Below are 69281 nucleotides of genomic sequence, written 5' to 3' on the forward strand. Positions count from 1 at the left end.
TCAGGATACACACTCTCACCTATTAGCAGGATGACCTCAGGATACACACTCTCACCTATTAGCAGGATGGCCTCAGGATACACACTCTCACCTATTAGCAGGATGGCCTCAGGATATACACTCTCACCTCTAAGCAGGATGGCCTCAGGATACACTCTCTCACCTATTAGCAGGATGACCTCAGGATACACACTCTCACCTATTAGCAGGATGGCCTCAGGATACACACTCTCACCTATTAGCAGGATGGCCTCAGGATACACACTCTCACCTCTAAGCAGGATGGCCTCAGGATACACACTCTCACCTCTAAGCAGGATGGCCTCAGGATACACACTCTCACCTCTAAGCAGGATGTCCTCAGGATACACACTCTCACCTCTAAGCAGGATGGCCTCAGGATACACACTCTCACCTATTAGCAGGATAGCCTCAGGATACACACTCTCACCTCTAAGCAGGATGGCCTCAGGATACACACTCTCGCCTATTAGCAGGATGGCCTCAGGATACACACTCTCACCTCTAAGCAGGATGTCCTCAGGATACACACTCTCACCTCTAAGCAGGATGGCCTCAGGATACACACTCTCACCTATTAGCAGGATGTCCTCAGGATACACACTCTCACCTCGAAGCAGGATGTCCTCATGATACACACTCTCACCTATTAGCAGGATGGCCTCAGGATACACACTCTCACCTCTAAGCAGGATGTCCTCATGATACACACTCTCACCTATTATCAGGATGGCCTCAGGATACACACTCTCACCTCCAAGCAGGATGTCCTCAGGATACACACTCTCACCTCTAAGCAGGATGTCCTCAGGATACACACTCTCACCTCCAAGCAGGATGTCCTCATGATACACACTCTCACCTCTAAGCAGGATGTCCTCAGGATACACACTCTCACCTCTAAGCAGGATGGCCTCAGGATACACACTCTCACCTCAAAGCAGGATGTCCTCAGGATACACACTCTCACCTCCAAGCAGGATGTCCTCAGGATACACACTCTCACCTCTAAGCAGGATGTCCTCAGGATACACACTCTCACCTCTAAGCAGGATGTCCTCAGGATACACACTCTCACCTCTAAGCAGGATGTCCTCATGATACACACTCTCACCTCCAAGCAGGATGTCCTCAGGATACACACATTCACCTCTAAGCAGGATGGCCTCAGGATACACACTCTCACCTCTAAGCAGGATGTCCTCAGGATACACACTCTCACCTCTAAGCAGGATGTCCTCAGGATACACACTCTCACCTCTAAGCAGGATGTCCTCAGGATACACACTCTCACCTCTAAGCAGGATGTCCTCAGGATACACACTCTCACCTCCAAGCAGGATGTCCTCAGGATACACACTCTCACCTCCAAGCAGGATGTCCTCAGGATACACACTCTCACCTCCAAGCAGGATGTCCTCAGGATACACACTCTCACCTCTAAGCAGGATGTCCTCAGGATACACACTCTCACCTCTAAGCAGGATATCCTCATGATACACACTCTCACCTATTAGCAGGATGGCCTCAGGATACACACTCTCACCTCTAAGCAGGATGTCCTCATGATACACACTCTCACCTATTAGCAGGATGTCCTCAGGATACACACTCTCACCTCTAAGCAGGATGTCCTCATGATACACACTCTCACCTCGAAGCAGGATGTCGTCAGGATACACACTCTCACCTATTAGCAGGATGGCCTCATTTTACACACTCTCACCTCTAAGCAGGATGTCCTCAGGATACACACTCTCACCTATTCGCAGGATGGTCTCAGGATACACACTCTCACCTATTAGCAGGATGGCCTCAGGATACACATTCTCACCTCTAAGCAGGATGTCCTTAGGATACACACTCTCACCTCTAAGCAGGATGGCCTCAGGATACACACTCTCACCTCTAAGCAGGATGTCCTCAGGATACACTCTCTCACCTATTAGCAGGATGGCCTCAGGATACACACTCTCACCTATTAGCAGGATGGCCTCAGGATACACTCTCTCACCTATTAGCAGGATGTCCTCAGGATACACTCTCTCACCTATTAGCAGGATGTCCTCAGGATACACACTCTCACCTATTAGCAGGATGGCCTCAGGATACACACTCTCACCTCTAAGCAGGATGTCCTCAGGATACACACTCTCACCTCTAAGCAGGATGTCCTCAGGATACACACTCTCACCTCTAAGCAGGATGTCCTCATGATACACACTCTCACCTATTAGCAGCATGTCCTCAGGATACACTCTCTCACCTATTAGCAGGATGTCCTCAGGATACACACTCTCACCTATTAGCAGGATGGCCTCAGGATACACACTCTCATCTCTAAGCAGGATGTCCTCAGGATACACACTCTCACCTCTAAGCAGGATGTCCTCAGGATACACATTCTCACCTCTAAGCAGGATGTCCTCAGGATACACATTCTCACCTCTAAGCAGGATGTCCTCAGGATACACTCTCTCACCTCTAAGCAGGATGGCCTCAGGATACACATTCTCACCTCAAGGCAGGATGGCCTCAGGATACACATTCTCACCTCAAGGCAGGATGTCCTCAGGATACACATTCTCACCTCTAAGCAGGATGTCCTCAGGATACACATTCTCACCTCTTAGCAGGATGTCCTCAGGATACACATTCTCACCTCTAAGCAGGATGTCCTCAGGATACACATTCTCACCTCTAAGCAGGATGTCCTCAGGATACACATTCTCACCTCTTAGCAGGATGTCCTCAGGATACACATTCTCACCTCTAAGCAGGATATCCTCAGGATACACACTCTCACCTCTAAGCAGGATATCCTCATGATACACACTCTCACCTATTAGCAGGATGGCCTCAGGATACACACTCTCACCTCTAAGCAGGATGTCCTCATGATACACACTCTCACCTATTAGCAGGATGTCCTCAGGATACACACTCTCACCTCTAAGCAGGATGTCCTCATGATACACACTCTCACCTCGAAGCAGGATGTCCTCAGGATACACACTCTCACCTATTAGCAGGATGGCCTCAGGATACACATTCTCACCTCTAAGCAGGATGTCCTTAGGATACACACTCTCACCTCTAAGCAGGATGGCCTCAGGATACACACTCTCACCTCTAAGCAGGATGTCCTCAGGATACACTCTCTCACCTATTAGCAGGATGGCCTCAGGATACACACTCTCACCTATTAGCAGGATGGCCTCAGGATACACTCTCTCACCTATTAGCAGGATGTCCTCAGGATACACTCTCTCACCTATTAGCAGGATGTCCTCAGGATACACACTCTCACCTATTAGCAGGATGGCCTCAGGATACACACTCTCATCTCTAAGCAGGATGTCCTCAGGATACACACTCTCACCTCTAAGCAGGATGTCCTCAGGATACACACTCTCACCTATAAGCAGGATGTCCTCATGATACACACTCTCACCTATTAGCAGGATGTCCTCAGGATACACTCTCTCACCTATTAGCAGGATGTCCTCAGGATACACACTCTCACCTATTAGCAGGATGGCCTCAGGATACACACTCTCATCTCTAAGCAGGATGTCCTCAGGATACACACTCTCACCTCTAAGCAGGATGTCCTCAGGATACACATTCTCACCTCTAAGCAGAATGTCCTCAGGATACACATTCTCACCTCTAAGCAGGATGTCCTCAGGATACACTCTCTCACCTCTAAGCAGGATGTCCTCAGGATACACATTCTCACCTCAAGGCAGGATGGCCTCAGGATACACATTCTCACCTCAAGGCAGGATGTCCTCAGGATACACATTCTCACCTCTAAGCAGGATGTCCTCAGGATACACATTCTCACCTCTAAGCAGGATGACCTCAGGATACACACTCTCACCTCTCAGCAGGATGGCCTCAGGATACACTCTCTCACCTCTAAGCAGGATGTCCTCAGGATGCACACTCTCACCTCTAAGCAGGATATCCTCATGATACACACTCTCACCTATTAGCAGGATGGCCTCAGGATACACACTCTCACCTATTAGCAGGATGTCCTCAGGATACACACTCTCACCTCTAAGCAGGATGTCCTCATGATACACACTCTCACCTCGAAGCAGGATGTCCTCAGGATACACACTCTCACCTATTAGCAGGATGGCCTCATTTTACACACTCTCACCTCTAAGCAGGATGTCCTCAGGATACACACTCTCACCTATTAGCAGGATGGTCTCAGGATACACTCTCTCACCTATTAGCAGGATGGCCTCAGGATACACACTCTCACCTCTAAGCAGGATGGCCTCAGGATACACACTCTCACCTCTAAGCAGGATGTCCTCAGGATACACTCTCTCACCTATTAGCAGGATGGCCTCAGGATACACACTCTCACCTCTAAGCAGGATGGCCTCATTTTACACACTCTCACCTCTAAGCAGGATGTCCTCAGGATACACACTCTCACCTATTAGCAGGATGGCCTCAGGATACACACTCTCACCTATTAGCAGGATGGCCTCAGGATATACATTCTCACCTCTAAGCAGGATGTCCTCAGGATACGCATTCTCACCTCTAAGCAGGATGTCCTCAGGATACACACTCTCACCTCTAAGCAGGATGTCCTCAGGATACACTCTCTCACCTATTAGCAGGATGGCCTCAGGATACACACTCTCACCTATTAGCAGGATGTCCTCAGGATACACTCTCTCACCTATTAGCAGGATGGCCTCAGGATACACACTCTCACCTATTAGCAGGATGTCCTCAGGATACACTCTCTCACCTATTAGCAGGATGTCCTCAGGATACACTCTCTCACCTATTAGCAGGATGTCCTCAGGATACACACTCTCACCTATTAGCAGGATGGCCTCAGGATACACACTCTCATCTCTAAGCAGGATGTCCTCAGGATACACTCTCTCACCTATTAGCAGGATGTCCTCAGGATACACTCTCTCACCTATTAGCAGGATGGCCTCAGGATACACACTCTCACCTATTAGCAGGATGGCCTCAGGATACACACTCTCATCTCTAAGCAGGATGTCCTCAGGATACACACTCTCACCTCTAAGCAGGATGTCCTCAGGATACACACTCTCACCTCTAAGCAGGATATCCTCATGATACACACTCTCACCTATTAGCAGGATGTCCTCAGGATACACTCTCTCACCTTTTAGCAGGATGTCCTCAGGATACACACTCTCACCTATTAGCAGGATGGCCTCAGGATACACACTCTCACCTATTAGCAGGATGGCCTCAGGATACACACTCTCATCTCTAAGCAGGATGTCCTCAGGATACACACTCTCACCTCTAAGCAGGATGTCCTCAGGATACACACACTCACCTCTACGCAGGATATCCTCATGATACACACTCTCACCTATTAGCAGGATGTCCTCAGGATACACTCTCTCACCTTTTAGCAGGATGTCCTCAGGATACACACTCTCACCTATTAGCAGGATGGCCTCAGGATACACACTCTCATCTCTAAGCAGGATGTCCTCAGGATACACTCTCTCACCTCTAAGCAGGATGTCCTCAGGATACACACTCTCACCTCTAAGCAGGATGTCCTCAGGATACACATTCTCACCTCTAAGCAGAATGTCCTCAGGATACACATTCTCACCTCTAAGCAGGATGTCCTCAGGATACACTCTCTCACCTCTAAGCAGGATGTCCTCAGGATACACATTCTCACCTCAAGGCAGGATGGCCTCAGGATACACATTCTCACCTCAAGGCAGGATGTCCTCAGGATACACATTCTCACCTCTAAGCAGGATGTCCTCAGGATACACATTCTCACCTCTAAGCCGGATGTCCTCAGGATACACATTCTCACCTCTAAGCAGGATGACCTCAGGATACACACTCTCACCTCTAAGCAGGATGGCCTCAGGATACACTCTCTCACCTCTAAGCAGGATGTCCTCAGGATGCACACTCTCACCTCTAAGCAGGATATCCTCATGATACACACTCTCACCTATTAGCAGGATGGCCTCAGGATACACACTCTCACCTATTAGCAGGATGTCCTCAGGATACACACTCTCACCTCTAAGCAGGATGTCCTCATGATACACACTCTCACCTCGAAGCAGGATGTCCTCAGGATACACACTCTCACCTATTAGCAGGATGGCCTCATTTTACACACTCTCACCTCTAAGCAGGATGTCCTCAGGATACACACTCTCACCTATTAGCAGGATGGTCTCAGGATACACTCTCTCACCTATTAGCAGGATGGCCTCAGGATACACACTCTCACCTCTAAGCAGGATGGCCTCAGGATACACACTCTCACCTCTAAGCAGGATGTCCTCAGGATACACTCTCTCACCTATTAGCAGGATGGCCTCAGGATACACACTCTCACCTCTAAGCAGGATGGCCTCATTTTACACACTCTCACCTCTAAGCAGGATGTCCTCAGGATACACACTCTCACCTATTAGCAGGATGGCCTCAGGATACACACTCTCACCTATTAGCAGGATGGCCTCAGGATACACATTCTCACCTCTAAGCATGATGTCCTCAGGATACACACTCTTACCTCTAAGCAGGATGTCCTCAGGATACACTCTCTCACCTATTAGCAGGATGGCCTCAGGATACACACTCTCACCTATTAGCAGGATGTCCTCAGGATACACTCTCTCACCTATTAGCAGGATGGCCTCAGGATACACACTCTCACCTATTAGCAGGATGTCCTCAGGATACACTCTCTCACCTATTAGCAGGATGTCCTCAGGATACACTCTCTCACCTATTAGCAGGATGTCCTCAGGATACACACTCTCACCGATTAGCAGGATGGCCTCAGGATACACACTCTCATCTCTAAGCAGGATGTCCTCAGGATACACTCTCTCACCTATTAGCAGGATGTCCTCAGGATACACTCTCTCACCTATTAGCAGGATGGCCTCAGGATACACACTCTCACCTATTAGCAGGATGGCCTCAGGATACACTCTCTCACCTATTAGCAGGATGTCCTCAGGATACACACTCTCACCTATTAGCAGGATGGCCTCAGGATACACACTCTCATCTCTAAGCAGGATGTCCTCAGGATACACACTCTCACCTCTAAGCAGGATATCCTCATGATACACACTCTCACCTATTAGCAGGATGTCCTCAGGATACACTCTCTCACCTTTTAGCAGGATGTCCTCAGGATACACACTCTCACCTATTAGCAGGATGGCCTCAGGATACACACTCTCACCTATTAGCAGGATGGCCTCAGGATACACACTCTCATCTCTAAGCAGGATGTCCTCAGGATACACACTCTCACCTCTAAGCAGGATGTCCTCAGGATACACACTCTCACCTCTAAGCAGGATATCCTCATGAGACACACTCTCACCTATTAGCAGGATGTCCTCAGGATACACTCTCTCACCTTTTAGCAGGATGTCCTCAGGATACACACTCTCACCTATTAGCAGGATGGCCTCAGGATACACACTCTCATCTCTAAGCAGGATGTCCTCAGGATACACACTCTCACCTCTAAGCAGGATGTCCTCAGGATACACATTCTCACCTCTAAGCAGGATGTCCTCAGGATACACATTCTCACCTCTAAGCAGGATGTCCTCAGGATACACTCTCTCACCTCTAAGCAGGATGGCCTCAGGATACACATTCTCACCTCAAGGCAGGATGTCCTCAGCATACACATTCTCACCTCTAAGCAGGATGTCCTCAGGATACACATTCTCACCTCTAAGCAGGATGTCCTCAGGATACACATTCTCACCTCTAAGCAGGATGTCCTCAAGATACACATTCTCACCTCTAAGCAGGATGTCCTCAGGATACACTCTCTCACCTATTAGCAGGATGTCCTCAGGATACACTCTCTCACCTATTAGCAGGATGGCCTCAGGATACACATTCTCACCTTTTAGCAGGATGTCCTCAGGATACACACTCTCACCTATTAGCAGGATGGCCTCAGGATACACATTCTCATCTCTAAGCAGGATGTCCTCAGGATACACATTCTCACCTCTAAGCAGGATGTCCTCAGGATACACACTCTCACCTCTAAGCAGGATGGCCTCAGGATACACACTCTCACCACTAAGCAGGATGTCCTCAGGATACACTCTCTCACCTATTAGCAGGATGGCCTCAGGATACACACTCTCACCTCTAAGCAGGATGGCCTCATTTTACACACTCTCACCTCTAAGCAGGATGTCCTCAGGATACACACTCTCACCTATTAGCAGGATGGCCTCAGGATACACACTCTCACCTATTAGCAGGATGGCCTCAGGATACACATTCTCACCTCTAAGCAGGATGTCCTCAGGATACACATTCTCACCTCTAAGCAGGATGTCCTCAGGATACACACTCTCACCTCTAAGCAGGATGTCCTCAGGATACACTCTCTCACCTATTAGCAGGATGTCCTCAGGATACACTCTCTCACCTATTAGCAGGATGTCCTCAGGATACACTCTCTCACCTATTAGCAGGATGGCCTCATTTTACACACTCTCACCTCTAAGCAGGATGTCCTCATTTTACACACTCTCACCTATTAGCAGGATGGCCTCAGGTTACACACTCTCACCTATAAGCAGGATGTCCTCAGGATACACACTCTCACCTATTAGCAGGATGTCCTCAGGATACACACTCTCACCTATTAGCAGGATGTCCTCAGGATACACACTCTCACCTCTAAGCAGGATGTCCTCATGATACACACTCTCACCTCGAAGCAGGATGTCCTCAGGATACACACTCTCACCTATTAGCAGGATGGCCTCATTTTACACACTCTCACCTCGAAGCAGGATGTCCTCAGGATACACACTCTCACCTATTAGCAGGATGGTCTCAGGATACACACTCTCACCTATTAGCAGGATGGCCTCAGGATACACATTCTCACCTCTAAGCAGGATGTCCTTAGGATACACACTCTCACCTCTAAGCAGGATGTCCTCAGGATACACTCTCTCACCTTTTAGCAGGATGGCCTCAGGATACACACTCTCACCTCTAAGCAGGATGGCCTCAGGATACACACTCTCACCTATTAGCAGGATGTCCTCAGGATACACTCTCTCACCTATTAGCAGGATGGCCTCAGGATACACACTCTCACCTCTAAGCAGGATGGCCTCATTTTACACACTCTCACCTCTAAGCAGGATGTCCTCAGGATACACACTCTCACCTATTAGCAGGATGGCCTCAGGATACACACTCTCACCTATTAGCAGGATGGCCTCAGGATACACACTCTCATCTCTAAGCAGGATGCAGGATGGCCTCAGGATACACTCTCTCACCTATTTGCAGGATGTCCTCAGGATACACTCTCTCACCTATTAGCAGGATGGCCTCAGGATACACTCTCTCACCTCTAAGCAGGATGTCCTCAGGATACACACTCTCACCTCTAAGCAGGATATCCTCATGATACACACTCTCACCTATTAGCAGGATGGCCTCAGGATACACACTCTCACCTATTAGCAGGATGTCCTCAGGATACACACTCTCACCTATTAGCAGGATGTCCTCAGGATACACACTCTCACCTCTAAGCAGGATGTCCTCATGATACACACTCTCACCTCGAAGCAGGATGTCCTCAGGATACACACTCTCACCTATTAGCAGGATGGCCTCATTTTACACACTCTCACCTCTAAGCAGGATGTCCTCAGGATACACACTCTCACCTATTAGCAGGATGGTCTCAGGATACACACTCTCACCTTTTAGCAGGATGGCCTCAGGATACACATTCTCACCTCTAAGCAGGATGTCCTTAGGATACACACTCTCACCTCTAAGCAGGATGTCCTCAGGATACACTCTCTCACCTATTAGCAGGATGGCCTCAGGATACACACTCTCACCTCTAAGCAGGATGGCCTCAGGATACACACTCTCACCTCTAAGCAGGATGTCCTCAGGATACACTCTCTCACCTATTAGCAGGATGGCCTCAGGATACACACTCTCACCTCTAAGCAGGATGGCCTCATTTTACACACTCTCACCTCTAAGCAGGATGTCCTCAGGATACACACTCTCACCTATTAGCAGGATGGCCTCAGGATACACACTCTCACCTATTAGCAGGATGGCCTCAGGATACACATTCTCACCTCTAAGCAGGATGTCCTCAGGATACACATTCTCACCTCTAAGCAGGATGTCCTCAGGATACACACTCTCACCTCTAAGCAGGATGTCCTCAGGATACACTCTCTCACCTATTAGCAGGATGGCCTCAGGTTACACACTCTCACCTATTAGCAGGATGTCCTCAGGATACACTCTCTCACCTATTAGCAGGATGGCCTCAGGATACACACTCTCATCTCTAAGCAGGATGTCCTCAGGATACACTCTCTCACCTATTAGCAGGATGTCCTCAGGATACACTCTCTCACCTATTAGCAGGATGTCCTCAGGATACACACTCTCACCTATTAGCAGGATGTCCTCAGGATACACTCTCTCACCTATTAGCAGGATGTCCTCAGGATACACACTCTCACCTATTAGCAGGATGGCCTCAGGATACACACTCTCATCTCTAAGCAGGATGTCCTCAGGATACACTCTCTCACCTATTAGCAGGATGTCCTCAGGATACACTCTCTCACCTATTAGCAGGATGTCCTCAGGATACACTCTCTCACCTATTAGCAGGATGTCCTCAGGATACACACTCTCACCTATTAGCAGGATGGCCTCAGGATACACTCTCTCACCTATTAGCAGGATGTCCTCAGGATACACACTCTCACCTATTAGCAGGATGGCCTCAGGATACACACTCTCACCTATTAGCAGGATGGCCTCAGGATACACTCTCTCACCTATTAGCAGGATGTCCTCAGGATACACACTCTCACCTATTAGCAGGATGGCCTCAGGATACACACTCTCACCTATTAGCAGGATGGCCTCAGGATACACTCTCTCACCTATTAGCAGGATGGCCTCAGGATACACTCTCTCACCTATTAGCAGGATGGCTTCAGGATACACACTCTCACCTATTAGCAGGATGGCCTCAGGATACACTCTCTCACCTATTAGCAGGATGTCCTCAGGATACACTCTCTCACCTATTAGCAGGATGTCCTCAGGATACACACTCTCACCTATTAGCAGGATGGCCTCAGGATACACACTCTCATCTCTAAGCAGGATGTCCTCAGGATACACACTCTCACCTCTAAGCAGGATGTCCTCAGGATACACACTCTCACCTCTAAGCAGGATATCCTCATGATACACACTCTCACCTATTAGCAGGATTGTCCTCAGGATACACTCTCTCACCTTTTAGCAGGATGTCCTCAGGATACACACTCTCACCTATGAGCAGGATGGCCTCAGGATACACACTCTCATCTCTAAGCAGGATGTCCTCAGGATACACACTCTCACCTCTAAGCAGGATGTCCTCAGGATACACATTCTCACCTCTAAGCAGGATGTCCTCAGGATACACATTCTCACCTCTAAGCAGGATGTCCTCAGGATACACTCTCTCACCTCGAAGCAGGATGGCCTCAGGATACACATTCTCACCTCAAGGCAGGATGTCCTCAGGATACACATTCTCACATCTAAGCAGGATGTCCTCAGGATACACATTCTCACCTCTAAGCAGGATGTCCTCAGGATACACATTCTCACCTCTAAGCAGGATGTCCTCAGGATACACATTCTCACCTCTAAGCAGGATGTCCTCAGGATACACATTCTCACCTCTAAGCAGGATGACCTCAGGATACACACTCTCACCTCTAAGCAGGATGGCCTCAGGATACACTCTCTCACCTCTAAGCAGGATGTCCTCAGGATACATTCTCTCACCTATTAGCAGGATGGCCTCAGGATACACATTCTCACCTCTAAGCAGGATGTCCTCAGGATACACACTCTCACCTATTAGCAGGATGTCCTCAGGATACACTCTCTCACCTCTAAGCAGGATGGCCTCAGGATACACATTCTCACCTCAAGGCAGGATGGCCTCAGGATACACATTCTCACCTCAAGGCAGGATGTCCTCAGGATACACATTCTCACCTCTAAGCAGGATGTCCTCAGGATACACATTCTCACCTCTAAGCAGGATGTCCTCAGGATACACATTCTCACCTCTAAGCAGGATGACCTCAGGATACACACTCTCACCTCTAAGCAGGATGGCCTCAGGATACACTCTCTCACCTCTAAGCAGGATGTCCTCAGGATACACACTCTCACCTCTAAGCAGGATATCCTCATGATACACACTCTCACCTATTAGCAGGATGGCCTCAGGATACACACTCTCACCTCTAAGCAGGATGTCCTCAGGATACACATTCTCACCTCTAAGCAGGATGACCTCAGGATACACACTCTCACCTCTAAGCAGGATGTCCTCAGGATACACATTCTCACCTCTAAGCAGGATGTCCTCAGGATACACATTCTCACCTCTTAGCAGGATGACCTCAGGATACACACTCTCACCTCTAAGCAGGATGGCCTCAGGATACACTCTCTCACCTCTAAGCAGGATGTCCTCAGGATACACATTCTCACCTCTAAGCAGGATGTCCTCAGGATACACATTCTCACATCTAAGCAGGATGTCCTCAGGATACACATTCTCACCTCTAAGCAGGATGTCCTCAGGATACACATTCTCACCTCTAAGCAGGATGTCCTCAGGATACACATTCTCACCTCTAAGCAGGATGTCCTCAGGATACACATTCTCACCTCTAAGCAGGATGACCTCAGGATACACACTCTCACCTCTAAGCAGGATGGCCTCAGGATACACTCTCTCACCTCTAAGCAGGATGTCCTCAGGATACATTCTCTCACCTATTAGCAGGATGGCCTCAGGATACACATTCTCACCTCTAAGCAGGATGTCCTCAGGATACACACTCTCACCTATTAGCAGGATGTCCTCAGGATACACTCTCTCACCTCTAAGCAGGATGTCCTCAGGATACACTCTCTCACCTCTAAGCAGGATGGCCTCAGGATACACATTCTCACCTCAAGGCAGGATGTCCTCAGGATACACATTCTCACCTCTAAGCAGGATGTCCTCAGGATACACATTCTCACCTCTAAGCAGGATGTCCTCAGGATACACATTCTCACCTCTAAGCAGGATGTCCTCAGGATACACATTCTCACCTCTAAGCAGGATGTCCTCAGGATACACTCTCTCACCTATTAGCAGGATGTCCTCAGGATACACACTCTCACCTATTAGCAGGATGGCCTCCGGATACACATTCTCACCTATTAGCAGGATGTCCTCAGGATACACACTCTCACCTATTAGCAGGATGGCCTCAGGATACACATTCTCATCTCTAAGCAGGATGTCCTCAGGATACACATTCTCACCTCTAAGCAGGATGTCCTCAGGATACACTCTCTCACCTCTAAGCAGGATGGCCTCAGGATACACATTCTCACCTCAAGGCAGGATGTCCTCAGGATACACATTCTCACCTCAAGGCAGGATGTCCTCAGGATACACATTCTCACCTCTAAGCAGGATGTCCTCAGGATACACATTCTCACCTCTAAGCAGGATGTCCTCAGGATACACATTCTCACCTCTAAGCAGGATGACCTCAGGATACACACTCTCACCTCTAAGCAGGATGGCCTCAGGATACACTCTCTCACCTCTAAGCAGGATGTCCTCAGGATACACACTCTCACCTCTAAGCAGGATATCCTCATGATACACACTCTCACCTATTAGCAGGATGGCCTCAGGATACACACTCTCACCTATTAGCAGGATGTCCTCAGGATACACACTCTCACCTATTAGCAGGATGTCCTCAGGATACACACTCTCACCTCTAAGCAGGATGTCCTCATGATACACACTCTCACCTCGAAGCAGGATGTCCTCAGGATACACACTCTCACCTATTAGCAGGATGGCCTCATTTTACACACTCTCACCTCTAAGCAGGATGTCCTCAGGATACACACTCTCACCTATTAGCAGGATGGTCTCAGGATACACACTCTCACCTATTAGCAGGATGGCCTCAGGATACACATTCTCACCTCTAAGCAGGATGGCCTCAGGATACACTCTCTCACCTATTAGCAGGATGGCCTCAGGATACACACTCTCACCTATTAGCAGGATGGCCTCAGGATACACATTCTCACCTCTAAGCAGGATGGCCTCAGGATACACATTCTCACCTCGAAGCAGGATGGCCTCAGGATACACACTCTCACCTCTAAGCAGGATGTCCTCAGGATACACTCTCTCACCTATTAGCAGGATGTCCTTAGGATACACACTCTCACCTCTAAGCAGGATGTCCTCAGGATACACACTCTCACCTCTAAGCAGGATATCCTCATGATACACACTCTCACCTATTAGCAGGATGTCCTCAGGATACACTCTCTCACCTTTTAGCAGGATGTCCTCAGGATACACACTCTCACCTATTAGCAGGATGTCCTCAGGATACACTCTCTCACCTCTAAGCAGGATGTCCTCAGGATACACACTCTCACCTCTAAGCAGGATGTCCTCAGGATACACATTCTCACCTCTAAGCAGAATGTCCTCAGGATACACATTCTCACCTCTAAGCAGGATGTCCTCAGGATACACTCTCTCACCTCTAAGCAGGATGTCCTCAGGATACACATTCTCACCTCAAGGCAGGATGGCCTCAGGATACACATTCTCACCTCAAGGCAGGATGTCCTCAGGATACACATTCTCACCTCTAAGCAGGATGTCCTCAGGATACACATTCTCACCTCTAAGCAGGATGTCCTCAGGATACACATTCTCACCTCTAAGCAGGATGACCTCAGGATACACACTCTCACCTCTAAGCAGGATGGCCTCAGGATACACTCTCTCACCTCTAAGCAGGATGTCCTCAGGATGCACACTCTCACCTCTAAGCAGGATATCCTCATGATACACACTCTCACCTATTAGCAGGATGGCCTCAGGATACACACTCTCACCTATTAGCAGGATGTCCTCAGGATACACACTCTCACCTCTAAGCAGGATGTCCTCATGATACACACTCTCACCTCGAAGCAGGATGTCCTCAGGATACACACTCTCACCTATTAGCAGGATGGCCTCATTTTACACACTCTCACCTCTAAGCAGGATGTCCTCAGGATACACACTCTCACCTATTAGCAGGATGGTCTCAGGATACACTCTCTCACCTATTAGCAGGATGGCCTCAGGATACACACTCTCACCTCTAAGCAGGATGGCCTCAGGATACACACTCTCACCTCTAAGCAGGATGTCCTCAGGATACACTCTCTCACCTATTAGCAGGATGGCCTCAGGATACACACTCTCACCTCTAAGCAGGATGGCCTCAGGATACACACTCTCACCTCTAAGCAGGATGGCCTCAGGATACACACTCTCACCTCTAAGCAGGATGTCCTCAGGATACACTCTCTCACCTATTAGCAGGATGGCCTCAGGATACACACTCTCACCTCTAAGCAGGATGGCCTCATTTTACACACTCTCACCTCTAAGCAGGATGTCCTCAGGATACACACTCTCACCTATTAGCAGGATGGCCTCAGGATACACACTCTCACCTATTAGCAGGATGGCCTCAGGATACACATTCTCACCTCTAAGCAGGATGTCCTCAGGATACACATTCTCACCTCTAAGCAGGATGTCCTCAGGATACACATTCTCACCTCTAAGCATGATGTCCTCAGGATACACACTCTTACCTCTAAGCAGGATGTCCTCAGGATACACTCTCTCACCTATTAGCAGGATGGCCTCAGGATACACACTCTCACCTATTAGCAGGATGTCCTCAGGATACACTCTCTCACCTATTAGCAGGATGTCCTCAGGATACACTCTCTCACCTATTAGCAGGATGTCCTCAGGATACACACTCTCACCTATTAGCAGGATGGCCTCAGGATACACCCTCTCATCTCTAAGCAGGATGTCCTCAGGATACACTCTCTCACCTATTAGCAGGATGTCCTCAGGATACACTCTCTCACCTATTAGCAGGATGGCCTCAGGATACACACTCTCACCTATTAGCAGGATGGCCTCAGGATACACACTCTCATCTCGAAGCAGGATGTCCTCAGGATACACACTCTCACCTCTAAGCAGGATGTCCTCAGGATACACACTCTCACCTCTAAGCAGGATATCCTCATGATACACACTCTCACCTATTAGCAGGATGTCCTCAGGATACACTCTCTCACCTTTTAGCAGGATGTCCTCAGGATACACACTCTCACCTATTAGCAGGATGGCCTCAGGATACACACTCTCACCTATTAGCAGGATGGCCTCAGGATACACACTCTCATCTCTAAGCAGGATGTCCTCAGGATACACACTCTCACCTCTAAGCAGGATGTCCTCAGGATACACACTCTCACCTCTAAGCAGGATATCCTCATGATACACACTCTCACCTATTAGCAGGATGTCCTCAGGATACACTCTCTCACCTATTAGCAGGATGTCCTTAGGATACACACTCTCACCTCTAAGCAGGATGTCCTCAGGATACACTCTCTCACCTATTAGCAGGATGGCCTCAGGATACACACTCTCACCTCTAAGCAGGATGGCCTCAGGATACACACTCTCACCTCTAAGCAGGATGTCCTCAGGATACACTCTCTCACCTATTAGCAGGATGGCCTCAGGATACACACTCTCACCTCTAAGCAGGATGGCCTCATTTTACACACTCTCACCTCTAAGCAGGATGTCCTCAGGATACACACTCTCACCTATTAGCAGGATGGCCTCAGGATACACACTCTCACCTCTAAGCAGGATGGCCTCATTTTACACACTCTCACCTCTAAGCAGGATGTCCTCAGGATACACTCTCTCACCTATTAGCAGGATGGCCTCAGGATACACACTCTCACCTCTAAGCAGGATGGCCTCAGGATACACACTCTCACCACTAAGCAGGATGTCCTCAGGATACACTCTCTCACCTATTAGCAGGATGGCCTCAGGATACACACTCTCACCTCTAAGCAGGATGGCCTCATTTTACACACTCTCACCTCTAAGCAGGATGTCCTCAGGATACACACTCTCACCTATTAGCAGGATGGCCTCAGGATACACACTCTCACCTATTAGCAGGATGGCCTCAGGATACACATTCTCACCTCTAAGCAGGATGTCCTCAGGATACACATTCTCACCTCTAAGCAGGATGTCCTCAGGATACACACTCTCACCTCTAAGCAGGATGTCCTCAGGATACACTCTCTCACCTATTAGCAGGATGTCCTCAGGATACACTCTCTCACCTATTAGCAGGATGTCCTCAGGATACACTCTCTCACCTATTAGCAGGATGGCCTCATTTTACACACTCTCACCTCTAAGCAGGATGTCGTCATTTTACACACTCTCACCTATTAGCAGGATGGCCTCAGGTTACACACTCTCACCTATAAGCAGGATGTCCTCAGGATACACACTCTCACCTATTAGCAGGATGTCCTCAGGATACACACTCTCACCTATTAGCAGGATGTCCTCAGGATACACACTCTCACCTCTAAGCAGGATGTCCTCATGATACACACTCTCACCTCGAAGCAGGATGTCCTCAGGATACACACTCTCACCTATTAGCAGGATGGCCTCATTTTACACACTCTCACCTCTAAGCAGGATGTCCTCAGGATACACACTCTCACCTATTAGCAGGATGGTCTCAGGATACACACTCTCACCTATTAGCAGGATGGCCTCAGGATACACATTCTCACCTCTAAGCAGGATGTCCTTAGGATACACACTCTCACCTCTAAGCAGGATGTCCTCAGGATACACTCTCTCACCTTTTAGCAGGATGGCCTCAGGATACACACTCTCACCTCTAAGCAGGATGGCCTCAGGATACACACTCTCACCTATTAGCAGGATGTCCTCAGGATACACTCTCTCACCTATTAGCAGGATGGCCTCAGGATACACACTCTCACCTCTAAGCAGGATGGCCTCATTTTACACACTCTCACCTCTAAGCAGGATGTCCTCAGGATACACACTCTCACCTATTAGCAGGATGGCCTCAGGATACACACTCTCACCTATTAGCAGGATGGCCTCAGGATACACACTCTCATCTCTAAGCAGGATGTCCTCAGGATACACTCTCTCACCTATTAGCAGGATGTCCTCAGGATACACTCTCTCACCTATTAGCAGGATGGCCTCAGGATACACTCTCTCACCTCTAAGCAGGATGTCCTCAGGATACACACTCTCACCTCTAAGCAGGATATCCTCATGATACACACTCTCACCTATTAGCAGGATGGCCTCAGGATACACACTCTCACCTATTAGCAGGATGTCCTCAGGATACACACTCTCACCTATTAGCAGGATGTCCTCAGGATACACACTCTCACCTCTAAGCAGGATGTCCTCATGATACACACTCTCACCTCGAAGCAGGATGTCCTCAGGATACACACTCTCACCTATTAGCAGGATGGCCTCATTTTACACACTCTCACCTCTAAGCAGGATGTCCTCAGGATACACACTCTCACCTATTAGCAGGATGGTCTCAGGATACACACTCTCACCTTTTAGCAGGATGGCCTCAGGATACACATTCTCACCTCTAAGCAGGATGTCCTTAGGATACACACTCTCACCTCTAAGCAGGATGTCCTCAGGATACACTCTCTCACCTATTAGCAGGATGGCCTCAGGATACACACTCTCACCTCTAAGCAGGATGGCCTCAGGATACACACTCTCACCTCTAAGCAGGATGTCCTCAGGATACACTCTCTCACCTATTAGCAGGATGGCCTCAGGATACACACTCTCACCTCTAAGCAGGATGGCCTCATTTTACACACTCTCACCTCTAAGCAGGATGTCCTCAGGATACACACTCTCACCTATTAGCAGGATGGCCTCAGGATACACACTCTCACCTATTAGCAGGATGGCCTCAGGATACACATTCTCACCTCTAAGCAGGATGTCCTCAGGATACACATTCTCACCTCTAAGCAGGATGTCCTCAGGATACACACTCTCACCTCTAAGCAGGATGTCCTCAGGATACACTCTCTCACCTATTAGCAGGATGGCCTCAGGTTACACACTCTCACCTATTAGCAGGATGTCCTCAGGATACACTCTCTCACCTATTAGCAGGATGGCCTCAGGATACACACTCTCATCTCTAAGCAGGATGTCCTCAGGATACACTCTCTCACCTATTAGCAGGATGTCCTCAGGATACACTCTCTCACCTATTAGCAGGATGTCCTCAGGATACACACTCTCACCTATTAGCAGGATGTCCTCAGGATACACTCTCTCACCTATTAGCAGGATGTCCTCAGGATACACACTCTCACCTATTAGCAGGATGTCCTCAGGATACACACTCTCACCTATTAGCAGGATGGCCTCAGGATACACACTCTCATCTCTAAGCAGGATGTCCTCAGGATACACTCTCTCACCTATTAGCAGGATGTCCTCAGGATACACTCTCTCACCTATTAGCAGGATGTCCTCAGGATACACTCTCTCACCTATTAGCAGGATGTCCTCAGGATACACACTCTCACCTATTAGCAGGATGGCCTCAGGATACACTCTCTCACCTATTAGCAGGATGTCCTCAGGATACACACTCTCACCTATTAGCAGGATGGCCTCAGGATACACACTCTCACCTATTAGCAGGATGGCCTCAGGATACACTCTCTCACCTATTAGCAGGATGTCCTCAGGATACACACTCTCACCTATTAGCAGGATGGCCTCAGGATACACACTCTCACCTATTAGCAGGATGGCCTCAGGATACACTCTCTCACCTATTAGCAGGATGGCCTCAGGATACACTCTCTCACCTATTAGCAGGATGGCTTCAGGATACACACTCTCACCTATTAGCAGGATGGCCTCAGGATACACTCTCTCACCTATTAGCAGGATGTCCTCAGGATACACTCTCTCACCTATTAGCAGGATGTCCTCAGGATACACACTCTCACCTATTAGCAGGATGGCCTCAGGATACACACTCTCATCTCTAAGCAGGATGTCCTCAGGATACACACTCTCACCTCTAAGCAGGATGTCCTCAGGATACACACTCTCACCTCTAAGCAGGATATCCTCATGATACACACTCTCACCTATTAGCAGGATTGTCCTCAGGATACACTCTCTCACCTTTTAGCAGGATGTCTTCAGGATACACACTCTCACCTATGAGCAGGATGGCCTCAGGATACACACTCTCATCTCTAAGCAGGATGTCCTCAGGATACACACTCTCACCTCTAAGCAGGATGTCCTCAGGATACACATTCTCACCTCTAAGCAGGATGTCCTCAGGATACACATTCTCACCTCTAAGCAGGATGTCCTCAGGATACACTCTCTCACCTCTAAGCAGGATGGCCTCAGGATACACATTCTCACCTCAAGGCAGGATGTCCTCAGGATACACATTCTCACATCTAAGCAGGATGTCCTCAGGATACACATTCTCACCTCTAAGCAGGATGTCCTCAGGATACACATTCTCACCTCTAAGCAGGATGTCCTCAGGATACACATTCTCACCTCTAAGCAGGATGTCCTCAGGATACACATTCTCACCTCTAAGCAGGATGACCTCAGGATACACACTCTCACCTCTAAGCAGGATGGCCTCAGGATACACATTCTCACCTCTAAGCAGGATGTCCTCAGGATACACATTCTCACCTCTAAGCAGGATGGCCTCAGGATACACATTCTCACCTCTAAGCAGGATGGCCTCAGGATACACATTCTCACCTCTAAGCAGGATGTCCTCAGGATACACATTCTCACCTCTAAGCAGGATGTCCTCAGGATACACATTCTCACCTCTAAGCAGGATGACCTCAGGATACACACTCTCACCTCTAAGCAGGATGTCCTCAGGATACACATTCTCACCTCTAAGCAGGATGGCCTCAGGATACACTCTCTCACCTCTAAGCAGGATGTCCTCAGGATACATTCTCTCACCTATTAGCAGGATGGCCTCAGGATACACATTCTCACCTCTAAGCAGGATGTCCTCAGGATACACACTCTCACCTATTAGCAGGATGTCCTCAGGATACACTCTCTCACCTCTAAGCAGGATGGCCTCAGGATACACATTCTCACCTCAAGGCAGGATGGCCTCAGGATACACATTCTCACCTCAAGGCAGGATGTCCTCAGGATACACATTCTCACCTCTAAGCAGGATGTCCTCAGGATACACATTCTCACCTCTAAGCAGGATGTCCTCAGGATACACATTCTCACCTCTAAGCAGGATGACCTCAGGATACACACTCTCACCTCTAAGCAGGATGGCCTCAGGATACACTCTCTCACCTCTAAGCAGGATGTCCTCAGGATACACACTCTCACCTCTAAGCAGGATATCCTCATGATACACACTCTCACCTATTAGCAGGATGGCCTCAGGATACACACTCTCACCTCTAAGCAGGATGTCCTCAGGATACACATTCTCACCTCTAAGCAGGATGACCTCAGGATACACACTCTCACCTCTAAGCAGGATGTCCTCAGGATACACATTCTCACCTCTAAGCAGGATGTCCTCAGGATACACATTCTCACCTCTTAGCAGGATGACCTCAGGATACACACTCTCACCTCTAAGCAGGATGGCCTCAGGATACACTCTCTCACCTCTAAGCAGGATGTCCTCAGGATACACATTCTCACCTCTAAGCAGGATGTCCTCAGGATACACATTCTCACATCTAAGCAGGATGTCCTCAGGATACACATTCTCACCTCTAAGCAGGATGTCCTCAGGATACACATTCTCACCTCTAAGCAGGATGTCCTCAGGATACACATTCTCACCTCTAAGCAGGATGTCCTCAGGATACACATTCTCACCTCTAAGCAGGATGTCCTCAGGATACACATTCTCACCTCTAAGCAGGATGTCCTCAGGATACACTCTCTCACCTCTAAGCAGGATGGCCTCAGGATACACATTCTCACCTCAAGGCAGGATGTCCTCAGGATACACATTCTCACATCTAAGCAGGATGTCCTCAGGATACACATTCTCACCTCGAAGCAGGATGTCCTCAGGATACACATTCTCACCTCTAAGCAGGATGTCCTCAGGATACACATTCTCACCTCTAAGCAGGATGTCCTCAGGATACACATTCTCACCTCTAAGCAGGATGACCTCAGGATACACACTCTCACCTCTAAGCAGGATGGCCTCAGGATACACTCTCTCACCTCTAAGCAGGATGTCCTCAGGATACATTCTCTCACCTATTAGCAGGATGGCCTCAGGATACACATTCTCACCTCTAAGCAGGATGTCCTCAGGATACACACTCTCACCTATTAGCAGGATGTCCTCAGGATACACATTCTCACCTCAAGGCAGGATGTCCTCAGGATACACATTCTCACCTCTAAGCAGGATGTCCTCAGGATACACATTCTCACCTCTAAGCAGGATGTCCTCAGGATACACATTCTCACCTCTAAGCAGGATGACCTCAGGATACACACTCTCACCTCTAAGCAGGATGGCCTCAGGATACACTCTCTCACCTCTAAGCAGGATGTCCTCAGGATACACACTCTCACCTCTAAGCAGGATATCCTCATGATACACACTCTCACCTATTAGCAGGATGGCCTCAGGATACACACTCTCACCTCTAAGCAGGATGTCCTCAGGATACACATTCTCACCTCTAAGCAGGATGTCCTCAGGATACACATTCTCACCTCTTAGCAGGATGACCTCAGGATACACACTCTCACCTCTAAGCAGGATGGCCTCAGGATACACTCTCTCACCTCTAAGCAGGATGTCCTCAGGATACACATTCTCACCTCTAAGCAGGATGTCCTCAGGATACACATTCTCACATCTAAGCAGGATGTCCTCAGGATACACATTCTCACCTCTAAGCAGGATGTCCTCAGGATACACATTCTCACCTCTAAGCAGGATGTCCTCAGGATACACATTCTCACCTCTAAGCAGGATGTCCTCAGGATACACATTCTCACCTCTAAGCAGGATGACCTCAGGATACACACTCTCACCTCTAAGCAGGATGGCCTCAGGATACACTCTCTCACCTCTAAGCAGGATGTCCTCAGGATACATTCTCTCACCTATTAGCAGGATGGCCTCAGGATACACATTCTCACCTCTAAGCAGGATGTCCTCAGGATACACACTCTCACCTATTAGCAGGATGTCCTCAGGATACACTCTCTCACCTCTAAGCAGGATGGCCTCAGGATACACATTCTCACCTCAAGGCAGGATGGCCTCAGGATACACATTCTCACCTCAAGGCAGGATGTCCTCAGGATACACATTCTCACCTCTAAGCAGGATGTCCTCAGGATACACATTCTCACCTCTAAGCAGGATGTCCTCAGGATACACATTCTCACCTCTAAGCAGGATGACCTCAGGATACACACTCTCACCTCTAAGCAGGATGGCCTCAGGATACACTCTCTCACCTCTAAGCAGGATGTCCTCAGGATACATTCTCTCACCTATTAGCAGGATGGCCTCAGGATACACATTCTCACCTCTAAGCAGGATGTCCTCATGATACACATTCTCACCTATTAGCAGGATGGCCTCAGTATACACTCTCTCACCTATTAGCAGGATGGCCTCAGGATACACATTCTCGACTCTAAGCTGTCAAGCCTGGGTTTGAATCCCGACCCACCCATACACTGTCATCCTGGTGTTTCACAGGCAAGGCGATTCATCAATATGTGCCATCTCTTGGATGGATGTTAAACAAGCAACACATCTTCCGGCATGGTTTCTTAGACTTTAAAGCCCCCATGGTGTTCTTCGCGAAGAGTAGGTGAGCTATCACCAGCACCATAGTCTAAATTCCTGCCCTAACCGGAGTCAAACATCAGGCCATCTGCTTCGTTAAAGACTTGGGTCATGCTTTCCCCGAGCCAACCCCCCAAGAACATGGGAATAATTGTGCCCGTTAAAGAAGAAGATTAAATTAAGCCATGTTGACGCTCAGAGACAGTTGTAATGTCAATATCGCCGAAGGTAGCAAACAATCATGAGCTCTCATCATTCAATATAAAAACCAAAACGAACTGACATTCTATTTTCACCAGTGGAATGCATTATATTTATTTATGCATATTCACGAATTTCTATGAAATACATCTGAAATCAGTTCCATGCTGTTGCCGAATTAAGCCAGGCCAAGAATATTGGTGTTAAAGGTTGATGATCGTTTCCCATGACCAGTTGGAATAAATTATATATTAGTCTTGTTCAATCAAATACTCATTCGTTCAATTGGTCCTTGGAATGAATCAGTCTAAAGTATTCTCTGCTGTAATATGAGCTTTAGCACTCACTTTTAGAGTGAATACACGTTTTACATTGCCAGTATCTATCTATAATTCCAGTAATCTCTGTGTGTATGTTTGTATGTCTGTATGTTTGTCTGTGACCGCTGTTTCTCGACAACCACGGGTCCGATATACTTGAAACTTGCCAGGTATATTGCTGGGGACCCGAGGATGTGCCTTTTCAAGGTTTCATATTAATCGGACAAGTAGTTACCGAGCTATGTCCAAAAAACGATTCAACCAATCAGAGAGCAGCGAGTTATCACGTGTGCCGAACGTGGCGAACAGACTCTGCCTCGGACGGCACATTTGAGAGCGTATTCATTTATTTCACGTTGGCAAACTATGTTGCCGCTATGTTGGCGTTAAACTGTGTTTTAAAACTAATTAAAACTAATTTGCGATTCTTTCGCTTTCCTGCGCGTTTGTGCACGCTATGGCGATTTCTTTACCAAACTCCGCAAGCCGTTCGCTTTGGACCAAACCATTTCATGTAAATAGAGGGGGGGGGATTGTCACCGTACTCGCAAGCCGTTCGCTTTGGACCAAACCATTTCATGTAAATAGAGGGGGGGGATATAATTTTAGATATAGATTTTGTACGGGCATGCCCTAGTAATATGTAATCCTGTTATAATGCAAAACATGAAAAGGCATGTTAAATGTGATGACAATTTCTGAAGACTTTAGCTGGCAATAATTGTAAAGATCGCCCAATGTTGCCCACAGACTAACTCGTCATTTAAACTTTCGTTACATTTATCCATCCATAATAATGCATTGATTAAAAAATATAGTTCATTTAAAAAAAATTTAATTGCAATCTTTTTTTTTTTAATTCCTGGCTGACAGGATGACCTAGGGGTACACACACTCACCTCTAAGCTGTCTAGCCTGGGTTTGAATCCCGACCCAGCTATAAACTGTCAGTTCGGTGTTTCACAGGCGAGGTGATTCATCAATGTGTCCGAGATGTGTCCCTCCCCGGATGGGCGTTAAACCGGGAATCCCGTCTGCCAGCATGGATAGGTGGACATTAAAGATCCCATATGGTGTCCATCGCAAAGAGTAGGCGAGTATCGCCGGCACCATGGCCAAATTCCAAATTCCTGCCCTAACTCGGTGAACGTCAGGCGTGGTCAGCCGGCTCGTGAAAGACTTCGGCCAAGCTTCCCCCAGCCAACCCCACAAGGTGAGATAATAGTGGCCGTTAAAGGGCAACAAACTTTTTTTAAATCCCAATTTCAATTATTTTGCTTCATTTTCGGTTTTTTGTAATTTTTGAATCCCTAGTTCGATTAAAATGTCTAAATTAGCTTCCAGGCATTATATTTGTATGTTAAAAGTTTTTAGCAAGAATGAAATGTTTATGAACCTATCTCTATTTGAGGAAAATGTTACAAATGCACCTATTCTAAATTTAGCTTGATTTATCCTGAAGCAATAGACAGTAGCCATCTTTTGTTTGTCGACATGAAGGTGTGCTTGGTAAAATGGCAAATTACCAAAATAATTTTTACATTTGAGGAAAAGCTGAATGGGTGCAGGTAAATAGGTCAAGGAAAATTCCTGTGGATGTATGTTGGTAGGGAATATGTTCTTCAGCTGAAGTGGTCGTGTACTGTTGTTTTCACAGGTTTTGATATTCTTGATGTCGCTTTTTGTTTTTGTTTTATTTATTATCGAAATTTGTTGATTTAGCTTCTTGTTGAAAAGAGGATCTGCTGAGTATTCATGAAAAATGAAAAATCTGTTTCCCTTTTTGGTCTTGATGAGATCAATATTTTCATTGCAATTAATTATTTTTTTGTTATTGTATATCTGTCGTTTCAGGTTTGCTACTGTGAACTCGAAAATGATTTGGTTGTATTTGTAACACTCAATTGGAGAAATTTCAAGGTGAAGGTGACGGGCCAGAGTAATATACTGCAAGTGCGAGTTCCTGCGGGTGGGAAGGAGGGGGCCATTTAACAAACGAACGTAAGTAACTGGTTCTGAAAGAATGGCAGGTGCTCACTGTAACAGTAGGAAGGTGTTAACGTTGAAAGATGTTCAACATTGAGTGAAATCACTTGTTTATTTCAGGAGAGATGTCCTCAGAGGTTCATACTCATGCACCTGACTCCATAAATCTTTCTGCCATGACATGTCAGACTGAGCAGTCTTCAGATTGCGACTTTATTGAGGATTTTGCAACTTCCTTCTTCCTTAAATTTGCCACTTCCACTTTCACTGGGCAGTATACTCCTTGGGATACCTACAGCTCCACAGGATACAAAATTGCCTTGATCAACATCCTTGTGAACATAGCTCGGAGGGTTTGTTCACCTTGTAATCTTCCTGCTGAAATGGACGAAATCATGAAAGACTTGGTGACAATGGTTATATGGAGTATATAATAAAGCAGTGGTTCCCAACCTTTTTGTACTCGTGACCCCTTTCTCAAAACCCCGAAACACACATGACCCCCCTGCCATCAGCCGTTTCAGTTTTACAAATTTTTCTGAGAAGGAAAAGGGAAGAAAGAGAAAACAATCATTAATTCATCAAATTTTTACAAATTTTACTGCAATATTCCTTGCACATTATAAAATTCGGGTAATTTTAGTTAGTTAGTCAAACCAAGCTCATAATTTTTTCTTACTGCCATCCATCATCACACAATCCATGATCGTCATCACTAACATATCATCATCTCTCCAACCGAGCTAGTGGGATGGTTGGGGTTGCATCTGAGCAGCGAGTCTTGGAATTCGTGGCAGGGTGGTGGTAAGAGCCAATCTCATGTCATCCTCGACATCCAATCTGTTCCTGGTTTTCGTTTTGATGTGTACAAACAACAACAACAGTCATTTTAAGGCCATTTTCCCTGCAAGAGCGGGGGTTAGCCTTGTGGTCCCCATGACAATCTTCTCCATTTGCCCTATTTTCTGCATCTCCCCTTGTCAACCCCCTTGCCCGCATTTCTTCTTCGACCATCTTTAGCCAAGTCTTTCTCGGTCTTCCCCATCCTCTACTTCCTTCCACATTCATTTCCATCACTCTTCTCAACCAGTCACTTTCATCCTTCCTCAACACATGACCAAACCATCTCAAACTGTTTCTCTTCACAGCATTCATCACAGGCTTTATTCCCATCATCTTTCGCAATTCATCATTTGTCTTCCCCTCTCTCAACCATACTCCACACATCCACCGAACCATTCGCATTTCCACCCTTTCCAGCCTTCGTTGCTGCTCTATGTTCATTACCCATGTCTCGCTCCCATAAATCATAACACTTTTCACACATGCAGCATACACCTTTCCCTTCAGCTTCAACGACACTCCCCTCCTCGTCAGCACACCACTCAGTTCCCGAAACTTCTTCCATGCACATCTCACTCTAGCAACCGTTGCCGAGTCTGATCCACCTTCTCCATTCAGCATGTCTCCTAGGTAGCAAAATGTTTTCACACCTTCCATCTTCACGCCGTCTCCAAGATCCAACTCAACATTTTCTCCATCAGCAGCTCCCTCTGTGCACACCTTACATTTGAATGGAGCTGCCACACTGGTTAATGACCCTCTCAAACCACGACATTTTTGATGAACCCACTCAGCGCACATTGTACATTGAATGAAATTCACTCCGACACCCTTCCTGCACACAGCACACGGCCACTTCCCAGTTCTTTCCATCTCACCACATGCTTTACCACTTGCCATCACCTTCGTTTTTCCGATATGCACCTTCAGACCTTTTGTCTCCATCCAATCCTTCCACTTGTTCATCTCCTCCTTCAGTCCATCCATACTTTCTGCAATCAACACCAGATCATCTCCATACAACAACTCCCACAGTAAACCCTCCTTTACGTTCCGAGCCAGCACCTCCATCACAGCTACAAATAGTAGTGGGCTTAGTACCGACCCCTGATGCATTCCTACCTTCACCTCAAACTCACCACTGTTCCCGTCCTTCGTCCTTACAGCTGTGCGCGCTCTTTTGTACATTGCCATCACGACTCTGATCAACCATTCCTCCACTCCTAACTTCCTCAATGACCATGTCACTACTTCACGTGGAACCCGATCGAATGCTTTCTCCAGATCAACAAACCCAAGAAACAACTTCTTCCTCTTCTCCATGTACTTCTCCTGCAACTGCCTCACAATAAAAAGCACGTCTGTCATTCCTCTTCCTGGCATAAATCCAAACTGCATTTCGTCAATCTTCACTTTCTTCCTTACCCTCCTCTCCAACACCCTTTCCAATACCTTTATTCCATGCTCCAATAACTTTATCGCTTGATAGGAGCCACAGTCCAGAGGGTCACCTTTCCCCTTGTACAGAGGGACGAGGGTACTCGGTTCCCAATCCACTGGAATGCGGCTTTTATCGGAATTCTGAATTTTACTGGAATTGCTTTTATCGCTTCCTCAACTTCCTTCTCGGTTATCGTCTCTGCCGGTCCGAAAACTGGGTTACTCTCTCTGTTGCCATCCCATTCATTCTCTGCATTCAACAGTATTTCCATATATCTCTTCCATCCTTTAATTCCATCGGGGTCCACAACGATTTGTCCCACTTCATCCTTCAAGCAACTCACCCCCATCACATCTCACCTCTCTTTCGCTATCTGCTTTGCAATCCTGAATACCGCTCTCTGACCCTCTTCCAAATCCAAGCGTTCTCCGAACATTTTCCTACATGCCTCCTGCGCCTTTGCTACCTCTTTCTTTGCAGCCTTCTTGGCTGCCTTATGTTATAACTTTCATGCTCTGCCTTTTCTGCCTCCATACCCTTCGCCTTCTGCCACTCCTTAAACTTCTTCCTCTTCTCGTCAATCTTCTTTCCAACTTCATCATCCCACCGCCATGTTTGCGAGTGCCTCGGTGGTCCTTTAGTCCATCCACATACCTTACCAACGGCTCCCAACAGACTATCTTTCATTGACATCCAACCACTTTCAAGCTCAACCACATCATCCTCGACCATAATCAGCCTCTCTTTTAATGCCTCCCTCACTGTCACCTCTTTCAACCTCCACACCTTCATTCTCGGTTGGTACTTCACCCGCCGAGCTCTCCTCGCACCATTCACCCTTATGTCGCAGACAACCAAGTGGTGCTGTGAAACAGCCTCCCCCCCCCCCCCCCGGGATCACCTTTGTGTCCCGGAGGTGCCCCCTATCTCGCCTACGCACCAGCAGGTAGTCGACGGTTGTCGTCGACCCACCTGATGTGTATGTAACAAGCTTATTATCCTCTTTCTGGAACTGAGTATTTCAAATCAACAAATCAGCTCCATCAGTAAACTCCAAAATCCTTTCACCTTCTCCATTTCTCACACCATAGCCGTAACCCCCCATGAACTCCTTCAAAACCGTCCATACTCCTTCCCACATGTCCATTTAGGTCTACTCCTACCACAACAACTTCATCTTTCACGTTTTCCATAATCTTCTCTATCGCACACCAGAACTTGTCCTTCTTCATCGCTCCGACCGACGTGCGGAGCATATCCTGAGATGACGTTCACCAAGAGCTTTCCAATCATCATTTTCACAATCATCAACCTTTCACTCACTCTAGTCACACTCACCACACTGTCTACAAACTCCTCAGAAAACAGGACACCAACACCATTCACGCCTTCTGGGCACCCTTGCCACACAAACTTGTATTTCTGTCACTGCCTACCCTTCACCATTCTCACACCACTTCCCTTCCATCTCGTCTCCTGCACACAACATATGTCCACTCTTCTTCTGACCAATACTTCCACCACTTCTTCCACCACTTTCACGAGCCTCGATCTTGTATACAAAAAAAAAATCTCCGTCATTGTCCCTACATTCCATGTCCCAAACTTCAGAAACCGATCTCCACATGGGGCATCAGACTTTTCGTCGTCATAAATGGAGTGATTTCCACCCTTGCTTCGATCGGGTTCCCCACCTTGAGTTTTGACGAGAGTTAGTGAGGTCCCCCACGGGGTTCTTCGGGCTGTACCCTGCCCATATGTAATTGTAATTGTCATGGTTCCCTTTTTGAGACAGTTTTTTTATGGGCAGATGCCCTTCCTGACGCCAACCCTTTTTCGTCGCCTTACGACACGTAGGGATACGGTGTACCTATTCTAAAATGGGGTACACACTGGGGAGAGTTCAGTCTTGAGAATAAAGAGATATTGTTTCCTGGCTCTCCTGAGGGTGGACACACACTTGTTCCGGGCTTTTAGTCAGGTTCACTATGTCAATAAATTATATTTTGTTCAAAATCATGGTAGATTAGCAAACCTATACATTTTTGGAAAGGTTATAGCATAAGGAAACTAAAAATCAATGTTTACATTTGGAGAGATACCTGTATGGCGGCCATTTTGGATTTTCAAAATGGCCACTGTAAAATACATATTTTGTTCTATTTCTGCCTCTAATTACCCTAAAAACTTTAAAAAATATACTAAACCTATATTTTCAGGGACAAGGAATCCAATGAAAGTATCAAATTAGTGCTATGGGGAATGGTAAGACACGAATCAAAGGTTTTGAATTGCAAAATACTGTCTTTATATTCGCGATAAGTTGCATAATCAAATACATGTTATCATTTTGTACAGGCAGTTAATAACATCAAAATGTGTCAATAATTAATGTCACCAAACATACACAGGCAGTCAGCAAAATCATATATACACATGCAGTCAGTATAACTTCACATCTACACAGGCAGTCAATGATAAAATATACACAGGCAGTCAATGGCATCAAACATACACGATTACAGAATATGCCATTTAGAGTTCGTCATCACTGTCCTGTGTGTCGTATCCGACAATATAGTCCGCATCGTTTTCACAGTCCGTTCCACACAAGCAAAGGTCGGTCAAATTGATTGGCAAATCGAATTGGTCGAATGGTCGATCAAATCGAATTCGATGAATCGAATCGAATCGAATCGATCGAATGGTCGAATGGTCGATCGAAGCGATTGGTCGAATGGTCGAATTGGTCGAATGGAATTGGTCGATTGGTCGAATCGAATTGGTCGGAATTGGCAAATGTAAACATTGATTTTCAGATTTTCCATGTAATAACGTTTCCAAAAATGTATAGGTTTGCTAATCTACCATGATTTTGAACGAAAAAACATAGTGAACCTGACTATTTGTGAAAGGATATTAGATTGCCTTCTGTTGGATTTGCCTTCCAGGAGGCGAAGGCAAGTTGTTTCAGGGCAACTGCCTCACCACAAGATTCCGTGTACCATGGATGGGAGGAAGGGTATGACAACTGAAGACGAGATGGGATAAATCTGTGCATGAGAGAGAGCAATTTACTTTGGAAGAATTCCCAGGATGAGTTCATGTTAGAGGCAGTAGAGATGGTCTGCTCTGCGACCTCCCTGCTCCAGATATTCAGTGCACTATGCTCATTGATGAGTAGTTGTGGTGAAGATCCATTTGCAGTTGGTGAATAAGTTGTTGGGGGGATCGGGACGACCAAAGTCTGGCAATGCTCTGGAGCATCTAGTGGATGTGGGACCGAGCCAACAAAATGAGTGATCCCGGACTTCACATATCACTGGCACCGGGACTCGTGCCAACCATCAACCTGCTGCGCACCTCTCACTTTGCGGAGGGAAGGGTCTTTCCCGACTGTTTGGTGAACTCATTCATCTTACTCATTGTCTGTGGCTGAGTTAAGTTACTGTCCTTTAGCCGTTTCGGGATTTCGAAGGTGCGCAGAGTACAAACACTGCTGTATAAACATTACGTGCCTCTTTCTCTCTTTCTCTTTCTCTTTCTCTTCTCCATCATTCAGTTATTGCCATGAAATAAACCTAGATTTCTATCATCGCATCTGATTCTGTTGCGGTTTCATTCCTTTGGATGCAATTTGTGCGCCGTGGATAATTCGGGGGAAGTCCCTCATGAAGCGGTTTTGCATTATTGTGGTGCGCTCTCTCTCGCTCTCTCTCACTCTCTCTCGCTTCCTTTCCTGTTCTTTTTTTCCTGTGCTGGTTATGGCAACTTGTTAAGCCCCAGTGCCCCACTGTTAATTCTGCCTTCCATGACCTCATTCTTGCAGGGAAAATATATCTCGGTATGAAATGCAAATAGCATGTGAATAACATGAGATCTGGAAAAATGGCTTCTGGAAAGGAAATATCACATGATGTGAGTATCGATATCAAAATCGTAGCTCGTGAAATTGTTACTCCATGTGGCAGATTACAGCCCCACTTCATGTTTCAGCAGGATCTGAATGCAAGACTGTGAAGAAGGAACAGCGAAACTGGCAATGTTGGCAAGAGAAGCGATCGAGGAAGAAATCCACAACTCTCCAAAAGTGATGTTGAGTATTTCATGGTACGTTCTCTGTGATAAACGAAAATGCAGTGCAGATCTAGCATGGTGTTGCCTTAATGGTTAAGGTGGCCGGCAAGAGAAGCCTGGGTGAATTGAATTTCACGAATTTCCTCAATGAATTTCACTTTCAAAGAACTTTATTTTGAAGGTTAATCTTTGTGGTTGCCGTATTTGTGTTTGGTGTACTTTATCTGTGCCAGACTTCCAGAGACGTCCATGGAACAAATGAACCTTTTATTTTAGCAGTTGGAACTGCTGCTAAACTCAATTCTGCAGTCAGTTTTAAATTTTGAAATTTGCCTCAGGTTGAGAGATTCTTGTGCTTATGGCATTTTAATTCTATAACGTGTGTGCAAATTAAACAAACATTCTGAGTATTGCGCTGCAATACATGTCCCCTACCAAAGTTCAAAGTGCCATAACTTTGTCAAAAATGATCGAATATGCAAATTTATGCATGGTTGATGCTGGTTTTCAAACTTGATCTGAGGTATGCTGAGACACATGTGTGTCACGCCTCACGTCGTTGATAAGCCCGCATGGTCGCTCCATGGAGCGGCCTGCACGTATTGCACTGTGTGAATTATATAAATTATTACCAACTCACGGTCTGAGGTACTGGCGATTCAAGAGATATCCTTTTTTATTTATTTATTTATATATTTTCGTTTAATTAACGATATCTGCGATAGAAGGAGAGCGAACAAGGATGGTGGCTGGGCTGTTGATAAAACCGCTGGGTTTTATGTTGATTTAAGTTGTTGTGGATTTATGTCCAATTTTAATTTTAATTCCTATAGTCTCGTGCATATGGGACGGGGAAAATGGGAGATGACGTCAGTGTGCTCCGAGTTGAAGTTGAGGTTGATGTTGTTGTGTAAATATGTGTTGTAGATGGAGCGAGTATCAATGTCGGAGTGTCAGTGTCGCTTCCAGTGGCCATGGGTGGCTGTGGGGCTGAGTGGTGGCATGATGCCTGTGGTGGGGCACGTTGGTGGATTGTAGTGATGGGGGAGCGCAATAATATAAGGGGCGACTGCAAAGCGCAAGTTTCAGAAGGGAGTCGTTAGATCAAATGATGCTGTGTGTGTGTGTAGAAGAGTATTGTCTAGTGAGCAGAGTATTGTGAGTGTGGGTGAGTGCATTGTATTGAATGAAGAAGCCTGGAGTCAGTGTGTGGGCACAGGTGTGCAAACCCAGGTGTATGGAGAATGGTTGTGTGAAATAACTTGTATGGAATGGATGGCTCGCTCGCTGACAGCTACAATCCATGTGGATTGTGACCGACGCTAACATTTCTATGAATGTATAAATGGAAAATAGTTATTTAAATAGATATTGTGTCATGACACAAAAGGTTGAACGTGCGATTCCAGGAATGAGCAAGTATTTTTGATATAAGCTGATGTTTCAAGTGACGATTTGAAATGTTGGAAGCTTAGATCAATCTTAAAGATACAAGCTTTTCATCTGTGAGCCGCAAGTCGACCATTTGTTTAATTTTAGATACTATACCTAATATTTACATGTAAATGCATGACTGGTCTGGATTTGGACTGCTCTGTGAGTTTTTGGGAAAACGGTATGTGTAGCTGGATTAAGTTTGAGTGGTTGTTTCATATACTCTGGGTACATGTGACTTAAAGGATGAATTGGACTTGCTGTGAACAGTGTAGATGCAAGAAGAGATAGACCGGGACACAATGAGCTGCTAGGTGAGCCATTGAGGTGGATTGGATGTTTTGTTGTTGTTTTTGGAAGTTCGGTTGTTGCATTGCCAAAGGTTTCTGTGTGATGTGGTATCTGTTGAAAGTGGATCACCTGTTGTCTTGTGTGGCATGAGCAGGGATGTATGTAACTGTATGTAACTTCCTGGGTTCAGGAAAATAACTTCAGTTGCAATTTGGTTTAAATTAAAGGTTAACGTTAGCTGGAAATTGTCAAAGGTGCTTTAAAAAGCTACGTCCAATTTCATTTTGCCATTTTTAGAAGAAAATTCACTGCATTTAACATGCGTTTCCTTTAAACAGGCTTGGTCGGGCCAGCAGAAAAAAGAATACATTTCAGCCAAAGTCTTATCTGGTCCACTCCCACACCAGGCCCGACTCATGCTGCGACTTTGGGTTGAACTGTCGGTTTAATTTGCACAGGGAATGAAATAAGGGGATTATAATGGGAGAAAGTGAACATTTGTGGATCTGAGGACAAGCTGGTTTGAATGTGTACCTGGGGTTTTCTGTGTGTCACAGTGTCTGTGTCTGTCTGTCTGTCACACTGGACTCTTGGATGGGTTTTCATGAGACGAATTTCAGACAAAACCCTCTTTGTTATTTCAGAATTGATCTGCACCCCACCTCACTGTGAAATGGACAGGTTGTGTGTGTGTCTCAGAGGTTTATGGACAACGTGGAGTGGCTGGTGCGAAGGGAGTGGTTGGGAAAGATGGACCCCCTTCACGAATACCCGTGGATAGTAGTTTAAAATAGGTAGAGGGTACAGGTAAATTGTGGTGGATATGGGCTGTGGTGCGCGTGGTAGAATTGGAAGGGCTACTCCAAAGCATTTTGCTTCCCCGCGCTATTGCGGTGATCAAATGTCGCGGCCATCAAAGGGCGGACACTGACGTTGCTCGGGGCAACGCAAGGGCGGACGAGGCGGCAGGAAAGGCCGCCAACCAAAGGATAGGACGCAACATGCCGATGGTAACACCGGCACAGGGGGCCCTCTGCTTAGAGGAAAAGGGCCAAGTAAAGGATGGACAGGTACGATAGTAAAGTGGATATTGACCACCTTGGCAATAGTCCTTGGAATCGTGGTTTGTTGTGTACTAATCAAGGCTTTAGCCCTTGCGTGTGTGAGAAAGTTTACCACAGGATGGACACTGAAGACGACACCAGAAAAGGCCATGGTGATGACCGACAAGCTGACCGGGGGTCCAGATGACACTCCGGCCGTCGACGTGACTGCAGATCGCGGATCCTGGAACGACGACCCGAACGAGTCACTGGGCCGCGACAATGAGATCTCCGCTTCCGAAGATTGTTCTTCCATTGTTGATATTACTGATAATGATTTTGATTACACATTTGCGGACCTCAGAGCATTTCAGGCTGCCAGGACGCCGATTACTCTGGACACCAACATGTCGCATGCAGACGTAAAAAAGTACCTAAGGGAGACTTCTCATTTTTTCTCGATGTGTAAGGCTATGACTGTTGCTGCCCGCCTACGCCGCAGGCCTACGCCACCTGAGAATAATGTTACTGATGATGTTACCAATGATGATGTGGGCCACTTGCACGGGTCCCCGACTGATGTTTATGTCTCAATGCAGGCCTTGCCTCTTTATGTTTCACGAGCTCACCTTTATGTCTCACAAGCTCACAGCGAGTCAAACGTCACTGACCCAATCCTGGATTTGGACCCAACTGCACACCCAAGCCTGGATGGTGAGGAACTCAACATTGGAGATACTCTGAGTTCCGAATCTGATTGTTTTGAAGATTCGTCCATGGATGACGGCGGGGGAAGCAGCATCGCCTCGGACGACCTCGACTTTGACCCAAAGGAAGTTTCTCTCCCTCCTCTGGACCGTTATGCTTGTTTTTTGGCCATAGGTTTAAGCCACCTGATACTGATGACATTGTGTCTTCCCCAGATCACCAGCATGTAAGAGACCTCATGAACATGAATATCGATTGAGCGCTGAAGATCTCCAAGGATTTCACCTGGGGAAGCCTGGGCGAGCTCCAGTCGGGGAGGAGTCCTGGCCGCACCTCTGTGGACCAAGGGTGGGTCAGGAGATCTTCCTGGGTGTGGACCCCGGTGGAACCAGAGGTCTTCGTTGTGGATTTGACGCGCTATTCGATCTTCATGCCTCTACGGTCTCACCTCATACACCCATCTACACCTGACTTACATCATACACCCACTTACACCCACTTACACCCACACACCCGCGGATCATCCTGCTGAGTGCGATGTGTGGTACTGGGTACGGGACATGCTCACTGGGCTGCATTCGCGTGGTACGTTTAGTGAACCCTTTACACTGTCTATCTCACCTCTCTTGGAGGATTTTTCATGCCATTTGATCACCCCGCTTTTACGGACTTACATTGCATACTCACATACAGACGCGAATCATCCTACTGAGTATGTGTGGTGCTTTGGGTACGGGACATGCTTACTGGGCTGCCTTCGCGTGATATGTTGAATGACTTTCCTGATTGGTTTTGTTTCTGCTTTGTTTGAAATAAAGGCCTTTGATTGGCTCGTAGATAACTTTGTATCTTAGATCCAAAAGGGCGGTATGTAGGGAGCTATTATGCCCCTCCCCCTTTGTTAATTCTTGCTGCTTTACCAATTACCAAGTATAACCAATTATATGTTTTGTTTTGACTGATTGCTGTACTCTTTTATAATACTTAGTCCTTTCTTGTGCATTGAGGATGTGTAATATCCTAATAAGGAGTTCTGTGGTTGTGAGCTCTTGGCCTGTGTGGGCACAATCTCTTAGTTCCCCTCTTTGGCCTTGGTTGCAGCTGCTATCTCTCTGCCTCCCATATGACTTTGCCAATATCCTGTGGGCTGACACATTTATGAGTGCCCACTCCCTTTGTACTTTCCCAACCAAGGTCTCTATACAGAAAGTTGTAAACATGTTGCCACATATGGCTGACCATCTCCTTATCTGAGCTAACCTATGAGTGGCCTTGGATGAGCTTCCTCTAACTAACTGAACAACAGGATGGGACTATGGTGGGAGGGCCAATGAGCCCATTCTGTATCTGTATCTTGTGAGCTAAAACCACACCCGATATTCCTTATATAAAGCAAGTTTTAATCGAATTATTTCAGAGCATCTTGTTGTAGTGTTGGTCATTTCATGTGAGCTTCCTGCGACACCCTGTTCCCCGCAAGCTTGTGTAAACGAGTTCCAATAAATATATCCGTTGCTCCTTTCTCTGAGTCTTCTGAGTCCCAAGTTCTAAGTCTCAATCCGACACACACACACACACACACACACACACACACACACACACACACACACACACACACACACACACACACACACACACACACACACACACACACACACACACACACACACACACACACACACACACACACACACTGTTTTATTTATATATATATATATATATATATAAAAACTATATGTATATACATACATATATATATATATAAACTATATGTATATACAAACTATATGTATATACAAACTATATGTATATACTGTAGCGGTTACCGCTGGATGCACACAATCGCCTTGCACCGGCCAGAACACGGCCAGACGCGCCTCTCCCGGGCATGCCCGAACCTCCCGGGCACGCCCGGTCTCGTCTTTCCCGGGCATGCCAGCTCTCGCCTTTCCAGGGCTCGCCCAGAGCGTCCGGGCATGCCCGCTATCGCCTTTCCAGGGCTCGCCCAGAGCGCCCGGGCACGCCCAGCCTCGACTTGCCAGGCCGCAGCCAAACACGCCCGGGCAGGTCCAGACTCGCCTTTCCAAGGCTCGCCCTTGACACCCGGGCATGCCCGGTATAGCTTTTGCCGGGCAAACTTCCCGACATAAATGTGTATATATATTGCTGCCCGATAAACGGACTGGTGAGAATACCTGAGCTGTTTTGTTTCAATAAAGCAACTCGGACGAATTCCGTTTTTGGTCGCGTCAATTCTTTCGACTCGCGTTGGAGCGCAGTTCCTTCATTGGTGACCTACCGACATGGATACGGCAGTGACGCTTAAACTGCCTACCTTCTGGGAGGCTCACGCGGCTGTTTGGTTCGCTCAGGCGGACTCTCAGTTCGCCCTGCGAGGCATCACCGCGGACGACACCCGCTTCCACCATGTTGTGGTGGCGCTCGGTTCCGTCACCGCGGCCCGCGCCTTGAGCCTCCTCGAGCACCCGCCGGCTGCGGACAAATACGACGCGCTGAAGACACTCCTCCTCGACGCTTTCGCCCTCTCACCGGTAGCACGCGCACGGCGCCTGCTCGCTCTGCCCGAGCTCGGCGACACGCGCCGGTCAGAGCGCATGGACTATATGCTCTCGTTGCTCGGTGAGCACTCTCCGGATTTTCTGTTCCGCGAGCTGTTCTTTCGTCAGCTGCCTCACCCGGTACGCCTCGCCCTGGCTGGCACGTTGATCACGGATTCCCGCGCCCTCGCCAGGGAAGCCGATAAGATCTCCTCGGCGGGCCAGCACATCGGCGCGGTTACCTGGAGCCCGCCGCCGTCCGAGGCGATGCCCACGACGCCCGAGCGCCCTGCGCGGTTGGAGGCCGAACTGCCGGTGCAACTGGCAGCCGCCACGCCGCACCGCCCGCTTCCGACACGACGGCCGGGGCCTCCACCTGACCGGGCGTGGTGTTATTACCACGCCAGGTTCGGACACAAGGCTCGGACGTGCCGGCCCCCGTGCACTTTCGGCAGGTCGGGAAACGGCCGGGCCGGCGTTCATTCCCAGCCATGAGCGCCGGCCACTCGGGCAACTTGCTGTTTATTCGGGACAAAGCGTCTGGGCGGCGTTTCCTGTGTGACACCGGCGCCCAACTGAGCGTCATACCCGCCTCCGTCTCCGAGCAGGACAGGCGGGACACCGTTTGCGGCCCCTCTTTGGTCGCTGCTAATGGCTCGGCCATACGCACTTTCGGCCCACGCGTCGTCACCCTCTGCTTCGGCAGCCAGCGTTTTCAATGGACTTTTGTGACCACCTGCGTCCCCATGGCTTTGCTGGGCGCCGACTTCCTCTGCGCGCACGGGCTGCTGGTCGACGTCAAACGTCGTCGCCTTGTCAACGCCGAGACCTTCAGCTCCCTGGCGTGCACGATGAGCAGCTCCGCGCCGACCGAACTGGCGTGCGCCCTCCCGGCAGCGAACGAGTTCGCTCGCCTGCTCGCGGAATTCCCGGCCCTCACGCGGCCGACGTTTTCGGCCGTCGCGGTGCGGCACGGGATCGAGCATCACATACCCACTACGGGCCCGCCGGTCTACGCCAGGGCCCGCCGCCTCGACCCGGCCAAGCTCGCCGTGGCGAAGGCCGAGTTCGACGCGTTGGAGCACCTCAGCATCGTGCGGCGCTCCGATAGCGCGTGGGCCTCGCCACTGCACATCGTGCCAAAGCCGGGGGGTGGATGGCGCCCGTGTGGCCACTACCGCCGTCTCGACGACGCTACCACCCCCGACAGGTACCCGATCCCGCATATTCAGGTCTTTTCCGCCCGTTTGGCGGGACGGGTCATCTTTTCGAAAATTGACCTGATACGGGGCTACCACCAGGTACCTGTCCGGGCGGCCGACGTCCCGAAGACGGCCGTCATCACGCCGTTCGGCCTGTTCGAATTTTTGCGGATGCCGTTTGGCCTCAATAACGCGGCCCAGGCGTTCCAGCGCTTGATGGACGGCGTGCTGCGCGACCTGCCGTTTCTTTTCGTCTATCTGGACGATATCCTCGTCGCCAGCACGTCCCGTGGCGAGCACCTCCTCCACCTCCGAACACTGTTCGGTCGCCTCAGCGAGCACGGCTTAATTGTCAACCCGGTCAAATGCCACTTCGGTGCGACGACCGTTGACTTTTTGGGCCATCGCATCACCAAGACCGGGGCCGTGCCGCTGCCGACCAAGGTCGAGGCAATCACCATGTTCCCGCGTCCCCGTTCCATCAAGGCCCTCCAATAGTTCCTCGGCATGGTGAATTTTTATCACCGATTCGTGCCCCGCGCTGCTCAGCTCATGCGGCCCCTTTACGAGGCCCTCCGGGGCAAGCCGGCCAAGCATGACATTGTTTGGTCCGCGGCCATGGACGCGGCCTTCGCCAGCGCCAAACGGGCCCTCGCCGACGCAACGCTGCTGGCTCACCCGGTGCTCAACGCGCCCATCGCCCTCACTACGGACGCCTCCAACTACGCGGTGGGCGCCGTCCATGAGCAATGGGTGGACGGGGTTTGGCAGCCACTCACTCTTTTCAGCCGGCAACTCCGGCCGAACGAGTTAAACTACAGCACGTTCGACCGCGAGCTGCTCGGGCTATTCCTGGCCGTTCGCCATTTCCGACACCTCCTGGAGGGCCGCCCGTTCACGGCTTTCGTCGACCACAAGCCATTGGTCTACGCAATGGCTAAGGTCACGGAGCCGTGGTCGGCCCGCCAGCAGCGCCACCTCTCCGCCGTGTCGGAGTTCACCACGGACATCCGGCACGTCGCCGGCAAAGACAACGCCGTGGCCGACTGTCTTTCTCGGGCCAGCGCGAACGCGGTCCACCTCGGCGTGGACTTCGCGCTCATGGCGGCCGACCAGACCACCGACGCCTCGGTGCAGGCACTCCGTGCGGTGGACACGGGCCTCCGCCTGGCCGACATTCCCTTCGCGGGCACCGTCCTGCTCTGCGACATCTCCCAGGGCCAGCCTCGCCCCATCGTGCCCGTTTCCTGGCAGCGCCGCATCTTCGCCTCCATCCACGGCCTTTCTCACCCGGGCCGGAAAGCTTCTCAGAAGCTGGTGTCGGCGCGTTTCGTCTGGCACGGCCTTCGACGAAACATCCGCGACTGGGCCAACGCCTGCACGGCCTGCCAGCGGGTCAAGGTCCACCGCCACACCCAGGCCCCGCTGGCACCTTTCACCGTGCCTGAACGGCGTTTCGACCACGTCCACGTGGACCTGGTGGGTCCCCTGCCCCCCTCGCGGGGGTTCACCCACCTGCTCACCATGGTGGACAGGACCACCAGGTGGCCGGAGGCCGTGCCCCTCGCCTCCACCACCACCGCCGACGTGGCGCAGGCGTTCATCACCACCTGGGTCGCGCGCTTCGGCGCACCAGCGGACATCTCGTCCGACCGCGGCCCACAGTTCACGTCTGAGCTTTGGGGCGCGGTCGCCCGTTCGTTGGGGGTCACGCTGCACCGCACCACGGCCTACCACCCCCAAGCCAACGGGTTGTGCGAGCGGTTTCACCGCTCCATGAAGGCCGCACTCGTGGCCGGCCTTCAGGACGACGGTTGGGCCGACCGGCTGCCGTGGGTCCTTTTGGGCCTTCGCACGGCCCCCAAGGAAGACCTCCAGGCGTCCGCCGCCGAGCTCGTCTACGGCCAGCCGCTCCGCGTCCCGGGCGAATTCGTGCCCGACGCTACCAGTCCCTGGTCCGCCGCTCGCCAGCGCTCGGACCTACAGGAGGCCGCCCGGCGATTTGCCCCCGTGCCGACGTCCCGCCACGGTGGCCCCCATTCCTACGTCCCCCCGGCGCTTCGCACAGCGGAGTACGTCTTTGTGCGTCATGACGCGCACCGGGGGCCACTCCGGCCGCCGTACGACGGGCCCTTCCGGGTCCTGCGACGGGGCGACAAGTCTTTCATCGTCGACTTCGGCGGCCGGCCGGACCGGATTTCTGTGGACCGCCTCAAACCGGCGCACATGGACGTCGACCGACCACCACGGTTGGCCCTTCCTCCGCGGCGAGGCCGCCCCCCGTCCACAGTTCCCCCCGCTCGACCACCCACCACCACGTCGGACCCCTCCCCACGACCCTCCAGGGGTCGCTTCGGCCGGGTCATCCGGACCCCCCTTAAATTGACCCTGCCGGTGCAGGTCGATTCTGGAGGGGCGTGTGTAGCGGTTACCGCTGGATGCACACAATCGCCTTGCACCGGCCAGAACATGGCCAGACGCGCCTCTCCCGGGCATGCCCGGACTCACTGTTCCCGGGCACGCCCGAACCTCCCGGGCACGCCCGGTCTCGTCTTTCCCGGGCATGCCCGCTCTCGCCTTTCCAGGGCTCGCCCAGAGCGTCCGGGCATGCCCGCTATCGCCTTTTCAGGGCTCGCCCAGAGCGTCCGGGCATGCCCGCTATCGCCTTTCCAGGGCTCGCCCAGAGCGCCCGGGCACGCCCAGCCTCGACTTGCCAGGCCGCAGCCAAACACGCCCGGGCAGGTCCAGACTCGCCTTTCCAAGGCTCGCCCTTGACACCCGGGCATGCCCGATATAGCTTTTGCCGGGCAAACTTCCCGACATAAATGTGTATATATATTGCTGCCCGATAAACGGGCTGGTGAGAATACCTGAGCTGTTTTGTTTCAATAAAGCAACTCGGACGAATTCCGTCTTTGGTCGCGTGAATTCTTTCGACTCGCGTTGGAGCGCAGTTCCTTCAGGCCACGCAATAATGCTCGCAACAAGTGTGTACATCCGAAGACAATTCCAGAAACACATTGCAAGTCTCCTTTTTTCAAAGTCCTGGTGAGATTTTGTCAGGTGCATAACTGAACCAAGAAACGCACCAGGTTCTTGGGCATTCTTGCATGTACAGAGCGCCCAAGTGCACGCACACACATAAAGGTGTCCACGCGCATACACACACACACACACACACACACACACACACACACACACACACACACACACACACACACACACACACACACACACACACACACACACACACACACACACACACACACACACACACACACACACACACACACCTGATAATTGGTTCACGAGTTATCAAGTGACCATTTCATTCGTCATGTGTGTGCGTCTGTCTGTGTGTGTGTGTGTGTGTGTGTGTGTGTCTGTCTGTCTGTAGCATAACTACCCGATGATATCATCCGATCTTGATGAAACTTGGGTCGGAGGTTGATATCATGATCTAGTTGTGTCCTGCGTAGATTGGGCGTATTGCGCCCATTGTGGGCGGAGCCACGCACGAAAAAGATGTCTTTTTGGGGGGTAATCAAGTTTAAGCTACATCTTCTCCGAGGGAGTTGGTGGAATCTGACAGGGGTTTCGGTATTTGGTTCGGCCAATGTCATGTGTCCAGCCCCACGGAGCTCGATTTTTATTTATTAATTTTTTTCTCTCTTTTTTAATTTCATTTTTCACCGAATTTTCGGTATTGTGTAGCTAACCAACCTCATCACTGATTATACATTATTTTCTATCTCATTTCAAGGTCAGTAACCTTCGTTTTGACATTTCCGGGCCTGGCCTGTCTGGGCTTGTTTCGGTTATAGTCCGTCCTTTGTCATTGAATACCGCTCGCTCGTGAACCATCGTTGTCTCCTGACTTGCTAATATTATAATTGATTGTAACCATCTCTTTTTATTTTTTTTGTTTATACAATGTCGAGGCTCATGTAAGAGTTCATCACATATAATTCATCACAAAAAAACATAAATGGACACATAAAACACATATAATGAGGGGAGCGGGAGACAAGATGAGGAGAGAAAGGGCAGCACACAAGTACAACAGGAGAGAACAGGAACATCGGGAGATCTGTGTGAGGGAGAGGGCTTGAGGGGGAGGGGCAAGGGAAGGGAAGGGTGGGAGAGGTAAAAACAAAGGGACCCTGCTTGGATTTCAAGGAAAGAAGTCGGTATTTCAAAAAAGTGGATTTGGAGTGAATTAGTGGGGGTAGAAAAGTTCAAGATTTTGGATGGGGGAAGATAAGAGATGGTGGTGAACAGCTGTTTTAAAGACCTGGAGGGTGGAGTGGGATTGAAGAGAGTGAGGGAGTTTGTTCCAGAGGTGGGAGAAAAGAGGAATGAAGGAGTGAAGGTGAGCAGAGAGTCTTAATTTTGGCAGTTTCACCAGAAGAAGGTTGCTGGCAGATTTTGTGCGACCTGAAGGAATATTTGGGGGACAGAGCACAGAGAGAGCTGGGGGAGCAAGACCGGATAGGAGTTGGAAGGACAGAAAGACCACCAACCTGCCTGCGGTGAGTGAGTGAAAGGCCTTCAGAGAGTCAGCTTCATCGTGGGAGATTCCAAAGATTCTGAAAGCTTTGGTTTCAACAGCGTGAAGCCGAGCGAGGTGTAATGCAGGAACACCAACCCAGAGGGGCGAGCAGTATTCCATTGAGCTGCGGATGAAAGCCTTGTATGTGGTGAGGAGCTCAGGTGTGCCAAGGAAGGACTTCACACGACGGAGGATGCCCAGTCGGCGACTGGCTTTGGAGGCCAGCTTGGAAATGTGCTTTTCCCAGGAAAGATCATGGCAGATAGTGAGACCCAAAAGCTTGAGTGACAGAACATCTTGGAGAGGATTGTTGAGAAAGTAGATGGGAGGGTTGTCCAGACAGTATTTTCAGAGAGACAAAGTGAGAGTGTGAGATTTGTCAGGATTGAAAGACATGTTCCACTTGTTTGACCAGGCTGTGATTTTGTCCAGGTCTGCAGAGAGTGAGGAGGCTGGAGACTGCCGATCTGAGAGATGAGGTAAGGTTTGGGCCAAAAGATTTTCAGGCAAACACAGAGTTGAGCCATTCAGCTTTGGCACTCGTGGTGTCAGCTGTGTAGCCATTTGAGGTAAGGGAGGGAATGGAGGTGGAACAAACACCAGAAACAGATTTGACCAGTTGCCACCAGGATTTGGAGGAAGGAGACAGGTTTGAGAGTTCAGTCTTGAGAGTAGAGAGATATTGCTTCCTCGCACTCATGAGGGTAGACACACACTTGTTCTGAGCTTTGTGAAAGGAACTGAGATTTCCTTCAGTTTGATTAGCCTCCCAAGAGGCAAAGGCACATTGTTTCAGAGCAACTGCCTCACCACAAGATTCAGTGTACCATGGACGGGAGGAAGGTTATGACAAATGAAGACAAGATGGGATAAATCTGTGCATGAAGAGAGGGCAGTTTACTTTGGAAGAATTCCCAGGAAGAGTTGATGTCAGAGGCAGTAGAGATGGCAGACCAGTCCAGATGATTGATGGCTGCTTGAAGACTGTGCCAGTTGGCCTGAGTGAAATGCCAGACTCGTCGACGCTGAGGAGGCTCTCTGAGAATGGTCAGAGAGATGTCCACTTTAATAAGCATATGGTCAGATAAACCAATTGGAGCAGAAGAAGAGCAGCAGACATTTGCAGGGAAGTTTGTCCTAACCAAGTCTAGAAGAGAAGATGCTTCGTTGACTGAGATCTGGGTCGGGAAATTGACAGATTGTGTCAGTCCCAGTGAGTCACAGAAGTCCTTTCCTGAGATGCCAGAGCTGGTGAGAGAGGGAACCCACACCCAGCCAGCTGGCATGATGACAGTTGAAGTCACCACATATGAGGAAGAGAGAGTTGGGATGAGTTGATAGAAGTTGGTCCATGTTGTCAGACAGCGAAATGTAAATGGCGTCATCACTGTTTGGAGGACGGTACAGAACACATATGAACAAAAGGTGGGAGCGGAGAGGAAGCCGTAGCCAGAGGTACTCCTGAGAGGTGAGGTGGAGAGAGGGCAGTGCAGGGAGAGTGAGGAAGAGAGTTTTTGATAAAGATAGCAACCCCACCACCAGGACGAGGCTCAGGTCTATCATACCGGAGGAGGGAGTAACCAGGAAGAGATATTTAGGAATCAGAGACATCTTGAAGGAGGAAAGTTTTTGTAAAGCAGATCAAGTCTGGTTTGTCAGAAGCAACCTGTATGGAGAGATCAATCAGGTTTGAGTGAAGACCCCGGATGCTTGAGGTCCATACCATTAAGGAAGAGGGAGGGAAAGCATCGGGTACAGGACAGGGGAGGGGAGGGGTCGGGAAAGATGAGGGGTGAGAGGGGGAGGTAGGGATAGCTGTTGATAATGTGTCAGAGATTGCAGAAGAGCGAGGAGAAAGGGAAGGATGAGGAGGATAAAAGGTTTGATGGTGATGGGATAGGGGGAGTTTAGGAGGGGAGGGGACAGGGGGGAGAATTGAAAGGGAGGGGTGAGGGGGGAGTTTTGGAGGGAAGGGGTGAGGGGGACGTTTAGGAGGAGAGGAGTGATGGCGGAGTTCAGGAGGGTGGTTAGAGGGGGAGTTTAGAAAGTGGACGATTAATGAAAAACGAACATTTATTACAAACTGGGTTTATTGTGATTTTCAAGTCAGATATCCATTTGAAAACGATAGAGGAGGAGGAGATGAATGAAGGTGAGTTTAGAGAATGTAGAGAGGCAGAAATGTAAGAGATTGAATTTTTTTTGGAAGTGGAGTGAATTGAAGAGGAAATAGAAAAAAGCCTTTTAAGTAGGAAGAAAAGAGCGTGTTGTAATAAACCACTGAATAAAACACTGCAGGGGAAAGTTTAAACATATTCAAAAATATTTAAACAAAACCATGAAAAAACAATCTGGGAAAAGTCCCTGAAGTGAGGGCATGGATCAGAGAAAGAAGGAGAAAGGGTTGAATGAGTATGGTGGAAACTAGAGTTGGAAAGGTGAGTATCGGCTGGAGAGGTGAAAGAAAAAGGAGATCAAGGGGGCTGGGCGAGACAACAAGCACGAGTTGTTGTTTTTTTTGGGGGGGGGTGGGGGTTTGTATTTAAAATGTTAGACAAAGGGTAAGTTGTTCGGGGGAGAAAAGAGAATCGAAGAAAAAAGCAATACAGCGAAATAAAGAAATTAAGTTTAGAAAATACCGACGGGGTGAGGGGAGGGCGTGGGCTGATGCGGAGCCTCGAGGGACCAAGCCGCACACGCGGTGCGAACAAAAAACGATTAATTACACACAAGTTTGCACGAATTACAAACCAAAGTGAAAAAGACACGAATGGGAAAATACTTAAACTTTGATGACGTGGAGAGCACGAAGGGAATGACGCTTCCTTGCCCGAGGAACCAGAAGCGGCAGTCAATTTCTACCTTATTTACATTGTTTTTAGGATAACAGCCCGACATGTTTTTGCACATATAAGCACCACAGGGACAAAATATTAGTGGCACAGCTTTGCATCATAAACATAGTAACCAGGAGAATGAATCTCATCAAATATGCTGTTATTTGAAATAAATACGTGCAAATTGTAGTGTTGCAAGTTATAATTTCAAAATGATGATCATACTTACATGCTTTTGAGGCTGCTGTGAAATCTCCTGCTTTTCGTTGGTTTTGCTCATTTCGTTGGCTCCTGCATGCTTTGTGGCCTTGATGAGCTCTGTGAGCTCCGGCAACTCTGGGGGCCCTGCCAAATCTGTGGGCCCCACCACCTCTTCGGGAACAGCACCCTCTTCGGGCCCCACCACCTCTTTGGGTACAGCAAACTCTTTGTGCCCCACCACCTCTTCGGGTTCAGCAATCTCTTCGGGTACAGAACCCTCTTCGGGCCCCACCACCTCTGCAGGCCCCACCACCTCTGCAAGTACAGCAACCTCTTTGGGCCCCACCACCTCTGCGGGCCCCACAATCCCTGCGGGCCCCGCCACCTCTTCGGGAATCGCAAACTCTGCAAGCCCCGCCACCTCTGTGTGCCCCAAAACCTCTATGGGAACCGCCACCTCCACGGGCACAGCACCCTCTGTGGGCCCCACCACCTCTTCGGGTACAGCAACCTCTTCGGGTACAGCAACCTCTTTGGGCCCCACCACCTCTTCGGGTTCAACAACCTCTTCGGGTTCAGCAACCTCTTCGGGTACAGAACCCTCTTCGGGTACAGAACCCTCTTCGGGCCCCACCACCTCTGCGGGCCCCACCACCTCTGCAGGTACAGCAACCTCTTCGGGCCCCACCACCTCTGAGGGCCCCTCCATCTCTGCAAGCACCACCTCCTCTTCGGGATCAGCAACCTCTACGGGTACAGCAACCTCTTCGGGCCCCGACACCTCTTCGGGCCCCGACACCTCTTCGGTCCCCGACACCTCTTCGGTCCCCGACACCTCTTCGGTCCCCGACACCTCTTCGGTCCCCGACACCTCTTCGGTCCCCAACACCTCTTCAGGCCACGACACCTCTTCAGGCCACGACACCTCTTCAGGCCACGACACCAGTTCAGGCCACCCCACCTCTTCGGGATCCGCCACCTCTTCGGGAATCGCAAACTCTGCAAGCCCCGCCACTTCTGTTGGCCCCAGAACCTCTTTGGGAACCGCCACCTCCACTGGCACAGCCACCTCCGAGGGCCCCTCCATCTCTGCAGGCACCACCACCTCTTCGGGTTCAGCAACCTCTACGGGTACAGCACCCTCTTCAGGCCCCAACACCTCTGCGGGCCCCACCACCTCTTCGGGGACAGCAACCTCTTCGGGCCCCACCACCTCTGAGGACCCCTCCATCTCTGCAGGCACCACCACCTCTTCGGGTTCAGCAACCTCTACGGGTACAGCACCCTGTTCGGGCCTTGACACCTCTTCGGGCCTTGACACCTCTTCGGGCCTCGACACCTCTTCGGGCCTCGACACCTCTTCGGGCCCCGACACCTCTTCGGGCCCCGACACCTCTTCGGGCCCCGACACCTCTTCGGGCCCCGACACCTCTTCGGGATCCGCCACTTCTTCGGGCTCCGCCACCTCTTCGGGCCCCGCCACCTCTTCAGGGCCCGCCACCTTTTCGGACACCACCACCCTTGTGTGCACAGCAGCACAGAGCTCACCGAAACAGAGTCTGCTTGGTCCACAATCATTTCTATCTGGCATGATGGAATTAGAGGACTCCGATAATGCGAACAACACTTTTGTGATCTTCTCCAACAGTACGATTGTGGAACCAGTGGACTTTTTTGGAATTGGAATGCGGCTTACCCGTCGCACTCCAGCTGCCTCCACCACGGAGGATTGCTGTGGCATCCCCAGCGATCTCTGGAACCGAGAAGACACTTCTGATTGATGAAACTCAGTTGGTGCAAGAGACTCCTCAGCTGCATTGAGCCCCTGTGATGCATCAGCCCCGACAGACTTTAGCGACGCCTCTTTCGACTCGGGGGAGAAATAAACTGCAGGGGGGAGAAATAAAATCTATCATTATAGTCTGATATTTAGACGAAAAAATTACTTCTTGAACCTTATTCAGCTATGGAAGTGGAAAATCGAAATTAAAAACCCGGAGCTATATTGAACACGGCCGACACAAGACAAATACAGAAAGAAAATGGCCGATAGTCAAGCGATCACATATGACATCCGGTCCAATTGAAATTTTCGAAAAAAATAAAATATAAACGATTTATTTGGGAAAAAATTGATTTTATCTGCTAGCTGATGAAATTGAGAGTGTATTGCATGTAAAAATAACTTCCGTCGGTACAAATTTTCATTATTTGCGGCGGGAGACGAATACATTTAGCGGCAGTATCTGAGGCGGTGTAGCAGCGAATGGTTTCATTGAAGGTGTACGAAGAACCCTAAATTTATCTTAGAGATTGGAAAAACACATCTATCTATAATTCCAGTAATCTCTGTACGTCTGTACGTCTGTACGTTTGTCTGTGACCGCTGTTTCTCGACAACCACGGGTCCGATATACTTTTAACTTGCCAGGTATATTGCTGGGGACCCGAGGATGTGCCTTTTCAAGGTTTCATATTAATCGGACAATTACTTACCGAGCTATGTCCAAAAAACGATTCAACCAATCAGAGAGCAGCGAACGATCGCGTGTGCCGAACGTGGAGGACACACTCTGCCTCGGATGGCACATTTGAGAGCGTATTCATTTATTTCACGTTTGCAAACTATGTTGGCGTTAAACTATGTTTTAAAACTAATAAAACCGAATTTGCGATTCATTCGCTTTCCTGCGCGTTTGTGCACGCGATGGCGATTTCTTTACCAAACTCCGGAAGCCGTTCGCTTTGGACCAAACCATTGCATGTAAATAGAGGGGGGGGATTGTCACCGTACTCGCAAGCCGTTCGCTTTGGACCAAACCATTTCATGTAAATAGAGGGGGGGGGGATATAATTTTAGATATAGATATAGTACGGGCAATGCCCTAGTACAAACAAATTTGGCTAACGTCATTTATTTAAGCTATTAAGCAATTGCATGAAAATCGAGTTTTTAAATTGAAAATAAGCTTTGCACCGAATGATCTTTTGACCAATCAAGGACCATGACCTTTGCACATGGCTGTTAGGATTGTGTCAACTTTTCAGCTGTTCTGCCTTTTGCACATCAAACCACTCAAATAATTCTGTCTGCAATTTCAGGTTAATTACCTTCGCAAAAGCGGAAGGTTATGTTTTGATCGCTGTGTATTTATTACCTTCGCAAAAGCGGAAGGTTATGTTTTGATCGCTGTGTATTTATTTGTATGTCTGTGTGTGTGTGTGTATGTTATTCGCATAACTCAAAAAGTATTCAACCGATTCGCATGAAATTTGGTGGGATGATAGGTTATTATCCGGGAACCATTTGATTAGATTTTGGAATCGATCGGGTCAAAGGTCAAGGTCAAGGTCATGAAAAGGTCAAAATCGTCTTTTTACCATAGCGCGGTCAATTTGTGTCCAATTTGTATGAAACTAATGCCAAAATGTTCAGAATTCAATGCCCAATCTTGTGATATGCGACATGACACTCTGACGTCATAACCCTTGTTAGCGGTTGGGGGCCAAAGGTCAGGGGGGTCACACCCTTGCAAAATGTGCGGTTTTTTAAAAATCATAACGCGGTCAATTCGGATCCAAATTGGATGAAAGTAGATGTGTCATTCTTATGTGTCATGATGTTTTCGACTGTTGGTGCAATTTGAAGAGATGAAAAACAGAACATATATATATATACTAGCGGGGTCACCCGTGGGAATCCCACGGGCATGGATGTGTGTGACATTTCGACATATTGAGTTATATGCTGCACATTCATTTTTACAAAATGGTTACTGGCAAGTCATCAGATCCAGAAATGGTGTGAATTTAGTTATTTCACATAATATGTGACCCCTCACTCCTCTCCACCTGACACTCTCCTGTCTCCACCTGACACTCTCCTGTCTCCACCTGACACTCTCCTCTCTCCACCTAGCACTCCTCTCCTCTCCAAACCCTCACATCCCTCTCCTTTCCAATCCCTCACCTCTCCAATCCCTCACACTCCTCTCCTCTGCAATCCTTCACACGCCTCTCCAATCGCGCCTCACACTCCTCTCCAATCGCGCCTCACACTCCTCTCCAATCGCGCCTCACACTCCTCTCCAATCGTGCCTCACTCCTCTCCAATCGTGCCTCACACTCCCCTCCAATCACTCCTCTCCAATCGTGCCTCACACTCCTCTCCAATCACGCCTCACACTCCTCTCCAATCGTGCCTCACACTCCTCTCCAATCGCGCCTCACACTCCTCTCCAATCGCGCCTCACTCGCCTCTCCAATCGGCTTTCCCCGTCTCGTTTCTCTCCTTTTTCTCCCGTCTCGTTCTTTTTCTTGCTCCAAATCGGCCCGTCGGAATCGGAAATCGGCCCGTCTCGCCCGTCGGCCCGTCGGAATCGGAAATCGGCCCGTCTTGCTTTTGTGCTTGTGCGTAAATAAATTGTGTTCATGACACCATTTCTGGTGTTGGGCTAGCGGCTAGGGTGCCGGCTTAGGATCCTGGGTTCGAATCTCGGTCGATCGCCGAATTAATGCCAGGGGGGTTGACTCAGCCTGTCATTCCTTCCGAGGTCGGCTAATTGAGTACCAGTTCACTGGTAATTCCCTGTTTGTCGTTGAAGGCGGCAAAAAGGGTTGGCGTCAGGAAGGGCATCCGGCCGTAAAACATTGCTTCAAAAAGGGGACAAAAAAACAACAACTACCACGGTCCCCGAAAAGGCCAACCCCCGCTTTGCGGGGAAAAATGGCCTCTAAACGGTGGTTTTTACACCATTTCTGGATCTGATGACTTGCCAGTAACCATTTTGTAAAAATGAATGTGCAGCATCTAACTCAATATGTCGAAATGTCACACACATCCATGCCCGTGGGATTCCCACGGGTGACCCCGCAAGTTTGCATTGACGTTCGTCGATGGACTCGTTCGCCCGTCTCATTCGTTTTCTTGCTGCATCCTGTTCAAGTCTGCGTTCTTCATCGATCGTCTCATTCATTTTGGAAATAGAAGTTTCCACGCAGCGCATGAATTGTCACGATCCTCAAGAGGAATTTGTCTCGTAATCATCAAATGATAAATGGCAAGTAAATTATATTGTGGAAAATTAAAGATTTCAAATAAACCTATTTAAAGTGTATTCGCACATAACTAATTTTAAAAAACGAAGAAATATCTCTCGGTAATTTCCTGAAACATATTTTACTTCCGGCTAATAATGTTGAATTAAATAAAAACGAAGAAATATATGTCGGCATCATTGTTGACGTTTTTGTGACGACTGTCATCAAACGAAAAAGTAATATATCTTAACGGAAAAGCAAAAGCGAATTTTTAATATATATCGACACGTTGCCGTCGGTGTCATGTTGGGCGGTGTATGATACACCATGACGCGATTTTTAAAAATATATCTCTGCATTTTCCCGCGTGTGTGGAATGTTCTCAATTATTGCTGACACCGAGTCCAAAACCATCGATAAAAATGAAATCATATGGTGAGTTAGATTGGAGATAAAGGCGTGAGAGAGACTCAATGGCCTTATATATGCATATTTTACAGTTGTAAGGATGCATGTAATAAACTTGGATTAGCAGCCGTAAACATGGTTCTTTCCGTGCAAATCAACGGGACTATGGCACAGTGACAACGAATCAGCGCCGAGGCGACCATCGGGTTCCCACCTACTATAAATAGTTTATTTATAGACAGACGGACAAGTGGGCGGGTCGATACAGAGCTACTGTGGACTATGGTACCAGGAGAGGCGTATTTCACAACTAATAGTCCTTGAGCCAGACCAAAAGTAATGCTCCGGCGGGGGGAGTAATTCTCATTATGATTTTCCATTAGACCAATGTCTCAAGTGTCAGAAAAGGTGTGATGCACATCTGAGAACGGTAGCTTAGTGCCCGGATGGACGCCATCTTTGAAACCACCCAGCTCGAAAATGCCCATTTGGTGGGGTACATTGTTGCACGTGTATCTGGACTTCTATACTAGCTATCGATGTGCGGTTGACGACTAAATATACGTCCGATGTGTACCGTTTAAATAAAAAATAATATGAAGCATTTTGTTTTAGATTAATTATTATAAAAATCAATTATCGAAAAAAAATCATATATTTTTCAATATTTTATTATTAGACTTGTACTTTTTTTAGTGAAACAACACTGGTATGATTTTCCAAATTATGCATTGTGCTACACCGTTTATCTGTCTATAAAAATAACTCAAAAACTAAAACATATCATCCACCACGAGTTTACAACAAATAAATGTAAAGAGGCATAAAATGACTTAGGCCGCCGCTGGCATTATCTATTCTGACGATTAACGCAAGTTAGGAATGTCGTACGGAGAGGATTTTAACACCATACGATATCTAATAAGCAGGCGGAAATTGTTACATAGGAAATCTGGACTTTGGTGGCCATCTTGGATTTCAAAATGGCCGCCAATTATATTAATTATTCATTACTAGAGTTTGGAAAGACGTATGGAGCTGATTTTAACACCATACGATGTATATTCCTAATAAGCAAGCGGAGGTATCATTGAACATGTCATGTTTTAGTCAAATAACACCGGTATGATCTTCCAAATTATACATTTTGCTAAACCGTTTATCTGTCTATAAAGATTTTCAGGCAATTTGGCCTGCATTATAATAGAGAACAACATATGCTATACAATATACAGTGCACACAAAGTTAATCATCAGAGTCGCCATCAGAGTCATTGGCATCCTGAGCCACGATAGCATCATCCTGCACCATGTTGGAGCATCCCTGCAGCTTACACACAACAGTGCACTTCAACCCATTCAGTATGCAGGAGCAATCTGACGGTCGACACGTCCTTCTGCATGTGCATGAGATGAGATTCAAGACGACATCTGGAGCTGGTAGACCCGCCATCCATCGGATTGTGAGCGAACCGCCATCATCGAGTTCCCAACCATGTCCTGCTGATGGTGTTGGGACGTCTGGTAGGTTTTCAAGGCTGCGTCGCCAGATAGCCGCCTGATAGTTGGCCCTAAGCGTATGCTGCATCAAGGAGTCTTCACAAGGCGGCAATTGTCCAGATTCGATCTGGCCCTTCTTTGCACAGAACATGTGATAACGGAGCGAATTAACACCGACGATCTTCGTGTTCTTGGCGTACAGCTGACACGTGAAGGCCTGAATGCTATTGAAGACGTCTGTTGGTACATTCCACGAAGATCCCAGATCTGTGAATGCTTGAAGATACAGCTCATTCGCTTGCACAAGCTTCAAAGCCTTTATCTTTCCTTGGCTAGCCAGAGCACTCACAGTGTCACACCCGCTCCATGCATGAAGCCCTGGCAATGCACTGCAAACTCCAGACCCCAATACCGCAGCCAACTTTCCAACGTCGATCATTCTGACTCGAACCTTTGTTCCTCGTCTGATGAAGAGCTGACTATCGATGGTTCTGCTGAGATGAAGACTGATGATCAGAACGTCGGTGTCATCTGCCACTAAGATGATCGTCTTGTAGTGGGTAGCGGCGTGCTTTGCGTGGAGAAACATACGCGTGTCTGCTTCCTCGTGGCTACATTCGAGTGCTTGCCTGTACAACTCGGGGCATTTTTCGTGGAGTTGCGTCATCTGTGCATAGTACACTGGTAGATATCTAGCATAGTTCACCTTGTTCATTGCGAAACACCAAGGGATCACTCTTCTGACACAAGCCAAGTGAAGCATCCAGTCGCCTTCTCTATCCGCACGAATCAACCCCAGCAGGGTCTCTACCATATCAATATACATCATCCAGAAGCGAGCCAGGTCTCCATGTTTGGTTCGCAGAAAATGTAGGTATTTCGCGAACATGTCAAAGCTCTGTACACATGAATCATCATCGAGAGCAGCAGCGAGAGTCTCGTGGCAAACATCCTCCTTGATGCTGCGAATTTTGAGGTCAGTGCTTCGAATCTGGGGTTCCTTGTCAGGATGATTGCTTTCTATCCACACCTGGAAGCCCTTCCAAATGATGCGCATTAGTGCCTCGTACATCAACTTGTGGAGTCGCACAGCACGGTTGTATTGCTTGCCTTCCAGAACCCTGTTGATGGAACCTTCAGCGATTACTCCTGACTCAACAGCTACATCCCGAAGGCCTGCATCTCCAAACATTTTCCCAATGCTCGACATGAAGTTACAGATGGTATGGAAGTTCCCCATCATGAGCACGATTCTTCCATATCGATCGACATCTTTCCATGCTATTTCGGTCGCCTTAGCAAATAGTGCCTGGTCTAGCACCACCGGTATACGCTCAAGCTGAAGTGATGACATGATGTTCAGAGCTTCTCAGAGGATTTCTTGCACTGTTGCCATATCTGTGGCAGGCGCGTTTATAGTCGGCAGGTAGCCAACTACATCTTCCGTCACCTGAACACGATCTCTAGTCATGATGTTGAAACCAGTCCACGAACTGATTGTCTGGTCGCATGGTTCCAGCATGCGAGTCATAATCCATACGTGATTTCGGCGCTGCGCAAGGGATGTTGCGCCTGCAAGAGTGTCAGAAAGATCTGCAGGCTTGATTGCAGGTGGGCCCTCTCGTTTCCCACCGCTGTATATTGGAACTGAATCGCTGGATGACGGGATAGATCGCTTCTTATCTGCTTTGGATACTGCCGATGGAGGTTGGGGCGGCAAACACGACTGCGACTTCGGTTGGACGATGATACCGTTGACGCGATGCGATGTTCCGCCACCACTCAGCGATTCCTCTAGCCTGTCGATGTTATCGAATGCTAATACAGTCGGGACCGAAGGGTGCACATGTGACGGAAGTGGTACTGTATCTTTCTCCACACTTGCTAATTTGTCTATGCATAGCGCTGTCTCGATTTCTTCCAGAACTGTGTACGAAGATCCGTGCCCGAGTCGATTCAATATTCTGATGACCTCTGTATTACCGGTGAGCGTTTTCATGACCCACGGAAGTAGGACATGCTTCGATGTTCTGATGGTACCCCGGTGTACAGCATTGATGATATCTTGAGCCATCGACCATACCAGTGTGTCGGCACGCGCAGAGCTACCCCCACTCCCGCAAATCAAAGTATGCAGAAATACACGAAGAGAATCTGGTATCTTCACGTAATCTGAAGTGAGTTCTGCTGGCTGAGGCGGCCAACGTTCATTGTAATGAGCATCTTTGATCTGGTGTCGCAGTGAAGTAGCTGCACGCACAATGTTACTTTCACCGTCCGTTCGTTCAAATGCTTTCACTTCTGCTTTCAGGTTTACGCACTCTGCAGCAATCTCTCGCTTTGTCAGATTATCGGGCATCAAGTATACACGGTGTTTCACATTGAAGAAGATGAGCGATTCTCCAAACTCTCTTTGTAATGTGCGCTGCAGATTCTTCTTGATGGAGTCACGAACATCAACTGAAAATGTATCTGAAGACAGGATATCTGTTGCAACATCAACTATTGGAACAATCCTCGGGTTCAAGAACAAGTCAGTGCGAATGAAATTGAATATACATCGTATCATTTCTTTTTTCTCGATATTATCTTCAATGTCAGTTTCTACTTGAGGTTTTTGGGGCCGTGTGTAGTTTCTATAGCAGGAGAAGTGGTAGTGAGCCTCAGCTGCAACCATATCTCGTGTAGTCAATGCCAAAACTCTCTCATCATTGCGAGCTGTCGCAGCATCTCTTATTGTCTTATCTGCTCGAAGTTCAACAGCCAAGACAACTGTTTCACGGGTACGACTGCCTTTTATGAATTTTGAAGCACGCTGGCCAAAAGTTGCATTTATCATCGTAGACCGTTGAAGTTGATCCTGTCTCTTCCCGTGATGATCGCCGTCGCACCGCATCGCCAGTATCAACTGAAGAACTTCTAGCTGCATTGGTCAAAGTAGCTAGGTGGTTTTTGTGAGTGAAGTCTGATCTACAAGCCCTATGGTATAATATTGGAATATTAGGAAGTTCAACTGCGCCTTCTTGGACTAGCTTTAGAATTGGATAAAAGTTTCTAACTGCGGCTGCGTCACACAATGTCTTCCAAGAACTGTTGCCCGCTGCCTTGCTTAGTTCAGAGAGTGGCGACTTCTTGCTGCACAGGATGCACGTTCCGGACTCAGGTTCAATCTTCGCCCGTTTCGCCTCGACACCGGCCATCTCAGCTGAAAGAACAAAAAGACTGACGTTAGATTACTCCGATATCCGAAAAGTTCGCCAGCTTACATAGACATACTCATCCAAGTCAGTGAACATGTTAGATGGCGCCACAATACAACTCTATAATAGAGTTGTATGTGGCGCCATCTAACATGTTCACTTTTAGTTCTTAAGCCACCCCCCCCCCCCCCCCCCCCTCAGAAATTAATCAGGTCACCGCAACAAATCTCAGACTGAGATATAGAATATAGATATAGAATAGACTGACGTCACTTTCGGCACTGGGTTCTGTGGGTTGATTATCGGCGGGAAATTCCAACTGACATAGTTTCGGTTTGTGGAAAGTGCATGCCTTTTCATATATTTTTTGTGTAAACTCGTGGTGGATGATATGTTTTAGTTTTTGAGTTATTTTTATAGACAGATAAACGGTGTAGCACAATGCATAATTTGGAAAATCATACCAGTGTTGTTTCACTAAAAAAAGTACAAGTCTAATAATAAAATATTGAAAAATATATGATTTTTTTTCGATAATTGATTTTTATAATAATTAATCTAAAACAAAATGCTTCATATTATTTTTTATTTAGACGGTACACATCGGACGTATATTTAGTCGTCAACCGCACATCGATAGCTAGTATAGAAGTCCAGATACACGTGCAACAATGTACCCCACCAAATGGGCATTTTCGAGCTGGGTGGTTTCAAAGATGGCGTCCATCCGGGCACTAAGCTACCGTTCTCAGATGTCCATCACACCTTTTCTGACACTTGAGACATTGGTCTAATGGAAAATCATAATGAGAATTACTCCCCCCGCCGGAGCATTCACTTCAAAATATGGCCGGTTGGCTCAAGGACTATAATGCTTGGTTTTATCAATAGTACATGAACTTTAATCGCGTGTTTTGCAACTGTCGTGTCATGTCCTTTAGGTAATCTAGAATATACTGTGGGTGAGTTGACACCAGATAATTTGAAAGCTGATTTTATTATAGGCTACCTCTAACACGAAAACGTATATTTTGTTCTAAGCTATGATTACAACAGCAACTAGAACGGGCACTCGGTAGAGCGCATACCTTCGCCGCAGCTACTGTTCTGTACTTGCCCTTGACCTTGACCTTTGACCCGATTGCTCCCAAAATCTAATCAAATGTGTCCCGTATAATAACCAATCATCCCACCAAATTTCATGCAATTCGGTTGAATACTTTTTGAGTTATGCGAATAACATACACACACACACACACACACACACAGACATACAAATCATAACTTTGAGTGAAATACGATCGAGTTAAAAATAGTCAGAATTTGAGCAAATCTGTTTCATTCGTTTGTTAATATGCCTCATCTCTTGACAAATCTGCAATTATAATTTTTTTTGAGGTTGAAATGATCGCGGGAGATTGCGTTATAGTGATGACGTCCTGGATGGACATCTTCTTCTTCAGTCGCGCATAACTTTGAGTGAAATACGATCGAGTTAAAAATAGTCAGAATTTGAGCAAATCTGTTTCATTCGTTTGTTAATATGCCTCATCTATTGTCAAATCTGCAATTATAATTTTTTTTGAGGTTGAAATGATCGCGGGAGATCGCGTTATAGTGATGACGTCCTGGATGGACATCTTCTTCTTCAGTCGCTCATAACTTTGAGTGAAATACGATCGAGTTAAAAATAGTCAGAATTTGAGCAAATCTGTTTCCCAAAATCTAATCAAATGTGTCCCGTATAATAACCAATCATCCCACCAAATTTCATGCAATTCGGTTGAATACTTTTTGAGTTATGCGATTAACATACACACACACAGACATACAAATAAATACACAGCGATCAAAACATAACCTTCCGCTTTTGCGAAGGTAACTAGCTGATGTCATACGTTCTAAATATAGCAGATACAGCTACAATAGTATATTCTGAAAATAACACAATCCTCTGATATGATACATCTCTATTGTGCAACATGCTGACGTCATACTTTCTAAAAATAGCACAGCAAGCCAATGTAATATTTTTCACTTGCTCAACCAGCTGATGTCGTGATTTCTAGAAAAAAATAGCACAATCTGAATCAGCTGATGTAATTTCTCTGTCCCAACCAGCTGATGTCGTCATTTCTAAAAATAGCACAATCGGATTAATGTGTCATACTTGTCTATTGCACAACCAGATAATGTCATGCTTTCTAACAATAGCACAATCATCGGACATGAAACGTAGTCTATTGCAACATGCTGATGTCACACTTATTTACAAAATGATGACATCATTTAGTGGAATTACAGGGTTGACATTTTATATGGAATATATATTTTGGTGTTCTGGCTTCTATCAAGTCACAAAAATAAAGTATAATAAAATTAAAGTTCTGATCATCGAAGCTAGTAACCAACAAACACAAAATAATGTAAATTTATGTGAATCAACTTTTAATTCATAAAAATATCCATATTACAAAATTACAAATATATTACTGATTTAATGTAAACCTTGTACATCTGTATGTATCTTGAATTGTGCAATGTTCATGCTCTGTCAGCAGATTTTTGGCTACATGCTGACATCATACTATCTAAAAGTAGCAATCTAAAAGTAGCACATCCAGCTGACGTAATATTTTTCTCTTGCTCAACGAGCTGATGTCGTAATTTTTAAAAATAGCACAATCAGCTGATGTAATATTTTTCTCTCTCCCAACCAGCTGATGTCGTCATTTCTAAAAATAGCACAATCACATTAAAATTTCATACATATTGTACTTGTCTATTGCACAACCAGATGATGTCATGCTTTCTAAACAATTATATTTAGAGCACAATCATCGGACATGCAACTTATCTATTGCAACATGCTGATGTCACACGTATTTACAAAAGGATGACATCATTTGGTGCAATTACGTATCTCAATTGTGCAATGTGCATGCTCTGTCAGCAGATTTTTTTTGTATAAATAGGTTTACTGAAGTATCATTTTCAATATTGCAGCCAGCTTTGGGTCTGTACATTCAACCGGAACTTGAAGAACAATATGCCTCGATCCAGATCAAGAAGCCATGAGCAAAAACGAAAAGACCAGAGGGAAAATATGCGGGCTCGGCGTGAACAGGAATCAACAGTGGAAACTGCTCGACGTCGCGCATCACTCAGGGAATCGGCCCAGAGACACAGAGAACGAGAGTCTTTCGAAGAAACTGAACGACGTCAAGCAGATAACACGGAATCAACACAGATACACAGAGAAGGCGAGTCTTTAGAAGATACTGAACGACGTCGTGCAGCTAACAAGGAATCGACCCAGAGAGACAGAGAAGGGGAGTCTTTGGAAGATACTGAACGACGTCGTGCAGCTGACAAGGAATCGACCCAGAGAGACAGAGAAGGGGAGTCTTTGGAAGATACTGAACGACGTCGCGCCACACTACGAGAAAGGGCGCGTAGTCGACGAGAAGAGGAAATCCCAGAACAGACAGACAGACGCAGGATTTCAATGAGGGAGCAAATGCAAAAAAACATTGCAGCCGAGACGCAAGAACAGACGGATACTCGCAGGACTTCGATGAGAATACGAATGCAGAAAACCATTCAAGTCGAGACGCCTGAACAGACAGATACACGCAGGGCTTCAAATAGAGACTCCACCACACGATCTCGCAAAATGGAGGCTTCTGCTATACCTACTGTTGTACAGTGTGCCGCAAACTTCAGAGCCAAGATCCAAGAGGGCCCCATTTATATATGCTGCTCCTGCCATCGCCTCATGTACAGGAGATCTGTTGTCCAAATGAACAATGAAAAGTACAACAGTGCACTGATAAAACAGATCATGGAACATGGTGGTGCCTTGGAAACCAATGGAAAGTTGTGGCTCTGTACAACGTGCCACAGAACACTGAAGCGAGGAGAAATCCCGACTCAGTCGTGGGCCAACGGGTTAGCACTTGACGATGTCCCGCCTGAGATGAGTGACCTCCGGCCACTGGAAGTACGACTCATCAGCCAAAGGATTCCCTTCATGAAGCTTGTATCCCTGCCGAAAGGTGGCCAGAAATGCATTCACGGCAGTGCGGTGAATGTGCCATCAAAACTTGACACAGTGACAACACTTCTTCCACGATTGCCGCAGGACGCAGAAGTTGTTCCACTGAAACTCAAACGCAAGCTCGCGTACAAAGGCCACTACATGCACGAATATGTACGTCCTAAGAAGATCATGGCGGCTCTAAAGTGGCTTCAGCTCAACAATCCACTGTACAAGGACATCACACTTTGTATGGATTGGGAGGCAATATGGGAACAGGATGAATCAGATCTGTGGGAAGCCATGACTCTCAATGAAGGAGCACCCCGGGAAGCCAACGTACAATCACCGATGTCATCATCACTGGTAATTCAAAATAATTATCAGGGTCTACAACACCTAGCAAGATCGCGACATCTTGATGTCGTCAACGTACCGGCGGATGGGAACTGCTTCTTTCATGCCGTCTCTGTATCCCTTCAAGCATCAGGCGTTCAGTCAACAAGTGCATCTGATTTGAGGGCCCAACTAGTACACTTCCTTGAAGACTCCACCTCGTCTCGTACCTATGCTGGTTTCGTTCCCAGGAATTCTCAAGGACTAACTCCAAGTCAACAAGAATCTCCAAACCGCAGGATGACCAGATATGTTACAGCACTTCGCGGTGGAGAATGGGCCGATAACATCGCAGTGCAGGCTATTGCTCAAATGCTCAACATCAACATCCGGGTGCTCAACACCATCACCCCAGACTGGATGCACGACATTCACCCGACAGGCACACGAAGCGACAACACCATCACATTGGGTCTCATTGGAGAACAACACTACGTAGCTCTTGAAAACTCCACCAACCACCAGGAAACACCAAGCAACAGCCCCAGGAGCACACACGAAGAGCAACAAGATGACGTCGCATCGGAACCGGACGACAGACTGCGAGGGATTCCCTACGATACTCTCCTCCAAGAAGAAGGAAATGCAGACAAAACTTACTCCGTGGCTCCAGCAGAAAATCTAAAACCCTGTGCCTTTCTGCTTGATGAGTTATTCGAAGAACTCGCCAATCCGTCAAAGTATCCACATGGCAGTGGTGGACTTTCCGCGAAAAGACCCAAGAGCATCACTCCAAGGAAGTACTTCAATCAAAGACTACTGGATGCCGATGGACGCTTTGCCAAGGACATCGATTATTTGCTTGCTGCACAGTACACAGTGGAATCCAAGCAAATACTGGATGATCTGCAAATATCGATGAGACAAACACACGGAATGAGCTTCCAGAACCGCCCAATCAACGCCGGTTTGTTGAAGTCATCTGACAATGTACAAGCAATGATCCGCACAGACACAGCATTCAGGTTTCTGAAAAACGTACGTGGATCACCTGCATACTGGAAAACGACGCTACTGGATTTGCTAGGCATGGTGCGGCAACTCGGCACTCCCACTTGGTTCCTGACACTCTCAGCAGCGGACATGCAATGGCCTGAGGTCATCCAGAGCATAGCCAGGCAGTACGGGACCAAACTCAGTGATGACGATGTGAAGAACATGAGCTGGGAGGACAAATGCAAATGGCTCAGAAACAACCCAGTCACAGCGGCCAGACAATTTCAACACAGACTCGAGACTTTCTTTAAGGAGTTCATAGGCTCAAAGAGCAATCCCATTGGACAGCTTGAGGACTTCATGATCCGCGTGGAATTCCAAGCTCGTGGGTCGCCACATGCGCACACGATCCTGTGGATAAAAGACGCCCCAAAGATCGGAGTCAACACGGATGAAGAAGTCTCTGCGTTTATTGACCGCTACCAATCCTGCTCCCTACCTGAAGATGATGACGATCTACATGAGCTCGTCACGTCTCTCCAAAGCCACACCCACTCGCGCACCTGCAGAAAAGGCCAAAACTGTCGGCTCAGGTTTCCTCATCCACCGAGCCAAACCACACTCATCGCCAAGCCACCAACAGAAGAAGATCCTGTTCTCGCAGCACGCCAGATCAGCGAGAAGCAAGAGGTTCTTCTGAAAGTGAAACGGGAATTAGAAAGTCCTGAGTGTCCTCGGGACATCACACTTCCGGATTTGCTGCAGAGAGCCGAGGTTGATCAGCTCCAATATGAAGAAGCGGTGAAAGTGGCCAAGACAGGAAAACAGATCATTCTGAAGCGTCAACCACGTGAGGCATGGGTCAACCAATACAATCCGGACATCCTCCATACATGGAGAGCAAACATGGATCTCCAGTTCATCCTTGATCCGTATTCCTGCATCATGTACGTGACGAGCTATATGCTGAAAAGTGAGAGAGCTATGGGAGAACTACTCAGAGCAGTCGTAGACGAATGTCGAGGGGAAGAGATCAAGTCAAGACTTCGAAAAGTGGGTTCAGCTTTCCTGCACAACCGAGAGGTCAGCGCTCAGGAAGCTGCATACAGACTTCTTTCTCTGCCACTGAAGAAAGCCAGTCGAACAGTCGTTTTCGTCAACACTTCCCCAAAGGAGAAACGAGTGGCAATGCTTAAACCGCGGGCTCAACTGATGGACATGGACGACGACTCAGAAAGCATCTACTGCACATCTCTTCTCGACAGGTATTCAGCTCGGCCACAAACTCTGGAGGACATGTCGCTGGCTGAGTTTGCAGCAAATTATACCACTACGACCGCTGGTAATGCTGCAGAGGGACATGACCATCAACCACAAGTCTTGTCTGATGATGAAGCTGAAGAGGACGATGAACCACGAGGTGCAGCTACCACGAAAATCCAATTAACAAACGGATTGGGACAGATGCACAGACGAAGAAAACCCTGCATCATCAGATTCCACCAAGAAAAAGCCGAGGGAGAAGCCAAGTACCGCAACCTCCTCATGCTATACCAACCTTGGCGGAATGAGGAAACCGACATCAAGGGAAATTGCGCGTCATTCCTGGAGAAGTATCAACAAGTCCAGGCTCTTGTCCGAAACAACGAGCAGAAATTCACCCACAATGCCGGGGAAATTGACCAAGCACTGCAGGACCTTCACGAGTTTGGTCCCCCTGAACACGCTTGGGACGCCATGGCACCGAACGCACTACACGAAGAAGCACAACAGGAAGAGGAGGGCGCAGTGAATGACAGATTTTTGGAGCAACCAGACATGGCAGAGAATATCGATTTGGGCCCCGAAGCACGCTCCAACAACTCGGAATTTCATGCTCGTTTCAATGCAGAACTTGGGAAGACACTCATGACACCTCAACAATACAGAGAAATGATGAGAACCTTGAATGTCCAACAAATGGAAGTCATCAAGGTGCACCGCAAGTGGTGCAAGGACATGATACGCGCTCTGAAGTCTGATGGACCAGTTCCCGTCTACAGGTTATTTCTCAGTGGACCGGGAGGTGTCGGGAAGAGCCACTTGATCAAACTGGTGCACCACGAGACAATGAGATTACTGAAACCCTTGTCGGGGTACTTTGAGCCTGACGAGCTGCCCGTTATCCTCACTGCTTTCACAGGAACGGCTGCATTCGGCATCGAGGGAATGACACTGCACTCTGCCTTCAGCTTTGCTTGTGGACCACGCAGCAAGAGAGAATACATGCCTGCGAGTAGCGAGAAACTCAACTCCCTCAGATCGCGCCTCGGGAAGCTCAAATTGCTCATAATAGACGAGGTGTCCATGGTTGGAGCAGATCTGCTCTATCACATCCACCGGCGACTACAGGACATCACAGGGCAATCAGATCCCGACTCCCGTTTTGGAAACGTCAGCATCCTTGCCGTCGGGGACCTTTTTCAGCTGCAACCAGTGGGTCAGAATCATGTCTTTGGTCTTCCTTCTGATTGCTACGCCAGGTTACATGGATCCCTTTGGGAAGAAAACTTCTCTGTCATCGAGTTGACTGAGAGCATGAGGCAGAAGGACGACAAGCAATTTGCTGACCTGCTCATGAGGGCCAGAAAAGCTACCTGCACAGAGGACGACATCAAGCTACTGAAGACTCGAGTCGTCACTTCATCTGACAACACCTACCCTGCTGATGCCCTACACGTCTTTAAGACCAACAAAGAAGTCGACAACCATAACTTGTCACACATCAAGAAATCACAATCACACATCCATGAGATCAAGGCCATTGACAAGCGTAAGGATGTCCACACAGGCCAGCTTACCGTGGTGATGCCATCTAAAGCGGCAAGGATGTTTTCCGGTCCGTTTTCCGTTTCCGTTTTCCGGTCCGGTCGTGAGAGGACGCTGGCGTCGTTTGCTCGCCGCTTCTCTGACTGGACCATTGTCCGTGTCTTGCTTTCCTGGTGGTCGTGGCGGATTTATGGCCATTGAGTCTTCCTCTGCGCGGTCCCGGCTCTGCTCTGCTGCTCCGGGCTTCACCTGCTCGTCTCCATCGCTGTTTCCTCGGGCCCACTCCCGTTGGTTGTGTCGATTGTTTCGCCTCCTCACCCTTGGCCGCGTGCTCGCTTTGCCTTCGCTCCTGCCTGGCATGGCTCTGCGGTACTCTGCCGCAAGGCTTCTCCTGCTTAAAACCCGCTCCACCCCATCATGCATCTCTGCAATCAGATCGAATGGACTCCTGCGTCGACCCAGGTACATTCACCGTGGCTCCGGTCGTAAGTTTGTTTATTTACAATCAGGTCACTCCATCCCCATCCTCTGGTCGGCTCAGCGCACTCCCACTCATCGTCCCAACACACCTGGTCACAACAACGCACAAAATCGCACCTCCTGTCTGCGAACCCTGGCCAAATCACCTGGATTCATACCCGCCGTACAAAACAACATCAAGCTCACCCTGTTCAATACCCGGTCCCTCAACAACAAATGCCTCATCCTGAACGACTACATCCTGGAAAATAAACTGGACTTTCTCTGTCTCACTGAGACCTGGCAACAACCACTGGACTACTACACGCTCAACCTCACCACACCCAATGGATATTCTTACATCAATAAACCACGCTCGGAGGGCCGAGGTGGTGGAATTGCCGTTATTCACCGACAAGACATCAAGACCAACCTCATCTCCATCTCATCTGCTCCATCATTTGAACACCTGGCTTTTAAACTCTCTGGTCACACACAGTCAGTCATGGCTGTTGTCTACCGCCCTCCCAAACCACACCCATCATTCCTGTCTGACTTCTCCTACTTTCTGACCCAGCTATGTTCCCTCTCCCCCTCAATCCTCCTCCTTGGTGATTTCAATATCCACATGGACTCCACTGACTCCACGCTAACCACTGACTTCACTGATTTACTCACCTGCTTTAACCTCACTCAACATGTCAACTTTCCTACCCATAACCGTGGTCACATTTTGGACCTTGTCTGCTCTACTGGACTAATTTTGCACCATCTCTCTGGCTCCGACCTCACTCTCTCTGACCACCTAGCCATCACTCTGACCATCAACATCCCCACCCCAGCACCAAGGCATTATCGCACTATCAACTTCCGTAAGCTAAACGCTTTTTCACCTGCCTCATTCTCATCGACCCTCTCTGAAAAAATGTCCACTTCTCCCTTCGTTGACCTCCACACCCCTTCTGACCTCACTGACTACTACAACCACACTCTCTCTTCCTGCCTTGACCAAATTGCGCCTATAAAAACCAAAACAGTTTCTTTCACCCATTCTGCTCCCTGGTTTACCCCTGAGCTCCGCCTAATGAAAACTCGTGCTCGCCAACTTGAAAGACTCCGCAATAAAACAGGTCTCACAGTTCACTCCCAGGCCTACAAGGACCACATACAACACTATAAAGATGCCCTCTCCCGCGCCCGCTCCGCCTACTACTCTCAAATTATCCACTCTGGCTCCGGAAACCCAAAAGCACTCTTCTCTACAATAAACAAACTCCTCAGCCCCCTGAACACCACCACCCAGTCATTCACAATAGACAACTGCATCTCCTTCCTTTCATTCTTCCAACGCAAAATTGAAAACATCTACAACAGCTTGACCACCGCCGCACCCGCTCCCCCTCAAACCACCTGCCCCCCCTTATCCTGCCATCCCCTGTCTCAATTCTCCCCAGTCTCCCCTACTGACCTCTCTGAACTCCTCATCGGAATGAAAACTGCCACCTGCACTCTTGACCCCATCCCCTCCAGCTTTGTCAAGGCCTCCCTTCCTGCTCTTTCTCCACTTATCATTGCAACAATAAACTCCTCCCTGTCTACAGGCATCGTCCCACCATCCCTCAAAATTGCTGCTGTTACCCCCATTCTGAAAAAACCTGGACTAAACCCTGACACCCTAAATAACTTCAGACCCATCTCCAACCTACCCTTTCTGTCAAAGGTTTTGGAACGCGCTGTAGCCACTCAACTCAAGCATCACCTCTCTGCCAATAACCTGTATGAAACATTCCAATCCGGATTCCGGTCCAACCACAGTACTGAAACTGCTCTCCTCAAAATCACCAACGACCTTCTCCTCTCCTCTGATGCTGGCAACCTCAACATTCTCATCCTCCTCGACCTCAGCGCTGCCTTTGACACCATCGATCACACCATCCTCCTCACCCGACTTGAAACCACCTTTAACATTACCGGCACTGCCCTCTCTTGGATTAAATCATACCTCTCCGACAGACGTCAGTTCATCTCCATCAATAACTGCAAATCCCCCACTGCTCCCCTCCCCCAAGGTGTCCCCCAAGGTTCAGTTCTTGGCCCCCTCCTCTTTATCCTTTACCTGTCCCCCCTCGGTCACTTAATCCGCCGTCATGGTCTCCAATTCCACTGCTTCGCCGATGACATCCAGCTTTTCATCTCCACCAAGTCCATCTCCACCGCCACCCACTCTATCCTGACAAACTGCATCACTGAAATAAAATCCTGGCTTCAAATCAACTTCCTCAAACTTAACTGTGATAAATCTGAAATAATCATCATTGGCCCAAAAACGCTCACCAAGTCCACCCATAACTTTGCCCTCAACATCGACGGTTTCCCAGTGTCCACCTCCCCTCACATCCGGAATCTTGGCATCATCTTTGACCAAACCCTCTCCTTCGACAAATACACTAAACAGATCACAAAGACAGCCTTCTTCCACCTGAAAAACATCGCCCGTCTCCGTCCATCCCTCTCCTCTGTGGCTGCAGAAACCCTCATCCACGCCTTCATCACTTCCCGTCTGGACTACTGCAATAGCCTCCTTTATGGTTCACCCTCAACAATCACCAATAAACTCCAATACATTCAGAACTCCGCTGCCCGTCTACTCACCCATTCCCGGACCCGTGACCACATCACCCCCGTCCTTTACAAGCTTCACTGGCTCCCCATCTCCCAGAGAATCCAGTACAAAATCCTCCTCTTGAC

The 69281-nt window shown here is 48.2% G+C and overlaps 1 protein-coding gene across 1 annotated transcript; it reads right to left on the reverse strand.

The window, feature by feature from the left end:
• Positions 1–25878: 25878 nt before the first annotated feature.
• On the reverse strand, positions 25879–49664 carry LOC144889820 (uncharacterized). The gene is made up of 2 exons (XM_078771025.1): positions 47776–49664; positions 25879–27098 (listed from the first exon to the last, which is right to left on the reverse strand). Exons 1-2 carry the CDS (start codon positions 49486–49488, stop codon positions 27087–27089), a joined length of 1725 nt encoding a protein of 574 aa, XP_078627151.1. The 5' UTR covers positions 49489–49664; the 3' UTR covers positions 25879–27086.
• Between the last annotated feature and the right edge of the window lie 19617 nt (positions 49665–69281).

Source organism: Myxine glutinosa, chromosome 1 (genome assembly GCF_964187855.1).
Source record: "Myxine glutinosa chromosome 1, kmMyxGlut1.1, whole genome shotgun sequence".
Lineage (NCBI taxonomy): Eukaryota > Metazoa > Chordata > Myxini > Myxiniformes > Myxinidae > Myxine > Myxine glutinosa.

What these genes read in the sequence shown, in the direction of transcription:
- LOC144889820 (XM_078771025.1), bottom strand. Translation starts at nt 49,488, where the DNA reads ATGCCACAGCAATCCTCCGTGGTGGAGGCAGCTGGAGTGCGACGGGTA.